Raw genomic sequence first — 69,468 nt, 5'->3', positions numbered from 1 at the left:
AAAAAAAAAAAAAAGACATACCCAAACATAATAAAGGCAATTTACAGCATATTGCCAACATCAAATTAAATGGGGAGAAACTCAAAGCAATTCCACTAAAATCAGTTAAAAGACTAAGCTGTCTACTCTCGCCACAAGAAGATCAAGGAGATACAAATTGGAAAGGAACAAGTCAAAGAGCATCTTTATTTGCAGATGATGCGGTAACATACATAAATGACCCCGGGAACTCCTACAGCTGATAAACACCTACAGCAAAGTGCCTGTGCTAAAGAGTAACTCAAAAAAAAAAAAAAAATCAGTAGTCATCCTATGTACAAGTGGCAAACAGAATAAGAAAGAAATCATAGAAACTACATCTTTCACAATAGCTACAAATAATATAAACTATCTTAGGGTAACTCTAATCAAGCAAGTGAAAGATTTTGGTTTATGAGTCCAGATTCAAAAATAGAAATTGAAGAAGATATAAGAAGATGAAAGGATAGCCCAGGTTCATGGATCAGTAGGATTAATATAGGAAAAATGGTCATCCTACCACAAGTAATCTACAGATTCAATGCATTCTACATCAAAATTCTAACACAATTCTTTACAGAGCTTGAAAGGACAATACTCAACTTCATATGGAGGGGAAAGAATAGTTAAAACAATAGTGAACAATAATAAAACTTCTGGAGGTATAGCACCCTTGGTTTCAAACTGTACTATAGAGTTATAACAATAAAAACCACATTGTATTGTCATAAAAAAAAACAGACATATTGGTCAAAGAAATCACATTGAAGACCCAGACATAAATCCATACAGCAATAGAAAGCATCTTCAACATATGTTGCTGATCTAACTGGATGTCTATATGGAGAAGAGTGCAAATAGATCATATCATCACCCTGCACAAAACTCAAATGCAAGTGGATCAAAGACCTCAATATAAAACCAGATACAATGAACCCAAAAGAAAGAGAAAGTGGGAAATAACCTTGGATGCATTGGCACAGGAGACAACTTCCTGAAGAGAACACCAATAGCACAGGCACTAAGATCCACAATTAATAAATGGAACCTCATTGTAGTGGCTATTCCTGGTTGTCAATTTGACTATATTTGAAATGAACTACAATCCAGAATTGGAAGGCTCACCAGTGAAACTAATCTGGAGGCTGGGAGATGGAAGTTTCTGATCTGGATCTTGGTATGGAGATCTTAAGACACAGTGGTGATTGAATCCAGAAGATTAAGACAGAGAGATGTCTGAGTCCAAGGTCATCTGGGATTAAAGGTGTGGTGGCACACACCTTTAATCTGGGCTACACCTTCTGCTGGAGATCATATAAGGACATTGGAAGAAGGGAGTCTAGCTCTCACTCTTCTGCCTGCTTGCCGTGTGGGACTAAGCAATTGCTAAACCCTTGGACTTCCATTCACAGCTACTACTGAACCATTGTTGGGAATTGAACTGTAGACTGTAAGTCATCAATAAATTCCTTTACTATATAGAGACTATCCGTAAGTTCTGTGACTCTAGAGAACCCTGACTAATACACTCATGAAGACAAAACTGTCAATAGGTCAAAACTGCAGCCTACAGAAGGGAAAAGAGTTTCACATCTGATAGAGGACTAATATCCAAAATGAGTAAAGAACTCAAGAAGCTAGATATCAAAGTAGTAATAATCTAATGTAAAAATGGGGTACAGGTCTAAACAGAGAATTTGCAATAGAGAAATCTCAAAAGTCTGAGAAACACCTAAATGTTTGGCATCTTTAGCCATCAAGGGAATTCAAGTCAAAACTACTTTGAGATTCCATCTTACAGAGTAGCCATTTTTCAGAATGGCTAAGATCAATAACACAAGTGACAACTCATGCTTCTGAGGATGTGAAGCAAAGGGAACACTCCTCCATTGCTGGAGGAATGCAAAATTGTACAACCATTGTGGAAATCAATATGATGTTTCCTCAGAAAACTGGGAATCAATCTACCTCAAGACCCAGCTATATCACTCTTGGGCATATACCCAAAGGATGCTCCTTCCCATCACAAAGACACTTGCTCAATCATGTTCACTGCAACTTTATTCATAACAATCAGAAACTGGAAACAACCTAGGTGTCCCTCAACTAAATAATGTGGTACATTTACACAAAGGAGTATACTTGGCAGTTTTTAAAAAAAAAAATGGCATCATGAAGTTTCCAGGTAAATCGATGGAAAAACAATCCTGAGTGAGGTAACTCAGACACAGAAAGATAAACATGGGATGTACTCAAAGTGGCCATTAGCTGTTAAGTAGATAATCATGCTACAATTCACAAACCCAGTGGAGACCTCTAGTGGGGGACTGCACGAATCTCCCTGGAAAGAGGAAATGAGTAGATTTTGTGGGTGAACTGAGGGCAGGTAGAGGTGGAAATAGGGAGAAGGATGGAGAGAGAACAGGGAGAGACAATTGGAATTAAGGGGTATTTGGGGACAATATGGAAACTTAGTGCAGTGAAAACTGCCTGGATCTACAAGGATAACCGTAGCAAGCACTCCTAGTAATGGAGGCTATGGAGTCTGACCCTCCATCTTCTATAACCAAGCTGTGGGTCGCCCTGCTTTCATGGATTGTGGACCAATATGGTCTACAAGGGCAGAAGGAGTGGAGACTACTGGGGGGGGGGGTCAGAAGTCCTGTGAGTACATACAGTGAATGACCATAGTGAGGCTAGTTATCAGGAGGCAGATCAACTTTATTCAAGGCTTATAAAATTTTAGGGGATTGAGGGTAGGAACACCCAGGATGGACAGAGGTCATTGGCTAAGGGCTTAGAGTACGAAAAAGCCTCACTAGCATAGAGAAGCATTTTAGGAACCTCAGGTGCTGGCTGAACAGGTTCTTATCAGAAGAAACAAAACTGATCTGTAATCTAACTAAGGCTACGTGACACTACTCATGTAGAGGCATATGTGGGAGCTTAGAATTCCCCAGACAAGGTTCAAGAAGGAGAAGTCCGGCTAATGAAGGGAGTCTCCCATATTGCACCAGGCACAGAGGCTATCCAGTCATAGTGGACTTCGACCTTAATTAGTAGAGTTTTTCCACACCAAGCAAGGTTTCATGTGGTGGGACTGGAACACCAACACAGCCACAAAACCTTCAACCTACAATCTGTCCTGCCTGCAAGATGCGCTGAGGAAAAGGTGGCACAAAACTTGCAAGAGAGGCCAATCAACAACTGGGCTAATTTGAGGTCTATGTCACAAGCAGGAACCCATGCCTAACACTGTATAATGACCAGGACTGGAGAGCCCAGAGATCTAGAGTAGAGCCAAACACAATTAGCTAAATAAATAAATATCAATAAAAATGACTCCTAGTGATGTTCTCCTATATTCAGATTACTATCTAATCTAGTTGTCATCAGAAAGGCTTCCTCCAGGAGCTGATGGTTGCAGATACATAGACCCACAGCCAAATATTAGGTAGAGAAAGAGCCCAAATTAGAGGTCTCCATTGGGTCCCTCCCTTCAAAGCTTGGAAACCCTGGTGGGAAAGGAGTGAGAAGAATTCTGAGAGCCACAGGGGTGGAGGACACTGGGAGAGCACGGACCCTGCATGGGTTTGTGCTAGGTTCCCTGTATATATGTTATGGTTGTTGGCTTGGTGTTTGGGGAGGAATTCCTAACAGTGGTAATGGAAGTGTCTCTGATTCTTGTGCCTGATCTTGGGACCCTTCTCCTCCTACTAGGTTGTCTCACCCAATCTTGATATGAGGTTTTGTGTTTGGTCTTATTGTACCTTGTTGTGCCATATTTAATAGATGTCCCTGGGAAGCCTGCTCTTTTCCTGGGGTAGACCAGTGCAGAGTTGATCTGAGGGAATGACTAGGAGGAGTGGAAGAAGAGGAAGCTGTGGTCAGGATGTATTGAATAGAAAAATAAGTTAATTTTTAATTAAAATATGCCAGGCAGTGGTAGTGCATCTCTTTAATCCCAGCACTTGGGAGGCAGAGGCAGGCAGATCTCTATGAGGTTTTAGGCCAGTCTGGTCTACAGAGCAAGGTCCAGGACAGCCAAAGCTACACAGAGAAACCTTGTCTCAAAAAAGAAATAAAATTAAAATACTAGGAAATGAAATTACAAAATTTCTCCATCTCCTAATTTCTTGTTGTCCTAATTGCTTAAACTTAGCTAAAGAGTTTTACTGCAAAGAGATCTAGGTATGGCCAGTCTTTGAAACCTTCCCTTTCTTAAGAGCATCCAGCTGCCACATGCTCCTCCAGCCCCAACCACTCTCAGGCTTGTTTGCCCACTCAACCTGAAAGGCTCTGAGATTTCCTTGTATGGGCATGAAAGAAAATTTCCACATTGCCATAGATGCAAAGTTGTCAGGATTCAAAGAAAAAGAGTAAACGTACTCTCAAATTTAAGCTTCCAAAGACAAAGTAGAAACAGATGTCCCAGCCTCCCCTCTTCCTACCTGAGACGGCATACCAGAACGATGAGACCTCACAGACCTGAGTTGAGAAAGAGCGTTTGCTCAGGTAGATGGCCTTTCCCCAAAGACAGAAGACTGGCTGCACTTAATTCAAATAATTTGTGAATTTATCTTTCTTCCAGGTCAAAACAGCAAGGGTAATATGGGATACAGTGGCACCAACTCCACACCACAAAATTCAGTACGTTCTCATGCCCCAAGGCAGCCATGTACCCTGAACTATCTTTAAGAGATTTGGGGTTTAAGGGCAGAGGTGCCAAGGAAATCTTTAATATACTTCAAGGTGAAAGATCACAATGTTTAAAGGGGAGGAGCCACAGCACCCCTTGAGTGTCTGCAAGGAAGATTGATCCCACACTTCTGTGAGGTTTGCATGCCTCTGCATATTTCCCCTGCAGTTATCATGGCTGCTCAGGGGTCAGGTTAGGAATCTGCCTTGCTTAGCCTGGCAGTTAAAATGGACAAGACGATAGAAAGTATCTCAAAGACAGCCTTCTCATGTGTTCCTAACGTGCAGAAGCTCCAAGCTCAACAAAAATCATCTTGCTTGTGCCAGAAGCCATGGGGCAGAAATGAGGTAGTATAAGGCAAGAAAGAGAGCCTTGGCTTCAAGAGGGCCCTCTCTCAGCCTTATCAGCTTTTTAGCATTTTTTATCATGTGAACTAAACCTGTAGGGGTAAAAAAATCTCCCAAAATGGAGCTGTTTGGAGTATGACTTTACACTGGGGTGGGGAAGCAAGCACATTGACTCATCTATGACCTTGTGTTATCTACAGACTGAATGTTTCATTCCCTTTAGTTCTAATGTAAGTATAACTTGATCTGTTTAGTAACAAATTCTCTCTAGAAGGAGTTTTATCTTCTTCATAACTATGTGGTATGTTTTCTCAGAGCATGGGCAATAGCCCTTAAAAAAAAAAATTAACTGTGTCCTCTACAACTTAACCAATAATGGAGCTTGGTCACGAAATCTTTCCATTTCCTCACTCTGTGCTAGTGACTGCCAGTTTTCTAGGTCCATGCCCCCTCTAGTGGCCTCCCTCGATGCTACATGGTTGTTAAATCTGAATTCATCTTCCCTGATTTGGTAAAGAATATATATCCTAATGGCTTCTAGTTTCATCCTTAAAAGTATCTAGACATGAGCATACTTTGTTCTTGTTCTTGTTCTTGTTCTTGTTCTTGTACTTGTTCTTGTTCTTGTTGTTGCTGTTGCTGTTGTTGTTATTGTTGTTTCAGTCACCATCACAAGTATCTAAGAACTCAAATTCTCTCTCAAGAAAATACTGTCTTTTGTCTGGGGGTGTGGCTCAGTGATAGCTCACCTACCTGACAGGGCCCTTAGCTATAGCCCTAATACAAAGAGAAGGAAAGCAGAGAGGAAGGGAAGACAGGAAAGGGGAGAAGTAAAGAGGGGAAGGTGTAAGAGCTAATGTGTAAAGTAAGTTACACTTGCCCAAGAGTAGATGGGATGCTGGGAATATCCCTCCACAGTGCATTCCAAGGTCCTAAAAGCAGTTCAAAGTCAAGTAGACAATAAGTGGCTAAAGACTAACAGTCTGCCACTGTGTCTCCACATGGAGTTAGGGCAACCTTATTTCAGCCTCGGCTTCACTTGTATAGCTACACCACAGTAACCTTTAGAACCTTTGCTATCAAAATATACACAAGTCCTGGGTCCCAAGGAATGTCTTTCACCATTGAGGCTACAGGGAGGCCCATGGTATATCATTCTCCACACTTGAGCCCAGCCAATGGAGAAACACCAGAAAATGGTAGCAGATAGGAGGAAAGGCATTCATTTCCTTAATGACCAGACCATTATCAACAAGCCACAGTGCCCCAAACTCTCTGTTCCTATAAAACTAGAAAGTGCCACTGAGATCCAAAGGGACCTCTTCACCCTCCTCCTGCATAAGCCACTAATCAAAAAATCAAATAGCAGAGAGGAGGCAAAGAGAGGGGAGGGGATCCCCCTGGAAGCCTTCACCCTCTTCACCGAAGGCAGAAAGACATGATGCAAAGCTATTGAGGGGCACAGCTATTAAGGCACCAACTCCACCCCTCATGAATTGCAGCCTCATAAAACTAACAACCATTCCTCTGCCCAGCTGTCATAGCACTGCAGCCTGCAGGAGGTGGCAGTAATCAGAGAGAGAAGCCTTTCATCTCAGGTTATAATTACCACAGACTTTTTGGCTTAAAACAACACATATTTATTATCTTTCACCTCTACAGTTCCTAATCCCCTGATGGGTCCCACTGGGATGAAATCAGTGAGCTTCTGCAGAACTACATCCCCTTTTCAAGGACCATCTGCTTCCTGGCACTTTCCAGCTTTGAGTGGCCACCCTTAATGCTTGGCCCATGGATTGGCATCAATCCAGCTATCTCCTTCATATACATTGAAGGACCTGTGGGATTATTTCACCCATCTGGATAATGGAAGACAGTCTCCTTATTTATTTTTAAGAGCAGCTGATTGGCAGCCTAATTCCATCTGCACTCTTAATTTCCCATTGCCCATGGACCCTAACAGTCATGGGATCTGTGATGAAGACATTCTGGGGACCACTAATTGTTCTGCTCCCATATATATCCTGCTCCTTTGGGAATCACCTGCCTGAGATGTTCAAGCCATCTATGCAGATGCTCAAAGTTACACAGTGTCCTGATGACTCTTAAAGTAAGGTACACTACTGCTACCATGCCTCTGATATTGACACCAATCATCACCAGGACCATGTCAAAGCCTCAAGAAATGCCTACTGTCCAAACCCCTATTCCACCTGGTTCTGCCAGTCCCCAGCCCCACCCAGTCCTCAGCCCCATCCCTTCCACTTTCTTGTACCCTCTAAGATTTCTGGAGAAATGCTTTAAAGTTCCCAATGCCTTGTTTAAGTGTCCTATCACATCATCTTAGATAACATTTTAAGATTCCCTGAGAATCCTACAACTCCTGCAGCTGCTCAAGTGGAGACTGCTTTCTCTCTTAGCCACTGAATAGCTCAGGGCCCAACGTTGGGAAGAGACATTCTTTATGTTCCCATTGCTGCTTTAAACTAAGTCTTCCTCCTTCAAAGTCTCTCTTCCATGAAGCCTAGACCACAGCTTCTCCTCTCTGCTGATGGTCTCGGTGCCTTGTCTTCTTCCCTGTGTTCCTGTCATTCTGGTCATCTTCACCATTTGTGCAAATTGCTTCTCCAGTGCCCAGGCAGCTCAAGTCTTTGATTTCTGTACCTCCACCTGTGCTGGTGCAATAACTGTCAGAACCTTAAATTCAAGAATCTTTCACTCTGTCCACAGCTTCCCGCCCTTCCATCACCATTACTCTTAGGGTCTGCCCACAATGAATCTGACCTGATCCTGACCTCCAATACCCAGCCATTTTTCCCATACAGCTGATGACTATGTTTCCCCAGCTTCCTTGTAGCTCATTGTTGTCATGTTAGCCCATAGGAGATGAGCACATGTCAGGACAATGTAATGAATGTGAAATTTTCACCATCACCTCGTGTATTTGAATAACTGGTTTCCAGCAGGTAGTGCTACTTTGAAAGATTTGTGGAGTCTTTAGGAAGTGGAGCCTTGCTGAAGGAGGTGATCCACTAGGGAATGGTTTTATAGCACAGCCCCACTTCCTCTCTGCTCTCTACTTCTTGCTTCACTAACATGAGAGGAAATAGGGTTCTACTGCAAACTCCTGCCACCATTGACCCAGTTCTCCCCATGTTTTTCCATCTGTGATGGACTATATCCCCTTACATTGCAAGCCAAAACAAGTCCTTCTCCCTTAAGTTGCTTTCTGTGGAAGGTGGAAGGTGTGTGTATGTGTGTGGGTGTGTAAATGCACAGGGTATATACATGCATATTTGTGTCCACGTGGGTAGCCAACTGATCAACCTCAGATGTCATTCTTTAGGATCTGTCCATCCATTTTGTTTTTTGAGACAGGATATCTCTCTGGGACCTGGGGCCTACTTATTTTGCTGGCTGGCTGGCCAGTGAGCATAGGGACCCACCTGTTTCATCCTCCCCAGCACTGAAATTACATGTGTACCACCACACCTGGCCTCTTACACAGGTTCTGGGGATCAAATTCACATCTTCATGATGGCTCAACAAGCACTTTACCACTGACTAAGTGATCTCCCCAGGCCCCCTTAAGTTGTTCTCTTTAATTAATTTGCTCACAGCAATAAGAAAATTAACTTAATACAGGCAGATTACAATTTGTTCCCTTGACAGATAAGGAATCTGTCTTCCTGTCTTTTCTAAACCTTCCAACCACCTGCGGTGAAAAAAAGGTGAGAGTTGGAGAAGCTATGTTGGGGCACACAGTGGGAGAGAAAAATTTGAAATTGTATGACAGCATAAATTAGAGTTGATGGATTTTTTTTTTAATGAGAATACAAAGTTCAGAGCTTAGGGAGGTGGGCAGATCTGAGAGAAGTTAAGAGAGGAGTTGGAGTGGATAGTTAAAATACATAGTATGAAATTCTCAACAAATTAAAAATATTTTAAACGATTCATAAGATAGAAAGTCCTGAGCTTTCTGGAGATGCCATCTTACCCTTGTCCTACTTCTAGACTTCTTGTGCTATGGTATGATGACTCCACTGCTACCTCTGAGCTTCATATTCGTGTGCACCTCATCTTCCTATCACCACTCCACCCCCAAGCTACACACTGAGGGATCAATGATTTCTCCCTTTCTCCCAGTTCCACACCAGTGTTTGTCACCTAACCTAATGCTGGCACTTCCCCTTTTCCTCTTCTGAGCCATCCTCCATTCAATATTGGACAGGCAATCTTCTCGAAGAGCATACAAGATCACGTCAGCCAGTCCGCTGGTTATAAAGTTATCAGCCAGCCTGCTGGTTATAAAGTTATCAGCCAGCCCGCTGGTTATAAAGTGCTACCACTTATAGTTCAGATTATGTAAACTCTACCAAGAATGGCCTGGCTCCTGGCCTCCTCTGTTTCCACTCTCCTCAGAAATATATTCTACTTCTTCTGGCATCCTTTATGGGCTTTAGACACATCAGCATCTTTCCAGCTCAAGTCTCCTGTCCATATAATTATTTCTAATTTTTTTTTATTTTATGCATATAGGTGTTCCCTGAATGTATGTCTGTGCATCATGTGCATGCAGTGCCCTTAGAGGTCAAAAGAGGGCATTGTGTGTGCCTTGAGACTGAGTTATAGATAGCTGTGAACTACCTTGTAGGTGCTGGGGATTGAATTCAGATCCTGTAGGAAGAGCAACCAGTGCTCTTAATTGCTAAGCCTTTCTCCAGCCACATAAGTGGTGTTGATGGTATGATGGTGAGCATATGCCTTCCGGAACATTCTCACTGCTGCTTGCATAGCAGCCACCCTCTCCTCCTTCCAGGCTCAGCTCAAATGCTCTGCTCTTGGAGAAAGCCTCCCGGGCTACCTGACTCTTCTTCAACTTACAGGTTGCTTTTGTCGACACACACTTAACGAACCACCCCTGAACTTGCTGTGCTTCAAAGTCATCTCATTTGTATATTTGCTTACTAGGTTGTACACGTTTTGCCACAAAAACAAACAAACAAAACAAAATCTCTATTCTGAGGAACCTGGGAAGTACTCACTACTTTCCTCCTGCATCTTGAATCGTGATTATATGGCACAGCTGGAATTCAATGGATTAATTAGAATTAAATTCTTGATCAAAATGAATAAGTGCATAGATGGGTGATGAATCAGCTGTTCCTTTCCCAGTAAACAAGGAACAGAAAGAGACTTTAAGTGTCCATTAGCTCACCAGTGATAGGGAAGGGATTAGGTTCTCTCCTTTGGTGAAAGTGACCATAAAGAAAGATGGCAGATAAGGGCCTCTCACAGTGGCTGGGAAGAAAAGGACACTGGGAAGGGTTGAGAAGGCCTCTGTACTCAAGCTTCTGAAGGATTAGGGGAAAGATGAGGAAAAAGAAAGCTACCTGCCCAGAGACTGACAGTAAGAAAGTCTGACGTTATGGTTCAGGAGGGCTTCTCAATGTTTCTGTATATGGGGTTCGTTCAGATTTTTGTAAAGTCTTCCCCACTTCCATACTTTTGTTATAGGAGTACAGGGTTCCAGCACGTGGAGCAGGAGGAAGAATGGGACACCTCCACAGACCTGCACTATAGCAGGCGCTTCCCTAATGGGAGACAGGACAGCCATTTATTCATATGACCTGGCTCTGGGCTCTCCTGGTTTCTGGAGCCCTCTCCTTCAGTGGATTCAGGATCTTTCACCCGTCCACCATAGTTTTAGAGCCACTCAGGATCCCAAAGCAGGATCCAAGTTAGAAGGAGCTACCCTCCTTCCCCCATTACCCAGCTTCTGCTTCAGCACTTCCAGCTAGAGGTCTCTTCAACACAGGCAAGATGCTCCAGGCTGTGGTAGCTCCAGTGAGCAAGTCCCCTCTGAGCCATGCTGAATCTCCTCTCTCCTTCTAACTTGTATCACTTCAGTCTTAGAGAAAGCACAGAAGATTTGGCTTGAAATTATGAAGATAATTATCTCTTGAATAATGAGTGTTCCATTTGTCAAACTGTTAATAGGAACAGTGCTGAGAATTTTGTGGGCCTTAACTCATGTGATACCTGCAACAATGCTAGAATATAGGAATTATTATCCCCATTCAACAGATAAAGAGATGAGCTCAGAAAAGCAAATTGCCAGCCCAAGGTCACTCAGTCACTAGAAGAATCAGAATTGTCCCAGGCCCAATCTGACTCCATGAAAGGTCTACACTCATCCCATCCATTTAAACTCAGCCTTCTGAAGCTGAGTCTCCTTCTGTGCTCAATAAACATCATATCTAAGTGTCTCTGCTCGGGTCTCTGCTCGGGGATTCTTAAGTTCAAATCCCCTATGGTAATATCCAAATTCCATAAAACCCTTGCACGATAGAGCCTCAGATCTTCCTCCCAGATACTGGAAAATGATCTCTTCCCACAGCTTTCGAACTGTACCCCAGTCTCCCATCAGCCCTCAACACAGCTCCAGCAGCCCCAAGCACCTGTCTCCCCTTTTCCACCTTGCTTACTATGGCTCATTTTCCTCATCTCCCAGTACTCCCTCAATCCATCTCCCTCTTATTCTCACATCCTTCTTCCCCCAAACCCTACTCATTTGGAAAAGAAAAAGAAGAAGAGGAAGGAAGGAAGGAAGGAAGGAAGGAAGGAAGGAAGGAAGGAAGGAAGGAAGGAAGGAAGGAAGATCCAATTTGTTCTCCTTTGGAAGCTTAAGCAGTTCCTTTAGCTGCTCTGCCCTCAGTGTTCTCAGACTTCTTTTTTTTTTTTTTTTTTTTTTTTTTTTTTTTTTTTCTTTCGACCCTGACACAGCAATTGCTGCTGCAGATCTCATTGCTTGCAGATTCTCAGGACTCCCTCCCCAGACTGGATTCACCAGGGCTGTGAGGGTGGCTTCCACCTCTGCACCCCTCACAATGAGGGTGCTGAGTAAGCAGCTGTCAGTGTCAGATGTGGACTGATTCACTTTAGATACTTCAAGTTGAAGAAGTATGTTAGACTTCAGAAATCCAGGGAACCCTCTGAGACTCCAAAAGAGTTGAGCCTACACCCACTCCCTCGGGCACCTGGTTTCCTGAGACTGGATAAAACAAATCCCCCCTACTCAACAAGAGGGAAATCATGCCTACCACTGGAAATCTAGCCAGCTACCAAGGGCTGAGGAAATTGTGGGTCTTAGAGGAGAATCTACAGCCATCACTTTACTAAACCAGCACAATCTATAACTACATTTGAATTATATAATCTTTTTACCATCAGACAAGTGTAGTTCTCACCCCTCATCAGTGAACTGCTCTCCGTAACAGACAGAGACAGACCATTGTAGAAAATTCCAATTGATTAAAATGTGGAGTTGTAGAACCGAGCCCTAACTTATACAACACATCTCCTACACCTAAGGTTCATGGTACATTTTGGAAGGGAGAGGGCACAGAAGGATTTTAAGAGCCTGAGAAACAAAGCTCTGCTGTGAGGCTGTGTCTCCTACGGATGTCAGGGAAGCTACACCCTCAAAGTCTCATCAACATGGCTGCCTAAACAAAGGCCTCGTTGATTCTGGGCCTGCAGTGAGGCAGGACATATAAGCAGGAGTATGTTGACAGGAAACAAAGGGAAACTGTAATAGAAGGGGCCAAAGCAAGATGGAGCCCCCAAGGGCATGTCACAGGGACCTACCTTGACCAGGCCTCACCTTCCAACTTTCATCATTTCCCAAGAGTATATTCAAATATTTTTAGACTTATGTATATGGGTGTTGAGGTTTGGTCTTTTGCTATCTATTGTAATATTGAGTGCAAAGCCCCAAGACCTGGGTGTCCCAGATAGAACCAAACGTACACCTTGGTCCCAAGTTATTTCCAATTGGTAAATAAAGATGCCAACAGCCAATAGCTGAACAGAAGAGACATAGGTGGGGTTTAGGTTTCTGGAGGGCTTGGGGTCAGAGAAGAACCAAGAGGAGAGAAGAAGTGCAAGAGCAGAAGGAGGAGAAGCCGCATGTGTTAGGAGTCAAGAGAATGCATCCCTGACAGCTAGCCAATTGGAGTCAGGAGCAGTCAAGGTGAAACATAGTTAAGGAAAGTAAATTCTAATAGCATAGAGGCTAGGCAGCTGCCCAGCTATTGTACTGTTTAAGGCGTATTGTAAATATAGAGGTTGTGTGTGGTTTTTATCTGAGAATAAAATGGTATAAGATGGGGTAGAAATTCTGTGCTAAGACTAAATCATTTCTACAACATATAGGTATTTGGCTGTCTATGTGTCTGTGCCCAACACACATGCCTAATTCCCACAGAAGCCAGAGGAGGAGATCATCCCTTGGAACTGAAGTTACAAGTAAGCTGCTCTGTGGATGCTGGGAATCAAATCTAGGTCCTCTGTAGGAGCAACAGGTGCTCTTAACTGCTGAGCCATCTCTTCAGGCCCACGGTTCACACTTTGAACACATCAGTGAATTAAATCATTGGTTAGTTCAGAGACCCCCTCACAGACACACCCTGATGTGTTCACAACCCAGCCAAGGCAACAATCTAGATCAATTATCACAGGCAGCAAACTACTATAGAAGAGACATCAAAGAAAGGACCCAAATAATCACATGGAGAGATAAAGGTAATTTTAAAAACTAGATCCCAGGTACCTCAACCAGATCAAGACTGTTGGAGTAGAGTGGAGTGTCTCAGTAAGAAGAGAGAGGCATATGTGAGAAAGAACAGCATTCCAGCCCCATCCCTTTCCTCACCCCTTACTCTAAATCTCATGGGACACTGGTACCCGTTTTCCCCAGAACTGAATATGTAGACCCTGGGAAAGGCATGGTCTGGAGCCTGGGTGCTAACAGAAGCTTAGGAGAGAGAGCATTAAGGAACTGCAGCCTGGGAAACAGCTATTGGCTCTCAGAGTTTGTCTGGCAAGGTGAGAATGAGATTGGGCTTCTGGTAGAGGGGCACAGGGTTCCTCATAGGTCTGTCTCAGGGCCATTGCAATGGAGCTGCCTCATGGGACAAAGGGGTCCTGGCCACTGGAGTATCCTCTTTGAGACCTGAGACCTAGTCCAAGTGCACCAGGGTCCTGAGCACTTCTGGAGACAGAATAGAAGCCCAGAGTCACTAGCCTCCTGAGCCATCCTGAGCACAGGTACAGCATATAAGATAGCTGTCCAGATACTGGCTAGCCCATGTCCTGTCAGGCCTTCCCTTCTCTGTGACAGGCTTAATGCACGTACCCTGTATAACCTCAGAAAGGGAACTGAGTCATTGATGTTGTCCTTGCTTTACTGTCCAATTTAAGGTGGGCTATATCCCTCTAAGAGGAGAGGACATATAGAAACACACAGGAGGGAAGCGGGCATATAAAGATAGTTGCAGTAACTGAAGCTGTGCTATCATCTGGAAGTAGCTGGAAAAGGTAGGAAATACTCTTCTCTGGTGCCAGATTCTTCTGACACCTTGTCCTGAAACCTCTGGACTCCAGAACTGAGGATGAACCCCAACCATTGTAAGCCTCCCTCCCCCAGCTAGTTGTACATTGTCACAAATACTCGAGGAAACCATGGAGTCAGGTCCCTTCAGCCACAGCAGTGATGGATGGCTAGCCCTTGGAAAAATGCAGAGCTGGACTGGGGCTCAGAGCTCTCAGACAAGCTATAACTTTCAAATGACCCTTCCTACAGCCACTCTCCCCTGCCAAGAGCCCCAGGAGGAAAGCTGGCATCTGCTCCCCCAGCCACCTACAATAACACACCAGAACCCAGGGGTGTCTTGGCCTCCCTACTCCTGGTAACCTACCCTCATTCTATCCCGTGGCTAGGGAATTTTCCATCATCCCACCTCTAAGTCAAAGTCATTAGATTTAATCATTAACAGGGTGTGTGTTAATTAGTAGGGTAGGATGATCACCCATGCTGATGAGGACACAGCTGGACACAAAGAACAGTTGATCTGACAAGCGTGGGGAGAAGCCGAACCTAACTTAAAATAGACGGGAATGTCCTCCTGACATCCTCCCTCTGAATTCTAAAAGCATCAACAGCCCCTTCCTCTGTCCTGCTTTGGCAAGCAGGAAATGGATGTAACCCATTTGGGGACTCCATCAGTCCAATCCTTTCTATGTAACAGGATTGCCTGTTGTTAAGCCAGTTTTAACGCTGAGGAAATCGAGAGTTTGAAAAGCTAAGGTCACAGACACTAAAGGATGGAGCTAGCATTTGAGCCCAGGTAGACCTTCAAGCTGAAGGGACCTAAGTATGGAGGAAAAAAGCACAGAAGCCCAAGATCTCTCTCTCTCTCTCTCTCTCTCTCTCTCTCTCTCTCTNGTGTGTGTGTGTGTGTGTGTGTGTGTGTGTGTGTGTGTGTGTGTGCGCGCGCGCACGCGCGCGCGCACATGCCTCCTAGGTGTTACAGCATCTGTCCCTCTGCTTTTACGACACTTCAGACGGATAGTAGTGACCACCCACCACCAGCTGTCACTTAGGCTGACTGAAAGGGGTCCAGAGGCAGACAGACGGTGAATCTGTTTTCAGTTCCACTGTACCTGCAGCTCTTAGTATAGTACCTGGCAGGTATACATCTTTGTTGAAAGGATCAATTCAACCTGTAAGAAGGTTGTGGTTAATCGATACCTATTGGTTGGTCTTCTAATCAAGACCATCTGGGCACCCATGTATTTCAAGAAGTCATCTAGGTCATACTGTGCCACTGGCCTCTAGCTTGCTGCAGCAAGGGCACTAACGTGATGCCAGTGCCTAGGTCAGGTGCTTCTGGTCTCTAGCCTAAGAATTTGAATGGCTGCTCCTAAGTGTCTTCTACCTCAACCAGTGTTCACCATGGTTAGTGGAACAGTGAAGCACTTTGAAATAGAGTGAGTTGAATGAGCAGTGCCAGCACCACTCCCAAGAGCACCTGCAACAGACTGCCACCAGTGCCTGGCAGAACTGCAGTGACAGGGCTTTTTCACAGGCAAGTGGGCCTTCACAAGCTCCCTCTTGCTGCTCATCACAGAGACCATGCATCCATGCCAATGGAACTTTTGGGTCTCCAATAGGTTCTAAAAATAGCTCCAGTGGGGAGGCCTTCTAGGTGTGGGAAGCCTGCAGAATCACAGTCTCAAAAATGCTTGCGCACTTGTCCACATAATTGTTTGTACACACTTGCTCATACAATTCTGCAGAGAAAAAGCTAGCAGCTGCTTTTAACCCCTCAAAGAGCAACAAACCCATCTGCATGGTTTCTTGGGAAGCCATGTGCTCATGCTAGGTGCTGCTGTCTCTTAAACCTTTCTAGAACCTTTTTTGGAACCACTTAAGAGCTTGTGGCATATACTCTGAAAATCCTCACCGTGTCTTCTGACCTATGGAGTGACTTTGCTCTTTTGGAAAATTCCAGAGTTGTTAGGGATTTAGTCGTCTCCAACATCCCTACTTCACAGGACTAGATCCCTAACAAGCAAGCACCATACACTCTACCCCACAAGAGTGCACTTTGCTGCCTGAACAAGCCAAGGTGTCTAGAAGCCCAAGGCAAGGTCCTTCCTGCTCTCACCCTGACCCTGTGACTTCCTGGCTGAGGCTTGCTCACCTTAGACTGAACATCAGAACAGGAAGCTATCTGCAGGCTGTCTTGACTCCCAAGGGGGAGCAGGGTGATCCCAGAGCCACCCAGGGCATTGGTAGCAGAGGAAGGTTTTGAACTTGACCTCCCAAATTCCAGCCTAGGTGGCCCCATCTCTCTACAGCACCTGGTTGACCAACCCCCAAGGCTTAGTTGTACAGATTGGTGAAATTAACACTGAAGTTAATGGAGCAAGGAGGGTAGATCAGCAAAAAACAAGGTGCATTCCATTAACCTGGAAGACTGCACAGCAGCAGGGAGAGTGGATCATTAGGTAATGGCATCACCAAGTCACATCCCTATAACTTTAAATATTCATAAGCCATAAATGTGCCCTAGAGTAGTTATGGCTCTGCCACCTGGGCTGCAGCAGAGGGGTGACCACTTGGGCACTGCTCACATAGACACATTTGAAAAGGGAAAGAAACAGGTTCACTCTTGCTCACCTAGGAGCCCTCTCCAGGCAGGCACAGGCCTCTGCAACTCTCCAGACCTGTGTATGCAATCCTCTCTGCTTCCCACATGCCTAGCAGGTGCTCACAGCTACTCACTCAGCTCAGGGCATAAATAAAGGTCAAAAACGACATGCACACACCTTCACAGTCACCCCTCCACTTGGCGTGCAGAGGCTGTGCTGGGGCCCATTCCACCTCCCTCCTGCCCGCCAGCCCTTCATCCTTGAGCCAGGTAGTTATCTTCCCACTGGCTCTCTTCTCTAACCACCACCTCTCCCAACCCACTATATTCAACCACCACCCCTCTCCAACTGCTCCCAAGACTCCTCTTTTCATCTCCCCTAAGTATCTCTTGGCCCCCACCTAGCCTGGAACTTTCAAATCAAGGAAAGTCAGAATCTGGGGGGTTGAGAAGGGAATCCCAGGGCTAAAGTTTGAGAGAAATAAAGGAACATGGAAGAAATCTAAGCAAACTGGACTACCCCTTAATAGTGGAATCTCATAACAGCCCAAATAGAGAAACCCTCAAGCTGGAATTCTACATGAAACAAGCCAGCACTCCCACCAACACTACATTAGATATGGCCTGCCTCTGTGTCAGGTCCCTTGCTCCACGGATCCTCAGCTATGAGACATGGAAATTCTAACACTACAAAGGAGATGGGGGCTGAGCTCCTGAATCAGGGGTGGGGACTGTGCCTTCAGGTCATCCAGGCCTGGCCAAGAGGACAGAGAATGTCCCTCTCTAGAAGCACTATGTCCCTAGGTGTATGTGTGGGAGGGAGAAGCAAAGAGAAGGAAAATAATGGCCCAGCCCTAAGGCACCCAGTGCCCTGTCTGCCCTGTCTGATTCATCACCTCTCTGTGCACACGGCGCTGGGATGTAGGTACACACACATTGGGATCCAGGGACACCGAACATTTTCCCTACTATCCAAACAGAGCAAAAGGGCTGGGAGAAGCATTCCCAGAGTCCCATTACTTCAACTAACAGCAAATGGAGGAAGAACTGGCTATAGAACCTTCAGGGCTGCTGAGTAGCTGCAACCTGGCCTTGTCCTGGAGAAAGCTGAGCCTGTCTGCTGTGTAAAAGGATCCGTAGGGGGAGGAAGGGGGTGAGGGTGGGGCTATTTTTGGAGGGAAGAGGGGAAGGGGCCATGGAAAACACACCAGAGAATTTCAGACTGAGGTTTAAAGCTGCCCCCTAGAGTGGGGGATGACCAAGGCCCCATTCCCCTGGAGCCAAGCCAGATGGACCCTGCCTTCTGTTCAGTTTAAGACTACAAAGAAACTGATCTCCCAGCCCTTCCATACACCTCCTCCAGCACTACAGGCCTTCTCCTTCTCTATTTCAGTTCCACTGTGCCTCCTAAATCCATCAGGAACCCTCCCCAGTGTCCAGTCCAGTGACCCTAACCCTAGTACAGAGCACTTCAGTTCCTATGAATATCCTGTCACCCTCACTGGTTAGTACTGAGTGGCATGTTGATCCCATACCAACCCAATAAGTTCTTCTAGTAGTCTAACTTCCATGCCAATAGCCAGGGCAGAGCTCAGCAGAGCATTTTCATTGTCCTGCCAACAGTGAAAGTGGACACCAGCCATCTGTAAACAGGCCACCCTGGTGGGGTGCCCTCCACTCCCCATCCCCATCCCTGCAATCCCCTTAGAGGCCTTTCACCTACTTTGCAGCCCACAATGTAGCAAGCAGAAAGTGAAATCTATTTCACAAGCAGGATTGGCTTTCACCTCCATGGCTTCTTCTTTACCCTAAATGGCCCTCCCCCCAAGCCTTTGGTCCACTCACACTCCAAAGAGTCTTACTCTAGATACTCTCTGAGACCTTCCCCTCTTCTCTCTCTTGTCCGGAGTGTTCCCTGGACTGTAGCCAAAGCTCGCACCTGCCCTCAAAGTTTTCACATCCACTCTAGTAATTGGCCTCAAGGGGAAGTTCCCTCCTAGTCTAACTTTAATCCCTCCTGCTGTGTATCTAAATTTCCTTTCTATCTTTTCTCTTTGTGAAATCTCCTTTAGATCATAAACATAATCTACCTCTGGAGCTGTGTCCTTTCTTTTTTCCAGACCCTGAAACCTACACCAGCTTAAGAAGTTCTTGATAACACCTTTCCACACCCACCCCCTGCCCAGAATTCTAAAATACCTGGATGCCAGCCCGCGGGTGGACGAGGTCAGGGACCTACCGGGGTCTGGCTCCTTAGCTTGAGGGGCGGCGACCTGCGCAGCCGCAGCACAGCCACGACGGGGTTAAGGCTCGGGATTGGGGGAGGAGGGGGCCGGGAGGGACGGTGACGAGCCAATCCGCAGCAACACAGTCCCCAAGCGGAGCGGGGCGCGCCGAGCCAGGAGCTGCAAGCCGAGCTCCGGGCTGGGGCCGGGGCCGGAGCGCAACAGAGAGGGAGCGCGCCCGCCCCAGCCCGAGGTCCGCCGCTGCCGGACCGGGAGCCATGGAGCCCGACAACAGCCCACGGAAGATCCAGTTTACGGTCCCGCTGCTGGAGCCTCACCTGGACCCGGAGGCGGCCGAGCAGGTACAGGCAGGGCGGGGCAGCGGGACTCGGCGAAGGACTGGGGACCTGGCCGTGGGACCTGAATACCTGTCTCACCTCAGCGCGGCACCGCACCTCTTCAGGAACGCACTCGCCCAGTTTATGGGGGTCTCCATACCCTCCCCCAACAGCGAGGCCACGCCTCGGTCACCAGTATGGGTCCCTGTGGCGGGTGTCTCTAAGAGGGTCGTTCACATCCAGCCCAGCCATGGGGACGCGACCCCTCCTCCGCCACTGGTGACCTTACAACCCCACACACCTAGTCAACCCCCTGAGTTTCCCGGCTAAGTGGCATTGCTAAGCTGAAGGGTACTGCCGGGAGGATGTGCAGGGCTGGGGGGGGGGCGGCGAGTGGGCAGAAGAGACAGCTCTCCTCCCCTCCGTGTCATCTGCACCTGGGCTCTGAGTGTGGCACCCGAAGGGATGAGGACAGCTATGGAGGAGTTTTGGAGCGAGGGCGGGGGGGGGGGTCTACAAGCTGATGTTCCCTTCTGCAAGTCGGAGCACGTGGGACCTGGGTATAACTCTGCCCTATGGAGTAGGGAGTGGGGGTGAGATGCGGGGCACAGCGCGGCGATCTGGAGCGTCTGGGCCTGGGGTCCAAGCTTAGCCACGAGCAAGCCACCAAGAAAGCTTGGCTCATCGGGTGGGAGTGCAGGGCCCTGGCCCAGCCTCCTGGCCTGGCCTATTTTTAGCTCTGAGCAGCCTGGCAGAGGCGGCAGTGTGTGAGTGAGCCGTGTGTCAGCGTCAGTGAGCGTATGGAAGGGGCTACTATCTGCAGCCTGCCTTCTTTTGCATTCCCTGGATTGTGAAAACCATCCCTCCCCAAGAGCATCCAGCTCCCCAGGACTCCTGCCCCCAGCCACTCACGGTTAAGCTCTCCTCCTGAAAGAATCAGACCTCTGGGGATGAGCAGGAGAAAGAGGTTTCCACGTTGCTAGAGCCGATTCATAGAATTGGGTGTGGATGAAAAGGGACTCAGCAGGTGTACACTTTGAAACTTCTGTTTCTCAGATCCAGGGAGGGCCAGGTGCCCAGCTTCTCCTCTCCCTACCTGGGGCTGGAGAGGGAGTTTGAGACCTCACACACCTGAGATGAGGAGAATGAAGACTGTTTGTTTCTATGGACTCGAGAAATATGCCTATGCCCAGAGACAGCAGATTGGCTGATTGAAACAGGAAAGCAGGCCCAGAAGTGGAGACTGTGGGAGCCAGAGGTTCTGAGGTCTGCCTCCCACCCTCAGACAGGACCTGACACCTGCTTCTGTTTGGTGTTGAGGGGGGATGGAGGAGGGCAGGCCAGCTGGTTCAGAGCTGGGAACAAGGGAGCACAAGAGGGCACATGGCAGTGTCGGGGAGTCAAAGTGAGAGAAAGGCTGGGATTCTGTCTGCTCTTTTCTGGTCTTCAGAAATTTGTCTCCTGGGTCTGAAAGTTTGCCCTGTCCTTCCTGCTGTTTCCAAGTATGTAGGCAAAAGCGCCAAGCATAGCTGGAGCTCCTACCCCAACTTCCATGGGGTGGGGGTGGGAGGGTGAAGAAAGAGTGGGAAGCTAAGTGTACAGCAGAGTGTGGGGGCTGCCCTCCTCCACAACCTTCAGGTGTCCTTGAGAGCTAGGTTAGGTAGGGGCAGAAACAGAAAAGAGCCATCTCTCTTGGGATCCAGGGAGTCTGCCTCCTGCCTCCTGCCTCCTGCCTCCTGCCTCCTGCCTCCTGCCTCCTGCCTCCTGCCTCCTGCCTCCTGCCTCCTGCCTCCTGCCAACACCACAGTTCTCTAAGACTCAGAGTGCTTCAAATACCTGTCTGGGGTGGGGTGGGGGTAGGGGGTCTGTTAAGTAAGGTAAGTAAGGGTCTGTCCAACCACAGAGCCCTGCTGAGCTTTGGTCATGGGCTCCTTGGGTTCCCAATACAGGTACTGCATCAAGTCACTGATACCCCTTCCGCAGTCTCAGTCACTTCCACTCCTCTCCAGTGGCAACCCCACCCACCCCACCGAACAGAAAGAAAGTAAGGGGTCAAACCCTAGCAAAGGGGTGGTCCCACTCCCACATACAGGAAGCATCTTGTACCAGGAGCAGCCAGAGACAATTCACATTTAATATTCACACACACACACACACACACACACACACACACACACATGGGTCTGGCTTTGCTGGGACCTTGAAATGTCACTAAAAGCAGATGCTACTAGTTTTCCCTGGAGCAAGAAGTCACTCTGTTCCATACATGCTGTTACTTTCTTTGGAAAGAGCCCCCTCTCTGACTCAAACAGTCCTTCCTACTATACCCACTTTCTAGATATCTTGTCACCTCCAGCCACCACTGCCAATGCTGATGATGACAAGAGACAAATAGGAACAGATCTAAATCGATCGGTTGGGTCCTCACTGGACCCTGCTTCCCCAGGACTGCTAGCTTTACCTAACCACCACCCTGAGAGAGCAGCAGGAGCTCCAACCATGTGATGCCACTCTCTTCCAAACCTTCCCCAGAAAAGGAAAAACTACACATCCCAAGAGTCAGTAGAATTCAGCAACACTCAGCTTAATAGATAACAGGACAGGAAGAAAAGCCAGCAGCGGGGGGGGGGGGGGGGTTCAGTTGGAACTCTAGCCACCGGTCAGCTTTATATGATCATTTCCCCAGGGGCTGGCCAAGATTCTACTCAGGACCCCTCCTCAGGTCCTGTTCACCATTGGGACCACTTCCCCTATTCCCTGACCAATTAAAAAGCCATTGTGTCCAAGGCTAGTGAAACCTTAGAGTATTGAGGGACTGTGGTGGCCAGGGGAATGGTGCACTCAGCCCTTCCTTCATGGTGGATGAGCCTGAGAGAGGCCTTCTGAAGACAGGTGTGAGCCCACAAAGGGTTAATGTCTGCTTCAGGGGTGGACTGGAGGCTGAGGGAAAGCCCTCTGATCTCTCATGTTATTTCTGACCATTGATCCAGGATAGACAGAAGGACAAAAGCCAGAAATTAATGCACAAAGTGGACAGAGTTTCCAAAAGGAGAACTGGGGAGGACAAGGAGAGGGTGAAGAGGCAGTACAAGGAAGGGACCTTGTAGTTTCTTGTGTCCCCAAGAGCACCTCACCCCTGAAGGAGGGAGTGGGCCAATGGAACTCGAGTAACCAGTAACTTTTGGGGGTGGATGTGCAGAGTCAGACTGGGAGGTATTCCTAGTGAACTTGACCTCTTATTCTTCCTCCCCTAACCCAGATTCGGAGGCGCCGCCCCACCCCTGCCACACTTGTGCTGACCAGTGACCAATCATCCCCAGGTAACCCCTGTAAGAGGGGGTGGGTGCTAGAGAGAAAGGGCGGACCTTGGTAGTAAAGATTCCCCTGTGCTGACTCAGCAAGATTTATTTTGCTTTTACAAATATGGAGGTCTGCTAGGAGGGGAGGGGACAACCTGATTCCTAAGCCCTGAGGAATTAGGATGGTCAACTTAGTGCAGGTTGCTGTGACAACAGTCTTGTAGGTTTCTCCAGCAACTAAGATGTCGCTATCTCCACTCCAAATGCAGTAGTGACAGTTGTGATGGGGAGAGACTGTCTCCATCATCTAGCATCAGGTCCTCAGAGGGTGAGGTTAGAAACAGCTCAGGGAGCAGCTGGAATTCTGGTCACCAGAGTCCCCACTAGGGTCTGATGAAACAAGGTCTTAGAGAATGTCAGAGGAGCTTGGTAGGTGTTAAAAAAAAGTGACCAGGCTAGTCTGAAATCGGGCCAAAGACTCCAGCTGTCCCCACCTCAACTTTCATAAGTGGTACACATCTATAGACCCTGACCATAACGAGTTTGCTATTCTCTCTCAGGGAGCCCTGTTCCTGTAAAGCTCAGCTCTGGTCTGGGGATGTAAGAATGACTGGAAGGGAAGAGACCTGGATGCTGCAGAGGAGGAAAAAAAGCCGAAGGGCCACACATTTGCCTTCACAGAGTTCAGGGCCTGAGGCCAGGATGCAGGCTTAGGCTGGTCAGAGGGTCCACTCTGGTTTGACAAAGCCAAGCCACAGTACAGGGGGATCTGGAGAGGACAGGGACAGTTCCAGACAGGGGTGACTGCTGTATACCTTCTTCTTAAGAACTCGGGTCTTGAGGAAACCTTTGGGTTTCCTGCTCTTATCACTGTTTTTCCCCTACTTCACCCAGAAATAGATGAAGACCGGATCCCCAACTCACTTCTCAAGGTGAGCTGGCCCCTACCATTCAGCCCAGCCCTCAAAAGTCAAACCCTCGTCCGCCAGATCTGGAGTGTAGCTCAGTAAAGAGAGCACCACTTAGCATATACAGACCCTGAGCACCCTAGAACCCAAAACAAAAGCCTTGTTCCTCACCAGTAGGACCTTTGATGTCCTCTTCTATGCACCCCCAAAAAATGTATGCCTCCCTGCCATCATACACTGTCTCCAAGCTCACCCTGTTGGAAACAAGAATTTCCTCTCACTCCTAAAACCCACCTGCCCTAATCTCTAATCCAAAATCATGCCAAAGCAGAAAAGGGTGGGAAGAGCTGGCACCCATCCAGGCTCTGTGTCCTTCACAGTCCACCTTGTCAATGTCTCCACGGCAACGGAAGAAGATGACAAGGACCACACCCACCATGAAAGGTTTGGCATCCCCTTCCCAATTTCTCCTCTGGCTGAAGTTAGTAGATCTAGTAACCCTTTGCAGGGAGTCCTTGGGAGGTTACTGGGTCTGCCTTTATTTGAGTGGAGCTATTGTGATGTGAAGGAGGCTCCTGTGGCCTTGAGGAAGCTGGTCCCTGGACCAACCCAGAATACCACCTCCTCACTATGACAGATAAATAGTACATATAACCCATCAGCATAGCACATGCAAGGTGCTATATTCCCTGAGTCCAAATTGAGGTTTCTCTCCTGCCCTAGGGAGACCACAGGTCCTAGTGCATTAGGAGTGTCTTCTGGGCTGAAAGGCTCTTCCCCTCCGTTTGCCTTTGAAAAGGCATTATGCTCCTGCTTTCATCTCTCCTTATTGCCCAGCAAATGTCCCTCCTAATTTAGAGCCCAGTTCTGGGAAATTAAAGCACCCAGCAACATGCATAGACCCAGTGGTGGGACTAGTGAATTTAGGAGACCTCCCACAGGAGATTTTAGGCAGTTATATCCAATGTTTCCTCCCTTTCTCTCTGCCTCCAGAGCTCCAGACGATGGTTGAACATCACCTAGGGCAACAGAAGCAAGGGGAAGAACCTGAGGGAGCCACTGAGAGCACAGGGAACCAGGAGTCCTGCCCACCTGGGATCCCAGACACAGGCTCGGCGTCAAGGCCAGATACCCCTGGGACAGCACAAAGTATGTACAATCCTGGGAGGGCAACAGAATGTAGTTCCCCAGCCTTGCAGGAAGACAGCTTTACCCACTGGGGTAGAGAGGAGTCATAGCCTGGGAGGGATGGAATAATAGCTAAAAGCCCAGTCAAGGATATGGGTGCATTCCATACATCATGATTTGACTCACTTTGTCTTGTTGTAAGTTACCACCTCAGACCCGAGATCCTTCCCTGGCTGGAAAAGGAGGGAACCCCACCAGACTTAGATGAGTACTTGACCCTGTATGGGAGCCAGGGCTACAGTCCTGCCTTCGCCGCTGGCCACTTTACCAGCAGGGCTGGCGTCTATTTTGCTGGAGTTGCTTTGGAGTCTTCCAATGAGTGTGGCTCAACACCTGACACATCCACATACAGGCTCAAAGCCTGCCATACAAGGAATGTGGTGCTGGTGGTGCTAATCCATAGCCACATTCCCTTATGCGTTCCAGAGTTCAGACCATTTCCAATTGTGTGAAAGTGATATAGTACACACATTTCGTGTTACATAACTTGCATTCTGTAATTAAGCACTCTTTTCCTACAATCCAGTGAGTGATCTCTAACTGGGATAGGAAACAGGATTGCCTCATATCAGTTCTTATCATACTTAGCATCACTTGAGTTTAAATTCTAATTTTTTTATTTATTTACATATTTAGTTAGTTTCTAGGGTTTGGGGGGTTCGTTTTGTTTTTATTTTTACTTTTCAATCTCTGGCTACAGGGGGAAAGTAGTGACGCTATCATAGAAACTGTGGTCAGAGAAATCCCAGATGGCAAGGTAGATCTGCTCCCAAAGGGTCTTGGGCCCATTCTCAGCAGCTGCACACCTTTATAAGGCTGGTGTGCTCTTCCTCCACCACCCATTTTCCCTCCCTAGAGTCTGCAGAATCCAACCCCAAGACTCAGGAGAAGTGTAATGTGGAGCCCAGCACAGAGGACCCTTCAGCCCACATGCTACCACTGGATTCCCAGGGAGCCAGCTTGGTAAGCCCCTTGGGCTAGACTTTGGGGCCTTCAGGAGAGTGGGCTGTAGGGGTTAGTATTTGAAACAAACATGTAGACAAAGAAGCAGCTTTATTTAGTCACTAAAAAGTTAGCCTTTGTGCTAAGAGATTCCCTCTGACAAAGAGAGGAGGGGTTTGGTGACTGTGGAAAGGATCAAAGGGAGAGTTTGTTGTGTAGACCTTCTGGAACAGGTGATGGAAATAGAGCACAGACTTAATTTTATCTTTTAATGAAGGGCAGTTGGAACCAAAGTATTGTGGGCCTAGAGGAGAAGGGGCTCGGACTGAGATCCACAGCAGGACTGCTTCAGTAGGTGAATAGCTGGGCTGGCCAGAAAGAAGGATAAGCGTATGGCCCTTCAGTCACCTCCCCTTTCCTCCCCTGAAACAGGTCTGACAGAAGTTGGTATCCTGGGACCGCCACTGCAGTGTGGAAATTCATGGACACTGGATATTTCTTAATCTCTTGTTTTTAAATGTGATAAATTTGGTGTTAGGCCCTTGGTGCTCTTCTTCTTTCCAGCCTGGGGATTCCTTCTTCCTTCAGGTCTTGTCTGCACCCCACTGCTCCCACCCTCAGGACCAATTAAGGAAGGAAATAGCAAACTGACAAAAGCCTAGCCTCCACTAGCAAAATAGAAAAATAGACGTCTGGAAGTAGGAGGTCACCTCAAGGTTTCCCTTTCTTACTGTGGAAAGCTCTGCCCACATAGCAGGGCGGCCTACTTGGGAGACTGCTGCTCTAAAGCGGGTACCCAGACCAGTGAGGGCTTTCCATAGCGCCATCTGCTGGACATAACGGGGAAGTGCATCTTGACCCTAGCTACCCGAGAAACCTCCAATTGTGTGGCCACTGTTCCTTGTTCTAACCTGACACAAAGACTGTCAGAAAACACAGTGGCTAGAAACCCAAAGGGCCACCTCTCCCATTGTCCTACATGCTAATGTCAGAGCAAGACTAACACCATGCACAAATGGAGAAATGGTCTCTGATCCTAGCCAGGCTTCGACTGCCGATTCTGATTTTCCCAAAGAATTAAAGAGATGAAGGGAGAAGACAAGATTCTTTCACCCCCTTTTCTTCAGCAGTACCACACAACTGAAAACAGCACAGCCTGGGCAGTGAAGGGCTGTGTACCCCGCCCCGTCCCCACTCCCCAGATAGGCTTCACTTGAATCCCTCTCCAACACTCAAGGAAAATACCATGGCAGGATTAACTATAAAAGACACGTGAGAGAACTTCTACCTAATGAACACCACACACATCCAGCCGGTCTCCCTTCTTTATTGATCTCTGGCTATAGCAGGGGCCTGGGAGACCAAGAGCATGGGGAAATCACATGCGGTTCAGAGTGGCAGGTCTAATGACCATGGAGATGGATGTCACAAGAACAGGGCCCACTGTACAAATGCATGTATTTACAAGAGAGGAGGAGGCAGTCACCTGGACTTGGCCTTCTATGGAGTGACGTGGGGCAAGGAGCCTGAGGACAGGAAGAGGCTTTACCTGGCTGTACTTGCTCCGGGTGCTCCAAGTTGCTACCGCCCTGAGCCCCTCCCCATCGGCCTTCCACCCACCAGGGGCCCTGGGGAGGGGGAAATCTCTTAGTGGGCCAGTTCGGGAAGAAAGGAGGCAGGAAGGACCTGCTCTGTGTCAACATGACTGGGTAATACTTCACCCTGCTTGCACTGGAGCTAGCTGCTCTCTCCTTCCTTTGCTCGTAAGATACATCCTGACTGAAGACCTCAGAGCATTTACAGACATTGGTCGGATGAGGGCTTCCTAGTTCCCGGGGACAGGAAGGAGGCAAAGGGTCAAAACCCCAGCTAGAGCAGGCAACACGCCCCTCAAGCCTAGACTGTCCCCGAGTTCTTGGGGACTCCAGGAAAGACTTCCCTCAGAATCCCAATGGCTCCTCTCCTCTCCCAGCCACTGTAGGGCACAGGAGAGAGAGAGAGAATTTGCAAGGGAATGGGGCTGAAGAAGTGTAAGTATGGGATCAAGAAGATGTCCCCCACCTCATCTTAGGAAGGAAGCTGAAGGGACACCTGCCCTTCCCATGCAGGGCTTTGAAAACTGCCAGCTTCCTATGCTATTCTGGCCCTTTCTCAGGGAAGAGAAGGAAAACCCAGACCTGCCAGCTAAGATCTGGGGTGGGGGACTGAGGGAACCCCCAAAATGTATTGCTTAGAAACTTGGAGGCAAGAAGGATGGGGAGGGCCCAGGGGGCTGGCATCTCCAACCCTCCCCTCCAAACTATAGGAAGCCTGCAGGGAGCTTACTCCTCCCAAGTGGCCGCCTGGCCAAGGAAGGAGTCCAGAGGCAAGGGATGGGCACAGTGACCACTGGGGGCCTGTGGGTGGGGAGGGGCCCTTCCCACACCCCACCCGCTCCAACATTTGGCTCTCAGGTGGGCTGTCTCTCCCACAACCAGCACACTCCCTTGGAGCAGATGGGGGAACCAGTCCTGATGGATAGTGCTAATGACATCGAAGACTTTGGACTCAGTGAGGACCTAGAGAAAGGAGAAGACACTTCAGAGTTCTGTTCTAGAATCTCATATCTAGCCTGACCTTCCCTCTCCACCCAGTCATCCCCTGATCTCTAGTTGGGTGCTCATGCCCTTCAAAAGCATGGCAGCCAATGGTGTGAGCTGGGCTGGAATAGAAGTTACATTCATTCACCTGCTCTCACTGAGCCTTGAAACCAAACCGGTGCCTGTTTCCTAATCTCACAGAGGTTGGTCCGTGTGTTGCCCTACCTGCACTGTCCTGTACTTTCGTCCTTCAAGAATGGACTGTGGGGCCAGCGAAGGTGGGAGGAGTCCCTTGCTTCCCACCCACACCCTGGCTTAGTCTTATACCTCCAATTCTCTGCTTTACTGCCTGGAGAGAGGAGAACCTCCGGCTGAGTGGAGACCAGAGATGAGCCACCTGAAGCCAGACTGGCTTGGCTAACCTCCTGCCTCCCAGCTCACCTGGCCAGCCCCCAATTCCCTAATCCAGATTCCCATTCTGGTTGTGCTCATCTTCTGCAGGGGAGGATGGGGCTTCTTCCTCACAGGGGGACAGCTCATCAATGGACATCTGGTTGGTGATACCTACAGAGGGTTCCAAGAAATCTGATATTAGGCCAAGAAGTAGTTTCTCTAGAACCAAAGATGCGTGTGAAGAAAATAAGAAGACTGACCCTCATATCTACCACCTGCCTCAACACTGAGCTACCTGAACCCCTTCCCACGTGGAACACTCACAGCCCCTGCACACATTGCAGCCAGCACCACCAATTTACCCAGATCTCCAGGAACACCATTTGGAGACAGTTACAGAATACAAGGGGTCCAACCATGATGTACACAAATTCTAAGTCCCATAACTTAGAATACTATGGCTGTCCCTATCATCACTTCAGCTCTCATTCTAGAACAGCCCAAGCCATTCAAACAACCTTTCCTGTAGCTTCCTATTTTAGCCTGACTGGTTCCATTCCCAATTCCAGGAGCCAAGGAGTTTCCTGGGACTTAACAAGAAGGGGACTGCTGTTGCTCTGCCAGTCCGTCCTAGAATGTTCACACACGTGCATACATAACAGCACCCACCACTCGCTGCCCGTTCCTTCCACTTCTGTTTGTTCTCTTGAATGTACTTGGTCCAGGTGGAGCGGAAACTGACCACATCAGGGTTGGGGTCTCCTACGTCCACATCTAAAGAAGGCTGGCGCCACTGGAAGCTAGGAACAAGACCCCATACACACACCCAATTCCAGATATAAGACCCAACCCTCTTCAGAACCTACTTCTTAGCCCTCAGCATAGAGATAAAAGATCAATAAGAGGCTGAGGGGTCAGAGTCCTCTTTTGCCCCTTCTAGATACCCCCAAAATCCTTATCTCTCTTCCCACAACTGTACCCCTCCCTCTCCACACTTTTTCTTCTGGTAGAAGGAAAACAAAAACAATATTATCTGAGAGACAGCATAGACCCTTAAAGGGAAAACTAATTTTGGAGGCCTAGGTGTAAGTCACACCCTTCTAGTCCCATCCTTTTGTGACAAGCAGAGGGGCTCTTAAACCTAAAGCAGCCCACCTCCCTCCCACCTCCTTCTAGCCTGTGTCTCTTCTCATAAAGGTATCCCCTCAGCATTCAATGAGCCAGGGCACATGGTTACCCCAGCCACAGTCACCTGGGCTGACTTTTAGGTTTGGAATCATCATCAGAGGGCTGGACACTCTTTTCTGCCACATCGGTCAGCACAGAGAAGGTTGGCTCCACAATGAAGTCAATGAAACCTGCAGGAAGTGCTTAATCAGCAAAGATGTCTCACTTGGAGAGCTAGGCAGAGGCGTGAGGGGGCACAGCCGTGAGGCCCAGTTGCAAATAACAAGGCCTGGAGAAATGACTTGAAGAAAGAGCTTTCCCACTGGTAACAACTTGGAGAGGAGAGCCCAGAAAGATTCTTCTCCTTTGTCAGAGTGCTCCATCCAGCCCTTCATCCTTGCCTCAGCAAGAAGAGCAGTTTGGGGAGTTGGAGGCTCAGAACAGGCCTGGCCAGGCCCAGCCATCTCCCTTCCTCTTCCCCTCAGACTCACCTATCTGGGACTGGGCCACCAATGTGGAAGTTCGATCACAGAGTGGAGAGAAGGGCAGGCCCAGCTCTGCCTCCTTGTCACCCTGGGGAAAGAGGATGGATGCCTCAGGGTTGGGAGGGCTGGGGAGATGAATGACTGCAATGGGAGAAAAGGATGTTGCCCCTATGACCTGAAAACAAGGGTGCATAGCAAAACCCAGAATCCAGCAGGGCTAATAGAGACCTTACAGGCTTGAGATCCATTCAAGAGTAAAAGGTAGGAAGCATGCAGAGCGGGGGGTAGGGAGGCTCCACTGACAGGGTTACCTGGCGGAAGAACTCTTCCATTAAGGCCTTGGTCCAGCGGCTATGGACTGACCACTGCTTAGTTGGGTGGCTGATGTCAGCAGCATGAAGCAGAAGAGATAGGGCCTTGGACTTGTCAATCCTGGTTAGGGAAAGTGTTAAAGAGAAAGAAACTGAAGTTCTAGGAAACCCTGGCCATTCCCCAACTTCCAGTCACATACACTCACACACACACACACACACACACACACACACACACATTTCCACATAACTCTAAATAGCTTACACATATGTATACTCATCTGTATGTACAGATGTAGAAGCAGAGATAAGTACCTCAGAACCCAAGCTCTTAGAATCAATGGACATGAATTTGACTCCCTCTCATATCTACCACTCACTAGTTGTGAGACACTAAGCAAGTTACTGAAAATGTCATAATTCATTCTCTTCAAGACAAAAATGAAAAGCTACACATTTAATTGTTCTGAGAATTAAATGACTTATGACAAGTATTTCAAAGTGTCTGGCACATAAAATGTACCCAGTAATGTTATTTACAATGATAAGCATTGTTCTTGCTGTTAACTAGCCCCCAACAATGTCCCATGATGACCCCATAGTCTCTATTCAGACACCATACACACAGATCAACACACACCTCCAGGGCACCAAGTCCATTCTTGCTTACACACACTTATCCATTTCCAGCCACTTCTAAACAGCATTAGATAGAATTATAACATTTGTCCTGTCTTCATTTTTGTTCTTTTTTTAACCTCACATAACTCTCCCAGTGGCCTTTAGAATAGGAGCTAGTGCGGAGGGAGGCACTTCACTGTTACCATTTCAGACAAGGACATGTCCAAAAAGACTGATTGTATTTCCCAACATTCCAGAGTAATCCTGTCCTGCAATTACAATAAAAGTCCCATCCAAGCTCCTGCCCAATACCCTCCATCAGACAAGTTAGACACAAATCCAAGGCCACATTCACAAACACCACACACACTTACCCATGTATACTCAGATGAGTGCCTAGAGCCAGGAGAGTCTCTGAACCCAGGCGTACCACTGCCCACTGTACCCTGATTCACAAGGCCCTCTCTCTGGCCTAGCCCTGCCCCACAACCCTCCATGTGCTACCTTTCCAACTGCTGCAGTGCTGTCTTCATAGACTTCACTTGCTGGAAATGGCAGGACATGTCTGTGGCCAACACCATCTCAATAACCAGGGCCCGCAGCTCTCTAAATGGACAAACAGAGAAGAGAACAGTCCTTTCAGCAAGGGGTAGGTCTAAAAGAGAAAAGAAGGCTTGGATAAGGGTTTCAGGGATGGCACATGCTGGCCTGTACTCACGCAAATTCATCCTTGGTGAGATTGATAAAAATGTTCATCTCATCATCCTGCATCATTCGAAAGACAGAGCTGATGTGGTGATTCTCCAGCACCGATCGATCATTGTACAGGATGGCACATTCTGACCTGTGAAGCTGTATGTCATGCCCAGCCCCCTATAAAGGGCTCCTCTGGCAGCTTTAGCCCCTCCTGCTCCTGCCATACCCCATTGCTCACTTGGTCTGAATGTGGAAGCTGTTGGTTGTGCCTGTGTGCTCATAGTCATGGATGGCTGCAGCAAAGATGATGGCCAGGACCTCAATCTCTGACAGGCAGTGCTAGGGGAAGAGGAAGAAAATGAAGTAGGGCCAGCAATCTGTCAATCACGCCCAGACACCTCCTCACTCCACCCATCATCAAAGCTAGCCATGTGTTTCAACTCTCAGAATGGCCAGGGACCTTCCTCTGTCCCCACCAGTCATATGCCCACTACACCCCATCAAGTGCCCCCAGCAGTGTCCAGGAAGTACACCTGGGAACTCTCTGGAGAAAGTGGATGCAATTTCACTCTGAAGGTGTTAGAATTCCAGGAAGCAGGATGAGTAAAAGGGCACTGAAAGAGAAGCCAAAGCTTCCTGGTTCTAGATCCACAGGCCCTGAACAGCAGGAACATGGCCAGCCACCTACCACCATGCCTGTGCGGAGAAGGAAGCAATGGACAGTCTGGGTCACGTCGGCTGCGTGGATCTGGTTGTGGTAAGGATTCTTATATTTCCCGTAGCCTGTCTCCAAGCCCTCCAGAAAACTCATCAGAAACACTGTGGGAATCTACAGGAGGAATGGTGACATCAAGGCTCCACAAGAGTGATGAGACAGGCAATCCCAGCACTCTTTTCAAGGTAGTCAGGTGTGATGTTGCTCACCTCTTATCCCAGCACTTGGCTGAGGCAAAAGGTGTACAAGCTCCAGGTCAGGGTGGACTCTACAGGGAGACCTCCACCTCACTTCATCCACCCACCCTCCCCCAAAAGAATTGGGCGTGACCCAAAGGACTAGCATTGGCTCTGCTAGTTCAGATTCAGGCTCTACCACCTGCAGCCTGTGTGACCTTGGATAGTCCACATGTTTTCCTGTGCCTTCCTAATTGCAAAATAAAGATACTACTACCAACCTGGAATTCAATGAGAAAAAGTGCAAGGCTTTAGTAAGTACTCTCTGAAGAGTATCTATAATTATTATCTCCATGGAGATTTCTAAGGAAAGGAAAGAAAGCCTCCCTCCTACCTTCCAACCACCTGCACCACCCCCAAATCTAATACCATGGAGAGGGGCTCAGAAACAAAGGAAGAATAAGATGAACTACAGAGCACCCTTGGAGCAGATATGGAGCACCTGTTCCTCTGAGAATTCCTCCCTGACCACCTCCACCCCACATATACCAATAAGCAGCCCACCAGACCCACAGCATTTACACACATGTACACGTACCCCAAGAGCTAGGGCTCTATCCATCCACTCTCAATTCTGACCCTGACAATATATGCCCTTGGGATATCTCTGCCTCCTTCAAGAGACTCGAGGCTCCTAGAGGGCAAGGCTAATCTTCACCAGAATCCAGGAAGGGATCCAGGGCTCAGGACTTAGGGAGGCTTCTGCAGCTAAGCTTCAGAGTGACAATGGACAAAGAAGACATGCCACTAGTCAGTCCTGAGCATCCCCCACCCTTACCCCTGGAGGGCTGTGCCCCAAATTCAGGGAATTTTAAAGGACTGTTTCCATGACAACTGCCCTTGCTTTTGCGTTGCCATGGTGTCCCTAGTGGGAAGGGAAAAATAGGGGGGAACAGGAAGGGAAGAGACCATGGGGCTTGGGAAGGAAGCCTGACCAGGTTGCAGTAGACACCCCTATAGCTAACAGTTGTAAAGCAGTCAGGCAGGCTAGCTAAAGCCAACTCACTGCAGCTGCTCTTGGAGTCCCCTAAATCTAGCCCTTCCACATAGGGAGGGAGTTTGGAAAAAGCTGGTATCTGAAGTACATCTGAAAACTACATATCCAAACTGGAGCTAGGAAAGGGAGCCTGCAGTTCTTGGCCTGAGGAGACAGAGCTGGAGTGGACAAGGAAAGTTCAGGGGGCCAGGTTTCATGAAGCCCCAGAGGAGAACCCAGCTGAGCAGCTCAGGTAGAAGAGGAAGAGTCAAAGGTCAGGGAGAGCCTGCATGGGCAATGTTCCAGTGAAGTAAGAGAGGACTGAAAGGAGGACATCCCACCTTTACTACTCAGGCCACACCCTTCTGCTGCTTCACCTTCAATATCTGTTGCCACCCCAGGTGCCACCCCATGCCCCAGGTGCCACCCCATGCCACCTGTCAACCCTTCATACTCCTCTTCCAGAAGTGAGTTCCAAAGTGTTTGTTCCTGGCCCAATTCCCTCCCAGTGCTGTTCCCACCAGCCAAAAGACCTGGAGCAGACTCCTTTCCAGATTGTCTTCCTTTCTGCCAAGCATACAGCCCTTCCCAGTTCTGCCCAGAGCTAGTCTGCTCCAGACAATCCCCAGCACAGACCAGAGCTGGAGACAGAGTAGTCAGGTTTGCATTCTGGCCCCTCCCTTCCCCCTGGAGAACAAATGGAGAGACTCTAATCCCAAAGGATGACAGCACTGGGCTCTAGACCTCCAGAGTCCACAGACAAAAGCAGAAGGGGAAACAGATGGCAGCCAGCTAGAAGGGGACAGGCCAGGAAGGAAATATCCCATGCTAACTACTTGCAGGCTGATACCTCATGAAGCAGTGAGTGAAGGGAGAAGCCAGATTACAGCAGTTTCAGGGGATGCAAGAATGGGATGGGCAGGGGTGTCATCCTGACACTGGGACAGGATGAGGGAACTACTCATTGGGAATCTTTTAGGACAGAACGGAGAGGAGTGGGGAGTCCTGCCTGGAGGGAGAGGTAGAACACTGCCAAACCTTGAAGCGACTGATGAGGCTATGCCGAGTCAGCAACTCAAAAACAATGGTCCTCAGAGCGTGGTCATCGGCTGCCCGGTTCAAGGAAAAGACATCAAAGCACCAGAGGTCCAGGTTCTGTGGAAAAGCAATGGACTAGGCAGGAAAGCTCCCCTCCAAATCTCCCTTGTGATGGCAAGATCAGTTAGACTTCTAGGTGTACTTCCCAATGAAGCAAAAAAGCAAAGGAAGTTATGTGGGTCTCCTTCAACCCAGGTGTCTCTCAGTACCAGAAAGACAAGAAGACAAAGGTTTGCCTCTTGGGTAAGTAAAAAAGTTGTCCAGAAGAACATAGAAATAGTTTAAAAGGGAAGAAAACACACACACACACCACAAACAGAAAATCTGGTAGTCTCAATGGTTACTTCAACCCCCAACCTTCTCCTCTTTCCCAAAAATCCAAGGGTCACCTTGAGACAGTTGTGAACTGCAGTAGAATACGTGGGGCCCACAGAGGTATATGTTCTCCGGAACATCCTGAGAAAGAACATAGAAAAATCAGGGACAGCCTAAGGAGGAGAAATTTGGCCAATTAGGACTATGGGAATAAGTCTCAGGGTAGGTAGGGTCATGAAAGATTAAGCTGACTGGGACAGAGAGCACAATAGAGGCCGGGGAGGTTGAGAATGGGCAAACCTCACCGCTCCACGAAGATCCCAGCCTGCACAGCATGCACGATGCTTCGGAACTTGGGTTTCTCTTCTGCCCTGCGACCTTTGGCTCGGGTCTGCTGGGTGAAGGTGGAGGCCAACCAGTCCCGCACCTCTGAAGGCACAGCATCTGACCGAAGTTCCCGAAGCTCATCTTCAGTGTCCAGGATTTGCCTGAGGACCAGAAGAAAAGTCACAGCTTGAGACCCTGCACCCAGCTGTATCCACTTAGTGACTCTTCCCCTCCATCTTCACCTTTCCTTTATTTTACTACAGCTCTTTGTATCTATCTTCCTATGGAACATCTCTAGTAGTGAAACAACTCACTGTGTAAGGCCATGAGATCACTATGGACATGACTTAGCAAAAAATGGAACACTACCTTCCAGGGATGCTCAGGGCAGCATAGCCCATCAGAAATAAACTTCAAGGTTCACATATGAAATTTAAATGTTTTTTTTTTTTTTTTTTTTTCATATGAAATTTAAATTTTTTTTTTTTTTTTTTTTTTAGGTATGGTGAAGGCAGAAGGACCAGGAATTCAAGTCAAACATTAGCTACATAGCAAGGTCAAGGCCAACCTGGGTGGCATGAAGCCATGTCTCAAACAAACAAAAACAACAAAGAAACTTAAATTATTCTAGTAGCTACCTTAAAGTGGTAAGAAGAAACTGGTAAGGGGCTTAAGAATGGTTCTGTGGTTAAGAACACTTGCTGTTCTTGCAAAGGTCCAGAGTTCAGTTCCCAGAACCCACATCAGGCAGTTTACAACTACCTGTAACTCCAGTTCCAGAAGATCCCACACCCTCTATGGCCTCTATGTTGGTACCAGGCATACATGTGGTATACATATATCCAAGCAGGCCTTCAGATATACAAGTAAAATTAACATAAATAATTCTTTTTAAAATTCAAGAAAAAGAATGTTTTAAAACTGGTGGAATGTTTCATGACAAATTTTATTTAAGCTAATCCATCTAAAATGTTATTTCAAGAAAAAAACTAAACATATAATGAGTGAATAACATATCTTGTGTTCTTTTTTTCTATCTTTAAGAGCCAGCATATAATTTACAGACATATTTCAATTTATCCTTGGACTACAAGTCTTCAGTAGCCAAGTAGAACCTGGCCAACACAGGTCTAAAGAGGTATTCCATGTGGGTGAGGTTAGAACTAGATCGTTTCTAGGGTCCCTTGCACCTCTGTTTTTACCTTTGTCTTTCCCAGTACTGGGGATCAGGCCAGGGTGTCAGGGCTGTGAAACAAACACTCCACCCTGAGCTCCACCCCAGCCCTTTCCAGGCAGTGTCTATCTCCGCATCCCTCCACCTCTTTATCTCTGCCCTATCCTCTTTGTCTGCAGCCCTCATTCCAGCTCTGCCCTCCTCCCTCTCTGGAGCTCTGCCTATCTTCCTTCTCCATCTGCATGCCTCTCTCACCTTGTCTCATCAATATAGACAGCTTCCAGCAGGGAAGCTGTGTATTCCAGGTTTTTCTTCAGCTCCTCGATGTTAACCTCCCCATTCTCCAACTGCTTCACCATGTAGCGCAGCCTGCAGGGTGTAAGTACAGATGCCGTGCTTAGACACTACAGCCCATTCAGGGGGTTCACCCATTAGGGGGCACTTGGCAGAAACACTTTCAGTCTTCTGAGATGTTAATAGTCCTAACATTAATGACAACAGCAGTCAGTGTTTTTCATGCCAGGCTCTGGCTTCTACCTATAAGTTAATATACCCCCACAGTTTTAGCCTAGGAGGTTGGCAGCCCCAGGAGGGATGTTTCGGGAGATGATTTGTTTCACAGTCTCCATACTTCCCTAGGAGAGATGGCTTTGGGATCAACACCAATCAAAACAGTCCCCAGGATCCTTTCATTATCTTGGTCAAGGCAGGGAGGGGGAAAACATCCACAGCCCCTCCATCCAGGCAAGGATGGCAAAGGCACAGAACAAAGACCAATCTGAATGCTTTTGCCTGGCCTCACTCCACGCAGGCAGAGCTAATGGATTATGATTCCAGAATCCATCAACCAGGACAAAGCAAGTTAACCCCTGGCTGCCCAGGCTCATGCCACAGATAGCCTCATGCTTTCTCTGACCCAGCCAAAGTTTAACCCTTGCAAAATGGTAGGGTGAAGCCAGGTTCCTTCTCATTCATCTGATGCCTTCCCCTTCACACTTTGCAGCTTTGAATTCTGGGGGTCACTAATTAACTGAGAGGATTCTTGGAAGTCTAGCAAAAGCAGCTCAGAGTTGTAAATGGCACTTTGGCTCTAGATGGTGATTTTGAAGAAAGCAACTCACCACCCTCCCAACATCCACCCCTCTAGACACAGGCTCTCCCATCCAGGTTGGGTAAGACAGTAGCAAGGACAATTTCCCACTGAAAGGGGTTTCGGCAATCCAAGGTCACACTGTGAGTCAGGGAGGAAAAGAGAATGAGTCAGGGACCAGAGGCTGAAATTAGCATCAATTCCCAGGGATGCTGGGGGGGGGGAGGGGGGAACAATGGCATTCCTGAACAGAATCATAGAATCAGCTATAGAAACCTGGGGTCTCAGCAGCTTTGGAATAGGGGCTCAAAATAGCTAGCCCCAGGAAGTATCATCGGCCAAGTCCCACCTCAGAGCCCAGCAGTCCTGGCCCATATGTCTGAGAATAAATAGGGCAGAAGGGAAAGGGGCCAGTCTGGGGGTGGGGAGCTGGAAGGAGGAGTCCTGTGCCTCCTGAGTAGGCTCTTGCCCACCTCATTACCCATGCCTCACTGGTTCCATGTAGAAACAGTCAGTTGTCTAACAAGGAGGTAGGCTTAGGAAAGCTCAGTCCACTCCTGTGACACAAGGAAAGAGAAACAGAAAAGGGACATCTTGGAAGGCTTTCCCAGCCAAGTAAACAAGAAAGGGCCACCAGCCAGGAACTGCCAGAAAATCACAGAACAAAAAGGTGTACTCTTTGGGCCCAGACAGGGCCTCCTTCTCTACTTAGTCCTGGTAACACAAAACAGAAAGGAAAGCTTCTTCTACTGCCTGTGATTCAATTCTCCTCATATTCCATCCCTTACCCTCATCGGCTACTTCACTCACCCCCCCCCCTTCAACCAAAAACCCTGTCCCCAGCATTCAATACCCACCACTGTCTTTTCCAACCAAGCTAGGGAAATATAAGGGCTGGCTCCCAAGTGAACAGCCACACCCACGACTTCTCATTTGCATTTATTTGCATAACTGCTAACAATACAGTCAGCTCTATGTTTTTTAAAATATTTTCTCCTATTTTATCTCATTTTATCCTCACAATGGGCCAAAGAGGGAGAAAGGCAAGGAAAGGATTGCAAATCACATTTCCAGTGCACAAACCCAACCCCTTGACATGATTTACCACACTATAGTCTTTGAGGCTGAGATCCCAGGTTCAAAGCTCACTTCCTGAGACACACCCCTGGACAGATCACTAATTCTTAATCAGTGTGTATTAAAATGTGCCCTGGAGATAAAATAAAAATAAAATGTGGCCAGGAGACACTGAAGAGATGGCTCAGTGGATGAATACTTAGCTACTTTTCCAGAGGACCTGAGTTCAGTTCCTAGCACCCCTGTTCTTCCAGCTCCAGAGGATTTAAAACCCTTTGCTGGCCTCACACACATTTGGTATAAACATGCCATACACAAAATTATATACACATACACATAAATGCAAAATATTTTTTAAAAAGTAGTCTCAGCCAGGCAGTAGTAGTGTGAACTCCCAGCACTCAGGAGGCAGAGTCAGGTGGATTTCTGAGTTCAAAGTCAGCCTGGTATACAGAGTGAGTTCCTGGTATACAGACAGCAAGGGTCACACAGAGAAATCCTGTCTCAACACTCACTCCCAGAGACAGACAGACAGACAGACAGACAGACAGACAGACAGACAGATAAAAGTGGTCTGGAGACAGAGATACCAGCATTACCTTGGATCATAATTCTAAATTAGTAGATTCTAAACTTCATTGCACATTTGCCAGACCAAAGGAAGGCATGCATTTTTAAAATTTAGTGTGTGTGTGTGTGTGTGTGTGTGTGTGTGTGTGTGTGTAAGGTAGAGGACAACTTGTGTACTCCATTCTCTCCTTTGACTATCACGTGAGTTATGGAGATTGAAGTCAGGTCGTCAGGCTTGCTCCAGAAGCTTTTTACTCCCTGAGCCATTTACCACTTCCTTGTCACTGGCTCCCACTCTGCCCCAACCAGTCCTTTAAACCCAGCAAGCACTGCCTGTTCAATCCCATCCCAGGAGAAGAAATCCAGTTTAAATTGAGATGACAGAAAATGCCAGTGACTAGTGACTATACAATTTAAAACCTCATTTGAATCTCACACGAATCTTAGGAAATGAGGAAGCACCTTTAACCCAAGATCACAGGACTTGTCAGTTTCAGGTTGGCAAGGCCAACAACTCACACTAAAGTTAAGGGGACCTACCTATGTCCCTGTACATCAGTAGTATTAGGACAGCCCAAGTCTGACAATGTAATTAGCATGTTGAGAGACCCAGGACATTGCACCACAGCCTCAGCCAGTTCCTCATTAATGTTCTGTTGTCTGGACCTGTCAGTGAACTATAGGGCATGGCAATTATCAATGTGGTACAAACAGTGCCTGGTTTACCTTGGTCTCCATACTCAGAGCAAGTTCATCAACTAGAGAAGATTTGGGAAGACTATCAGGTGAAAGGCTTTCTGCCAGAGCTTACAAAGTGGCACTACCCAGCCAGGCTTCTGAAAAACTAATGATGAGCCCCAGGACAGGAGCAAAGCTGTAGGCTGACTTTAAACAGCCCGTTCAAGTTCCACCTTCTTTGGCTGCTAGATCTCACCCAGGAGCTTCTGTGGGAGTCTGAACAAAACATGATCCAGACACCAGAAAGGCAGGGAGAGGGAGAAGAAGATTAAAGAGAAAATTTGATAAACAAAGAATTCAAGAAAAGGAGCTGGACTGAGGCAGCTGAGAGGATCCAGGTGCTGAACTGCACCCTCCTAAAGCCAAATAAACACATAAACACACACACACACACACACACACACACACACACACACACACACACACCATATGCTAGGCAGCAAGGCCTCTTTTATCTCAAAGTCCTTCAGAGAGAAGACCCCCTATGCCTCAGTAGCTATAGAAAGTCCTTTTCCTCACCTACAACACTAGTATAGACCTCTGTTTCAGACCTCAGAGAGTCTGACCCATGAAAAGCCCCTTCCCTTGGAGAAGAGGTTCAATACTGACCAGCCCTTATCAAACTTCCAGGAAAACTGAAGTTTCCCAGAATTCCTTCCATTCCCAGCCATACCCATCTCACCATCACCTTCTTCCTCCTTTACTTTTAATTCCCTCCAGTCTTGGCCCTAGCAGGTCACCATCTCCCCTAACTTCAGTTGGAAGAAAGACTCTGGAAATAATAGCCCTAACTCTGCAGCCCCCACCAGCCCATCTGGGGATTTCCAAAGCTGTCTGCCACTACTTCCAGTACTAAGACTGCCACAAAGATCTCCGTAACCAGGAGGCTTAGAAAAAGACTGCCTCAACCCAGAGGAGGGGGAGATAAACAAAAAGTTGGGGCATAGTAGCTCAGTGGTGAAGCCCTTACTTAACTCCCCTCCAGTAATGGGGGCTTTAAAAAAAAAGGTCTTGGCATGGTAGTTCATACCTGTAATCTCAGCACTTGGGAAGCAGAAACAGGAAGAATGCAATTCGTTCAAAGCCAACCTGGCCTACAGCGAGAAGAGAGACTTGAGGGCTGGAAGCTGGGGGTACAGGCATATAAGATCTTAAGGATACCAGGGATCAGGAAGAACAGAGAGAACCCCTGAGAAGATATCTGTCATAGTCAAGCAAAAATAGCAGAGAGATATAGAAATAGGAGATATGATAAATAACAGAGAAATGGAAATATGAGAGTTTACAAGCAACCTGTCCTCACTCCTGCAGCTCTCTTCATGCCCCCCTTCCCGGCCTCCCTTCTCCTCCCCTCTCCCTGGCACCTACCTGAGGATGGGGCCCTGGAGGTGGCTCCTCTGGACAGGAACAGGGTTTGCCATGGAAATCAAAGTTCCCTACTTCAAAGTATCAAAAGGCTGACCCCAGGGCACAAGGGCCCTTACTGGGGAACAACTCCCTCTTGAACCCCCAACTTCCTCTTGCAAATCCCAACAGAACTGAGAAACTGACCAGAGAGCACTTTGTGAACAAGGAACAGAAAGGGCCTGGCTAGAGGGGTGATGAGACAGGGACCTAGCCCACAGGAACTGGGTGAGAGGCCGCGGGAAAAGTTTCACATCTGAATCAGACTGAAAACAAGAATCTGCTGTCAGAAGAGTCCCAGAAAGGCCAGAAATAGCACAGGCCAGCCCCTTGCTCTAAGGGGGTGGGGCTCCTGTTTGGGAAAAAGGGATTAGCAGGCAGTGTCCGGAGGCAGGGACAGGGAACCATCCTGAGTCTGTCACAGAGAAGTCTATGGAGTGGAAAGGGCCCAGCCAGAGACCATAGGACCTAAGCAGATCAGTTCCTGCAAATCCCAGCTTCTTCTTCTAGGGCCCTTCTTCTAGGATCCTTAGAGCACCTGAGAGAATGCTCAAGGCAGGAGGGCCCCACAGAATTACTTGCACTTGGGAAGGGATTTGCAGAAGTTAGAGGCCAGAGAAAGCTCATAGGCAGAGAAAAGTACACCCCACTACACAGTGAATGAAAAGTCGGGGATAGGGGGAACTTGTTCAAACAAAGAAAATGGAGGGGGTGGGCGGGGACTAGCAGAAAACAACAACAAAAAAAAAAAAAAAAAAAAAAAAAAATCCACGAGGCTGGCCAAATTGTTCCTAGCCCTGATTTTCTCATCTTACATACGGAGACTGGGGGACACGTTGATTTAACCAAAGTGAGGTTAACACTGCTCAGAAGTGGAGGAGGACGATCCCGGGAGGGGCGAAATAAGGCTTCCAAGAGACCTTGAAGACCAAGACCCCGCTTTCCCCTCCTGACACCCGGCAGGAAAGAGCCTGGCGTCTTCATCGCCAAGTGGACGATGCACACAGCCCTAGCAGCTTCCCGATTGGCTGCAAGATGACATCACCAATACAAGCTCATTGGGGCTATGATTGGTCCCCTGGGGTTGGGGCGGAGTTAAGGAGGAGGTAGGAGGGTTGAAGCAAAAAGTATCCTCAAATCTAGGGTCGTTCGATAGGAGAGGAATGAGAGAAAGGTCTCACAGGGACTAGTGTGGCCCAGGAAAAAAAGGGGGGAAAGAAACAGACCCAGAGTTTGGGTTTTATGACGGGGTCTTTTCCCTCCTTCCCTACCGCTCAGAAGCAGAGAAATAAAAAAGACTGTCACTGTGCCAAGGCCTTAAAGGAGTATAAACAAACGAAGTTTAAGGACCTGCTGTTTCTCAGCGGCTCTGAGGCTCTGAGCGGTGGGACAAGTGGAAGTGGACTGCAGTCCACTGTTGCTCTCTAGAGGACTGGTGGCCAAGAAAGGAGAGGAAAGGAGACCAGCGCTCTCTGAGCCCCACTGCCTTCACCCTCCCTACCATGGCCACCAGCTGCTTAGTGCTCTCAGAAAGGATTAGACCCAGCATCAGAGTCTCGGGCCAAGCCATTTGGCTTGTTTTTCCATGCTGATTGCGAAGGATGGGTGAGAGAGGAGCAGGTGACAGCCAGCTGCACTCCAAAACAGCAGTATCCTCCAAGCTGTGCTTGCTCTCCTGCCTGCAGCCCTGCTCTGCTAATCTCAACTTTCCCACTGAGAGGTAGACATTAATTTAAACTGGAAATCCTTGAAAAGGCTATCTCATCATCTTCTGCTCTCTTGTTCAACAGCAGCAAAGATGTCTGAACAAAAATGACTGCTTCACCCCATACTATATGCTGTGTCACCTATTCCAGCCTATGATTATAGACAGTTCCTAGTAAGGAGAGATTTAGGGGCAATCGCCATCCCTTTCCTGTAGTGGGAGGATTCATACATTCATCCGCACCCTGAACTGAAGCCTGAATCCACACACTTACCTCTAACTGAGCGGCTAAGTCATCTGGCTACGAGGAAGGACAGAGATATGAAGACCCCCACAAGAAGTCCAGTGTCGATTTCCCTTCAGCTCTTTCATATATTTTTATTAATGTTTATATTAATATAAGAAGTTACAAGTTTCATTATGGCACTTGCAAACATGTGTCATTCTGCTTTGTTTTTGTTTTGGTTGGTTGTTTTGGTTGTTGTTGTTGTTGTTGTTTAATGCTGTTGAGGTTTTATTAGGTTTTCTTTTGTTGTTGTTGTTTGGTCGTTTGTGACAGGGTCTCTCTCTCTACCCCTGGAATTCATGATGGCTGGCCTCAAACTCACAAACTCCTTTGCCTTCCAAGTGCTGGTATTAAACATCTGTGTTACCACATCTGGCTTTTTGCTTTGTTCTTATTAGCCCCTCTCCTCCACTGCTCTTTCCCATCCTTCCTGGCCCTTCTTGCTAGGCCCTCTTCCCCTCCAAATTCTCTCCCCATTTGCTTTCATGCCCTGTGTATTCCAGCGCTCTTTTCTGCTCATCTCCTTTAAGGTCTCTTCCTCCCCTCTTACAATACCCATTTGTATTTATATTACCCCTTGAATTTAGAGGTAGAGAAAGCCCAAGCACAGGACCTCCTTCTCCTTCCAACACCCAGCTTTCTCCCCCATGTCTCAAGGACTAATTAATGGCATAGAAGACAAAAGTTGGTTCTGGTCAGATAAAAGGAGAGAAGAGGAGACGGGATAGTATTGGGGGAAGAGAGTACCTAAATAATTTCAAGGAAAAGATCATAGAAACTGGAAACAAATAAGCAAGGATATCAGCTAGGTCTCATTTTAAAATGACTTGAGTAAAACTCGGGAGAATTTACTTGCCTTGCTTTTGCTGACTATGTAGGACCATGGGAAAATCTCTCTGAGTTCTTGTTTCCATGTTTAAATCTGGTAAATAACACACACTTCCCAGAAGTCTAGTGAGGACCTGATGAGATAGTTACAAAAGCACTTTGGGAACTATACAGTGGTACATCTGTGCAGATGGTTATTGCGTTAGTCCAACCCTTTAGCTAGTTTCCAAATATTCATTGAGAGGCTTCCATAAACAAAGTCCCAAATGCCCACTAGTGCCCAGGACCCAATTTTCTCATGCAGTTCTCAAATGGAACCTGAGCTATGCATGGAAAAGCTCTAATCTCTCCAAGTGTCTAGGGCTTTTCTCTTTCCCCTGTAAGCCCACACAAGCTGGGAGGAAGCAGAGGCAGGGGCAAGGACCATGCAGAGCATGGAGCTGCAGAATCCAAGAGCAACCAGAACTTTGCCATACATTCCCCTTCATCCCTGGTTCCCATTGGTATCTGAGCAGCCCTAGTTCTGACAGCTGGCTGGGCAGAGTGGCGGGGGTGGCTCCAGAGATAAAAATAGCCCCCCTAGTGGCAGAATTCTGGAAGATGGCAGACCTCAGGTTAACATAGTAGTCATGGCAGCCATGGGAGATCTCTAGACACTGGGCAGAGAAAGAGGTGGAGAAGATGTACTGTCAATACTTTCCCATCCTGGGAGACATTACTGTTGGTGAGGTAGACAGAACCCTAAAAGAGCAAAAGGAGATGAGATAAAGGTGTAGAAAGTCCTGAAAGGCAAACAGGGAAAGGAAGAAATTTGGGAGGTGATACAGAAGTGGCCAAGAAAAACACTGAGGCACAGAGTGATGAGGTCTGCGTCTACCTTGCCAATGTATGAACACAACTCCCCAGTCCCCTAACTAGAAGCCATTTCTAACAGTTGTTCCTAGCAACAGCCCCAGCACAGCATAGACTGTGCTGTAGAAAGAAACAATTTAAGCAGTTCCAGTCTTAGATCAGACTAACATGAACCTAGATGTCCCAGTGCCTGACTGGATATAACATGCAAATATACCACCTCTCCTTCAGACTCCAGCCCTTAACAAAGGGAGTAATTGGGAAAGGTTGGCAATAGCACAAAGTGAAGAAAGATGAGAGAGGAGGTGCTCAGACATCATCCAAAAGAATGCTTCTCCAGCTCATGTGTTCATTGACCCCTCCTTGCACTGTGGAGTTCTGCTTATTGACTACCTCCACAAACCACCCCACTAGTCCTCTAGACATCCCAGTATATATCTCCAGCAGATGTTCTGCTTCTAGGGGACTGACCAGACGCTTAAAGCAATCTAAGATGGGTAAGAGCTGGAAGTTTGGCAAGAATGGCTGCAGGTATGTGGAGCAGCGGAAGGCTGGGTCAGCAGGTTGGTCCCAGCACTTTCCCCCATCCTATCAACTAGCTCCAGGAATCAGTTGTTTCCCCTGGGTCCCATGTAGCTCTTGAATTCATGGCCTGGCATTGCAGGTCATAGGGAAGCAGGGTCTCTTGGCCTCGATTCCCAGGTTCTAGAGTTCTTCCTTTCTGACTAATTTACTGCTTCCCCCAAATCAGCATTTATCAGGTCTTAATGGAAGATGGTAGCTTCCTTTTTTCTACCCTCTGTGAATTTCCCAAAAAGTTCTACTTCATATCTACTCTCAATACATTCTGCAGCAATCAAAACAACAGCCAACTTTGTTGACATTTCAAAGGCAAGCAGAGGAGATGTTACATATCTTCCAGGTTGGAATTCCTAAAGCTCCAGCTCGGTGCAGATGCTCCAAGCTCTGAAACTTGGCAAGTGTGCTCACTCAGCTCAGGCTGAAGGAAGTTTCCAAACAAGGTGGACATAGAGGACAGAATTAGGGAGAAGATGCCAGGGTAGATGTTGGATGACTGATAAAGAAGGGAGTGGGAAGCTGAGACTGTAGAAGGAAAGGGGAAGCTTCGTAGGCCCTTGATCCTGTCTGTAAAAGGTTCCCCAGGCACCTGACCCAGAAGCCCCACTCCTTTCCCAGACTAAACAATGTCAATACCAGCTGGCATCCTCATGGCCCACTGCAGCCACTGTAACTATTTGCAAATCTGACTTTGCATTGCAGTTTCACATTCAACTGACCTGAGAACCCAGCTCAGCCAAAACCAGCCCTAAATACTCCTGACTCTTCTCCCAGCCCTACCCACAGGCTTCTCTGGATACACCTTGTCCTTCCTCTCTGACAGACTCCATCATTGCCCCTCTGGGGATTGCTAAGGTCCCACCCACATGCTGAAGTAGAATCTTAACCTAATGTTTTCTTCCCAACCAGGAATAAGAACCACAGTTAGAGCAGGAGCTGGGGGTGAGACTGTGCAGAAACTACTGTAACAACAGAGGGAGGATGGCTAACAAGCACCACTTGGGGAGGCCTGCAATGAATGCTTAACAACCACTTATCTCCTTACTGCAACACAGGGCCTCCTCCCCCTATCCATCTCATCTCAGCTCCTCCCAAAACTCTCTCCCAGCTCTCTTGGACCAGCTGTCTTCCCTCCTGAGGGGACAGTCTTTACACCTAACAACTTCCAGCCTTTCTAGTGTCTCACCTCTACCCCACCTGCTGCCCTCATTTTATGCCTCTTTCTCTGAAGCTGTCCTGAAGAGAGTGGGAAAATAGCTACTCAACTTCCATACTTGAGAAAACCAGCCCCTTGAGATTCAAAGGCAATTACTTGGCTTCTTCCCTGGAGGAGCAAGAGGATGAGGTCGCTGATCAGGCAAAAGAGAGGCCCTGTAGAAAGCAGGAGTTGAGGCTGGACTCTGAAGAAGGCCCCAACGGGTGTCTTGCAGGCAACCTACCCCACGGTCACCACAGCAACACCTAGAGGATGGAAGCCTCTCCAGAGGTTTCCTGGCTCCCAGCCAGGAATGAGGATGAGTAGGAGGCTGAAAGCATGAGAGGGTAAGTGATGACAAAAGGGACAGAGAAGGCAAGTGGGATACAGAAAAGGAGGAAAAATTAATGTAGGAAAGAAGGGAAACCCAAGAAAAATTGGGAGAAAGGGGCAAAGTGGAAAGATGGTGTGGAAAGAGTCAAAGAGAAAGGAGGGAGAGGACAAAGGCCTTGGGATTTCTTCGACCATTCCTTTGCTGACTTAAAGACAGGTAGATTCTCTTGTCAGGGTCTGATGCTGGATGGCTGGCTAGCTGGCTGATCTTTTGATTTTAGAGACAGTCTCATGTAGCCCAAGTTGGCCTTAAATTCTCCCAAGTGCTTAGCTTGTGGGTATGCACTACCACACCTGGTTTCAAGGTTTTCTTTTCCTCCATTCTAGTCTGAGAGGGAATGAAAAGGGAAAGGTCTAAAGAGGTCCAGGCTCTTCTCTAACTGAATCCCCCTTGCCTGCCAGGCCTATTGCATACCCAACCTCTTCTTCTTCTGGGCAAAAGTGACAAGTGCAACTCATGTAGAACCACCTTGTCTTCCCAGCCTGCTTCCTGGGGCTCTTGGGCTAGCATAATAGGATTGGGGTTCTAAAGGACTTATAGAGTCCTTCTAAAATAAAAAGTAGATGAAAATTAAAGTAGAGATAGAAGACATGGGGTGGAAGAGGGAGACTATAAAAACTAGGGAGGAGAAATTCCCTGGGCCATAGCTGAGAATGAAGGAAGAAGAGCAGACCCAGGAGTGAGAATTCCCCCACCCCAACCCCCTGCCCCATTCTCCACAGGTCCAGGTAGCTGAGGGATATGATCACCCTAATGATATTACTCCAAGCCAAGTGTTTAGAATGAATGTAAAAGGGGGAGGGGTTGCTTCCCATCTTTGCTTATAACTAAAATTGTTCCATTCTTTGTCCTGTTCAACCATTAGAACCAGGTAACAAAGACTCCTGTTATCCTTTCACATTAGCCGACACCCTTCACAGTGTATCATCCTTCCAGCCCCATTAGCCTTTCATTCACTGAGCTCAGATATATGTCCTCACCCCTCCCATGGGATCACTCATCAGCAAGACTCTACCAAAGCATGCCCCAGTTAACTTGATAATTCATGTTCCTGTCTCCTGAATCTTCATCTTTTTCTTCCATCCAGTCATTAGTCCCCAATTCATTCCCTCACAAAGCAAGCTCCCCCATACTGAAAGTTCTCCACACTTTATCATTTAATGTTACTTTCATATGGATAATATCAAAAAACAAAGACTGAGAGTTCAAGATTACATGGTACAGGACTGTCAGAGTGGAAATTTGAGCCTAAATTAATCTCCTGATATTCTCTCTGCCCTTCAGCTGTCACTAACCTCCACATACCTGTTCTGACCAGGCATGGGAAGTTCTTTCTTTTATCTGAATTTGAGTTGGCCTGTCTCTGGACCCCTCCCCATCTTACTGCAGAATTCCTTCTCCCTCTACATCCCAAAAGCCACTCAGTCCTCATTCATACAGTGCTATGGAGGAAGTGGAAATGTGAAGTGTCTGGTGAGAAAGAGGGTATAAAAACCAAGGAGAGATTCCCTGGGTGACAGCTAGAAATGAACGAACAGAAAGGGCTTGTTCAGGGAAGACAGAAAAACAAAAACAAAAACCTCCCACTGAGGTCCAAGAGGCCTGGTGCTCCTGTTTTCTAGAGGTGGAATGAGCCACAGTCCATCCTGCAATCCTCACAGCAGTTCCATAGCTATATGCAGAGAATGGGTGAATGACAGCAGGATTTACAATACCAGTTAAAGCCACATAAGATTACTGGATAGGGCATATACAACATGAGAACCGATGACAGAATCAATCAATGGTAATCTGGATCTAGTCCCTCAGCCTCCTCCTGCTATCCTCTGGATCTCCCTCAGGATTGCCAAAATATTTGAATGTGTCACAAATACACACAAAAGATCATGTATACATCATATCCCATTACCAACATGCTCATTCACATACACTTATACATCATCTCGTCCATGCCTACAACCACATGAAGCATTCAGGTAAGAGCATACCTTCCCAGAATATTAACTGTCAAAAACACCATTCCTAACCGAGAGAAAGAGAGAGAGAGAGAGAGAGAGAGAGAGAGAGAGAGAGAGAGAGAGAGAGAGAAGTGCATCACAGAGCTGTGCTTCCAGCATGCGTCACTCTCTATCCAGACTTCTAGGTATACATGTCTCACACTCACAGTTTCAGTCTCTTGTTCACAAGAAACACAGCCTTTATATTTTATATCTCTGTAACTCATTCAGTTCCTGGCTCTGATCTGAGATACCACCTCTGAAAACCCAGCATCCATACCATCCCCCTTTCTTCTACCTCCATTTCCTGCTCACCCCTCCCTCCTGTGTGGAGGTAAACACACACCACAGAGTCAGAGACAGAACTGGATTTCATGACTTCACCCACACACAACTAATCCATTTCTTTCTTCATTCCCTTATAATAGTATTTCTTGAGAGCCTATATTGTTCAAGGTGCCACCTGAGACTCAGATGAAACAAAGATAAGCAAAAATCACTTCAAACACGTCCTTGTTCTAGACTCAGTTGTTATGACCTTGAACCTCTGGGGTCCTGAGAATGAAGCAGGGGAGAGACAAGAAAAGAAGATTGTGCCTACACTGCCCCACACACAGAAGGAATTTTTATCTGTAAAATGTAAAATCCTGAGAAAAACTAGGGCAGAGATGAGAGTGATGCTTGTATGCCCTGGGAGACAGAACTCACATCTGTGTTTTCATTTGTGTATGACCCCCAAAAGAAAGAATTGGGCAGAAACACAGAGAGGCAGAATTTTACCTCTTGTATAAGTGTAGCAAGATGAGAAAAGGTGTGCCTTCCCAACTCTCCACAAGGGCAGGAAGCATATTCACTTCATCCAGTAATATAAGCCCAACAGCTAGTATTCTATCAGCCCTGAACAAGATGCCCAGACTGTTCTTGATGGATGGATGGATGGATGGATGGATGGCAAAAGCAGAAAACCAATTGGAGTTTTTCTTGATTCTAAACAGATCCTGAAAATTCCTTCTACATCTAGTTGTAGTATCTTTCCCCACGATCCCCAGTGACCTCTGGTCTAGATAAGGGTGGACAGCCAGGTCAAATTGTTCTTATTCAGCTGGAGATGTTTAAACAACCATGACTAGCCCCTAATTTTCAGACTGTATTTCTCAGTCTCTTTATTTGTGAATCTCCTGAATTAGAAAATTTTTCCTGGGCTGGAGAGATGGCTCAGTGGGTAAGAGCACCCGACTGCTCTTCCAAAGGTCCGGAGTTCAAATCCCAGCAACCACATGGTGGCTCACAACCATCTGTAACAAGATCTGACACCCTCTTCTGGAGTGTCTGAAGACAGCTACAGTGTAATTACATATAATAAATAAATAAATCTTAAAAAAAAAAAAAAGAAAATTTTTCCTTCTAGCCAGAAGTAAAATCCCACTGTTGGAGACTTCCCTAACTCATATAGCCCGAGATTCTTAGTTGATCCTCAATAGGGTCCTAGTATGAGACATGGGATTCCTGGATGTTCTTTTCAACAAGAAACTACTACCCTGAACAATTGGATTAGTGGAGGTTTTCTGTTCAGAGGCAAAAGCACCCTAAGAGTCTCTATTCCTAGATTAGAACTTTAAAGGGGGCGGGGGGGGGGGGGGTAGGATGTGTTGTGTTTGGGAACCAAGATACATACAAAAAGATTCAGATATGTAGAAATCCCATCTGTCTCCATTACCATTTAGTGCCCAGACCTGAGACAATCATGTCTACCTCCCTGTTTCCAGACTAAATAGCCTCTTTTACCCTCACCCATGAGAGAGAAGGGAGGCTCCATTTCATTTTAGGGAATTCCTCCTTTCTCACCTCTTTAGAAACAATGACTAGAGGGCTGGGAGACTCCTCCCACCTAGAAAGAAAGAAAGGGAAAAAAAAAAAGCCAGAAATCCTTCTTCAGGTTGTCAAAGCCGTCTAAAGCCATCAACCTGGGCTCTACCTTTAAATCTTTCTCTGCCTTGAGAAAATGAGACTGAAAAGCCACTCCTAGGGATGAACAATCAGCTAGCTAGTATTCCTTAGGACCAGCTTGCTGAAAAGAGATAGGCCAAAGTCATCTAAGCAGTGAGGCCACTGATCCTTGTCCACCATGTAAGGCCATCTAAACAAAGGCACTATGGAAACCTCCACTGCTTTCTCTCTCCAGAGTTCAGTACCACCTCTGGGGTTCTCTTTTCTCACATCAAAGAGGGAAACAGCCATTAATTTTCAGGGAAGATTTATTTTTGTTTGGCTAGAAAAGTGTGGAGGGTGATGAAAATGAGGAAACCCATTCTACTACATGGCCCTGCTGCCTAGAATAAGAGCCAAGAGAATGTATGAGAAGCCATTAGTGCCGTCCTGAGACGATGGAATTTTGTCTGTAGCTGCACCCCCCCCGCCCATTCCTCGTCTTTCTTCTCAGCCACTTTCTCACCTGACACACTCTCCTCAGTTTAGTGACCATTGACAGAGCATCCTTTTCTATCAAGACCCACTCAACAAAAATCAATTCAATCTGTTTTTCCATTTCCTCATCCTCAAACTCATTCTAAAGCTGCGCTTCACAGAATCCAGCAAATTGCATTGGCCAGGGGCAGCAAAAGAGGGGGACAAAGGAGCACATTTGGATTCTAAGCCTTGTTACCCACTGTACCTCATTCATTCTCCCTAAGGCCTCTGTAAGCAGCGAGCACATTAATCAGACTCACCTGCCCAATATAAAGCCATCAGCTCATCACTGTTGGTAAAATATTTGAAGAACAAGACAGACATGGGCATCTGTCCACTTCCTACCTCCATTCCCTCCCTTTGTCAGAACCCAGAAGGGAAAGGCTCAATACTTGCTGCTGAGGGGACTGGAGAAGAACAGGGTTCAGGAATGGTTACCATTTTGTTTCCTATCTATCCCCTCTTCTCCTAGAGCTGCAGGGAATCTCTTAGGGAGATGTGCATCTTCTCTTATCTTCTGATTAAGAATCAACAGACTGTAGAGATTACCCAATGGCACCTGCCCGGGAGGTAAACACGGTACATGACCCAATCCTGTTCTGCTTTGAGGGACAGGAAGAAAACTTCCTTTTCTCTCTCAGAATGGTGCATGAAACACCTGAGTTTGTCCTCTCCTCCTTTAATCTTCTCCATGTACTCTAGTCCCACAATAAGGAATGAAGCTTACATGTGCTTGGAGATCCTGAGTGATCCTATATAAATAAAAAGGCTTTGGTTAAGCCAATTACGTTGTTCCTGTCAATCAATCAATCTTCTTCACTATCCCCTCTCCTCTAGCTCCCAGGTGAAGGTTACACCCACTCCTCCAGACCATTTAATATGCAATTTCCAGACACCAAAGCAGATGATCTTTTTAAGTGCAGGGCACCCTCATCCTGCTCCCTGTGAGATGCAGGAGGAAGAACGACCAATGCCAAAGAAGATATATAGAACCCACAGGTTGGCACAAATATCTCTGTGTACTAGATCTGCATCGGTGTGCAAGTGCTCTTCACACCTCTGTGACCCATGAACACTCGTGCACACTGCATGTGATGGGTCTCACATCTGCACAACCCTGCACATGGATATGTGTGAGTCAGCCTGGCACCTCCTGAATGCTGCCTGTCTGCAGCCCCGTCACACCGCACATACAGTGCGCTGCCTCTTCGCGCTGCTGCGTGTCAGCCTGTCACCCAAAGGGCCACAAACACAAGCACAAGCTTTGCAACTCCTAAACCTGCTCTAACCAACAGGCTTGTTCTGCCGATGACCCATACGTGTGACCTGGACAAGTATGTCAGGGCCATGTTTCCTCGCACCTGCCAACATGTGTGACCAAGAGAATCTACCTGCCTGGTTCCAGTTGCAGCACCACATACACGCAGAGAGTTCACCACACACACACACACACACACACACACACACACACACATATTCCCGCGCCCCCCTCCCCCGCCAGAGACTCACAGAGACCGTAGCTTTATCCACATTTTCTTGCTGGGGGCTGACTTCAGCTCCAGGGGTGACGGGCAATCCGACTCCAGCATCTCTGGAGGACTGCGGGGGGACAGCTCCATGCTCAGCCACTGTCTAGAGAACAGAAGGAGGAGACAGACCCCCTCTGTTCAGCTTCGGCCCCTTACCGAGAGACCCTCGCCCCTCATCCTAGACCCTTCCCACCTGCGGCTGGCGTGGACCAGCCAGGCCGGTGTGTTTCTGCTCGGCCCAAGCTAGCAGAGCTGCAGTTCCTGCGGCTGCTTCTCTCACGCTACCCGGCTGAGCTCTGGGCTCCAGCTTCCAGCTCTCCGCGCCGCTGCCGCCGCCGCCGCCACCGCCGCCGCCGCTACCTCCGCCACCGCCGCCGAGCGCTGCCACAGCCGCCTCCTCGCCTCCCTCCTCCTCCGCCGGCCAGGGCCCCCTCCCTCTGCTCCCCTCCCTGCTCCTCGACCCGCCCGCCCGCCCGTCTACCGCTCAGTGTAGCCACTCCTCCCCCTCGCCTAGGAGCGCAAGAGAGCCTAGGGGTGCACACACTCAGGAGCGCCCAAGGGCGAGCGCGCTCACAGGCGCCCAGTACGAGTGGCTGCTGCGTGTGCCCTTGCGCGCGGGGGGCGGGGAGAGGGGTAGTGCGTGTTGACAGCGCGCGCGGGCGGCCCGCAGGACTTCGTGGGGTGGTTCCCCCTAGGTGTGTTCAGAGTTTCTGTGAATGCGCACATGTGGTCCCAAGATTGCACGCGTGGCTGGTTGCCCGCGTATCCTCGGTGATCGGACCTTCTTTCTCCCTGGCCGTGGGTGGAGTGAAGCCACAATCCTCAGAACCTAGCCAGGCCAACCCCCACACGCCGCGCTCCTGTCTTTGAAAGGAAAAGTTCTGGTGTCTCTGAGCGAGGCTGGCATCCCACAGCTGGCCTCAGCTCCCACAACCAGGTCTTCCGGACCTGCCTCCTTCGCCCGCCCCACAGTGCCTACTGCCACCCGCCCAGAGGGAATTTCTACGTATTTTAAAGCTGTGCAGATCAAGCAGCCCCCATGCCTTCCTTAACTACCCAGTAACTGCACACAGACAGGAAAGCAAGCCTGATAGCTAGTCTGGCCTGCAGGCCTGCAGCCGTTCCAGCTGATTTCATTTTATTCTGCTTTCAGAGAAAAAAAAAAGTGTAAGAGCTAAAGGCCCAGTGTAGAACAGCCTCTCTGCAGAATAAACATTTTGTGAAACAAGGACATAGAATTTGAACTCAAGACTGTGTGACAGGTCAAAACCTCTTCCATCCAAGATGTCCCACCATGGGAACCAGTTCTGTTTCTCTGTTCTCTGAATGAACACCTACTTTGGCACTGTAGAAACTCTCATGCAATCTGTAAATAGAAATGGATTCACTGACTGCTGGTTTTCTAACAAGCCACTAATCCAGGGTTCCAGAATGTGAATTTTCATTTCAAGAACTCTGGGGTTTGGAAGGAGGGATGACATATATTCTAAACTATGGAGTGGAGGCTCCTCTTTTCTCAGGCGAAGGAGGAGAAAGGATCAGAGGGGAAGTGCTAGACTCCCACTGTGAAAAAACTGCCAGGAGAAGCAGCCACTGGGAAGCAGAGACAGAAAGCTACAGCAGAGTTGGAGATAGAGCCAAAAGTGACAAGAATCTTGGGACATCGCCTTCTGTCAATCTAACTTCAGCAAACATCACTGTTCCCTCCTCTCCAGAGGAGCAGTCACAGACCAGAGACCTCAGCATCTGAGACTCTATCACTCTTGCACAATGTAGTTTACAAAATTTGTGAGCCAGATCCTTTATCACCTGAAGAAGGAATTGGCTGGAAACTACACGAGAATTAATTATGAACTAGGATTAAAGTTAAAATGCTCTAACTCAAAGATTTCATTCTGATACAGACAGACTGTTTTGTTCAACTGGAGGTGAAAGGGAAGAAGGGTTCCAGGGTGTACTTTCAACATTTCAACACAATGACAATTTCAACATGTCAACACAGTGGCATGCTCAGCTCTCCCAGGCTCCCAATTCCTGACCCTTTGAGAAAGGAGTCATTGATAGAATCTATCTACCTCCCTTTCCATTTAACAAGAAAAGGGTGCACAGAAGAAATAACACAGTCCCACAGAGACAACCTGCAAGTCAAAGCCAAGTGGATCCGAGCAAGGTCTTTTCCACTCTTTGGCTCTCGCTTTCCTTAGTCACATGTTCTGGTATTCTGCTTCGCCCTCCTCCCTCTAGCTGAAGTGAAATCACATTTCAGCTTTATGAACTTCTAAAGAGACCAGAATATGAAGGTATTCTTGTCCCATTTGAGGACTCAAAAAACAGCTATTCTTCTCTCCCTGTCTTTTCCACCTCTCCTCCCCTCACATACCTTTCCTAAGCTTTCTCCCCAGCCTCATCGCCCTCCTTCCTGTTCAGCTTCTGCTGAACTGCCCTGCTCTCACCCCTCGGAAAGTCTGCCTCCTCACACACCTTGCCCCACAATCCCTTCCAACAAGCTTGGAGTTTGATAAAAACCAAAAGTGATGCTTTGGCAGCAGGTGACGGATGGATGTGATCTGCCTCCTACAGGGATGCTATTTAAAGGGACAGCCCCACAATCCTCTCTCTCCAAAGTGACAAGAGAAAAGCCTGCTCTTCAGTCTCTACCATGCTGCAAACTCAGCTCAAGTTAACTTCTGACTTCCCCAGTCTGCAACCTGGCCTGCAGCTCCTGCTTCCTATTCAGGTGGGAGGGAGAACACTTGACAATTCACTGAGGTGTGGGGGCTGAGGGGGGACTCATCTTCACCTCCTCTGATGACAGGTACTTGGGAGAGGCAAGAGGCCTTGTGGGGAGGAGGGCTGGAAGAACATTCTTCCCCCAACAACGTGAGCACATTTCAGCCATGTGCCAGCCTCTTCACAAAGTCAAACTTTGTGAGGGAACAATTAACTAGTCCAGGTAGCAGGGTCTTAAATTAAGAAAGTTGGTCATTAGCTGGAACCACCCTTGCTTCAGGATCTGGTGTTCAGGCCACATTTTTTCCTTCTTGTAAAATGACAGAGGGAACCCCTACTTTCCTTGTCCAGACCTCAGGCTGCAGCGAAGGCTGTCCTCTTTACCTGCTTCCTAGATAGAACACAGAAGAGGAGGCAGCATCCCTGCTGCCCAAACCAAAGACAGCACCTCAGCAGGCAACTCTCCCCCAGGCCTGGTGAGAGGAATAATTCCATCTCACTACTGCAAAGAAGTTAATGGGGACTTAATGAAAACACTACATCAATGAAAATACTGAGACTAGAACCAACTCTCTCTGCAAGTCAGAGCAATTAGGGTCAGCATCACTCCTCAGTTCTTTGAAGGTCTAAGTTAAACAAGTTGAGGGATCTCAGAGCAAAGACAGTCCATAGCTGATTGTGTCCTAGGCTGTAAGAAGTCAGAGACCCTCCTCATGGAAGAAGCAATGAAATGTTGGTGCATCCTCTTTTTTCCTGCATCCCTTCACTTCTGGTCATTCACTTTCCATTCCTAGTGGCATCCTTACCTCTCCTCTTTGCTCCTTCTACAGTTTTCTGAATTTTATAAAGAGGTACCCTGTCAGGCAGAGAAGCCCAGGACTAAGATCAGACTTGGGCTCCAGTTCAGTCCAACACATGGCCTGATTCATTAAGTCATTAATTGTCACTGAATATGTGCTGACCTGCAATATAGAAGCCTTCCCTGCCTAGTTTGCAGAATTGCTGTAGGTATAGAAAAATGATTTGAAAAAGTATAGGTAGTAGATAAATGTGTGGGCATAATTACACATCTGTGAAAGGAGATTATGTCAAATTGCGAAATTTTAGCAGTGGAAAACAAATCTGTTGATGTGGGTGGGTTGCAAGAGAGAAATGGGGGTGATTATAAAATCTGTGTGGTAATAGAGTTAGTTACTCTGTGTCTTGACTGTTGCAAGCCTGCACACGATAGTGCTGCACATACATACACAAGGAACCAGTGTAAGTAAACCTGGAACACCTAAATGAGATCATTGAGTTATATTAATGCCCCATTATCCTGGTTGTGACCATGAACTAGAGTATTATGAGATGTTACCATTGAGTGAAATTGTGTGAGGGTAGACAACATGGTCTTTCTGTATTATGTCTTACAAGTACATGTAGATCTTGATTTTTTTTTTTTTAATTAACAAAAGGACATTCTTCCTATCTCTATCACCTACCTCTCTAGCTATCCTCTGGGAGGTTCTTTGTAAATGATTCTCCATACACATGAAGAAGGGGTCTCTTTGCCCCCTCAAGAAGAAGAACCAAGTAGAGGTACAAAAGTGAAGGGTCAGCAGGGTATAATGCTCTATGCCTAGAATCCCACCACTTGGGAGGCTGATGAGAGGATTATAAATTGGAGGCTAGGCTGAACTACATAACAAGACCCTGAATCAAGAGAAAAGAGAAGAGGTGTCATTGATCAGATATGCCTGAGCCTTTCTCTCCTCATCAGCTGTGCTTGCGGTCTCAGCTAGTCTAGCACTGAATTACCCCTTTGCACATAATGTCCTCTTCATAGGAAGGAAGGACAATTAGCTGAAGCATGAAGCTAGAGTCTCTGTTGCTTCTATCCTAAAGAGCAGACAGTTGTTACTAACAAAAATGTTTGTTGATTATGTGTGTCAAGTGAAGGAAGTATTGGCTAACCCCAGGTCTGAAGAAATAAAAAGCAAACATCCACACACAATCCCAAAACAGCTATCAAACTGGTTTAATGAAAGCTGGATGGTTTTGCTGAAAGCCAACAATTGCTTCCTTTTCATAATGGAAGCATGGGCACGACCCTAATTAATCAAGTGGCTAATTATATTTTCCCATTCTAACTATTCAGGACCTGTGACACATATGATCTGTTACTCCAGCCTCCCTGGCAATGACTGTGTGAATGAAGGATGGGGTTAACTGATTTCTGCCACGGAGTTACTAAACGCAGTTAGTGCTATCTTAAATGCCCTAGGCTCTGTGACACTTGAAATTCTAATTAGTGCAGAAAAGGGCTAAGTTGAAACAGCCTGTACTCCCTCAAGGATCCCTACTCTTGGGTCCTCTGACCTAATGAGGTATGTGAAATTTAAGATCTACAAGAGAAGTCCCTGCCTGGAGCAACAACTGTACTCAGGCTGACAAGGGGATTAGGGGTTAAGTTAGTCCCACCCATTAGGAGATAGAATACCTCCCCTTAATGGTGTAGGAGGAAAAAACCCACTTAAGTCTGTTTCTCTTGGCTGTCAGGTGATCTGGATTGCCCCTCTGGTCTGGGCTGTGGAGATACACAAGGAAAAGCAGGCACGGTGAGGACGAGGAAGATACACTTTTTACCCACAGTAGGTAGGAGAGTAAGCTGGCCACGATACCTTGGGAAGACACTTTCCCCTTGCCCCAGTGGGGAATGGAGTCAAGGGGAGATGGACCAAGAGCCCTTGAAAGAGCAGTGGGTGCCTGTGCTGCTCTGTTGCAGAAGGAGCAGGCTGGACGTTTGCTGAACACATTTGGAAAAGGAAGAGAGGAGATAATCGTCCTAATGAATGTGCAGGAGACAATAGCAGCTCCAGCGGGAGGATTATAAGCTCATTATGGTTTAATATGATGATTGATCATCTCTGCCCGCCAACATTATCCTAGAATAGTGATGAAGGTCGGAGAGGCCCATGCCTGTCAGAGTTGAAGCTGGAGTCACCAGAAGATACACAATATGTTTATAGGTCACTGGTTTTTCACCCCTGCCCCACGGTTAAAAATCCATACATGTGGTTCCACACTCCTTTATCTATAAATCGTCCTCCATGGCCCCAGCCTGTCCTCAGCCCCAGATATTCCTCCTTATCCCTTTCAGCTGTGGGGCCTGACCTGTCTCTCCCTGGGCTCCCTCCCACTCTTCTCCCCTTTTGAAGAAATGGCTGCAACTTTCACTGCAGCATGGCTCTTGGCACCTCCAAAAGGCCCTTAGTGGGAACTGGCTGGCAGGCGGTTCAAGTAGAAAGCTCTGGAAACCTCCCGATAGGCGTTGCGTAGCAGAACGTAAGGGAAACAGGATTCCAGCATGTCCAGGGTCAAGAAGGGTGACTCCTCCACCACCTGAAACATACAGCCAAGAGGTGAGGACTCCCAGAAGGCATCTCTGACCATGGCTTTCATCATATGGGTCCTAGGCCCTTTGCAGCTCTGAGAGGTCAAAGTGAGCAGATCTGACTCCCTTGTCCCCTACTCTGGTTCTTGATCTGGCTCTCCAAGGCAGAATGTCCTCCTGAGCTCCATTTCAATGGCCCATCCCCTCCATCAGGGATAATGTAAAGGGCACAGAAACAGAAGGCAAGGGAAAAGAAAAACAAACCAACCATTTTCCTAGAGTTTCTCCTGTTCTGTATACTAAATCACAGATGGGCAGCACAGTTAAGATGGACGGCAGTGCTCACTCATCTCAAAGCTTTACAGCCAGGGAAACAATCACCACTGCAGGGGGGGGGGGGGCGAGTGGGGTGGGGTAAAACCACATGGGTCCTCTTATACTGGGCCACCGGTTCCTCCCTTTCCCAGCCAGCACCCGGGGAGCAGTAAGGATGCTACGTAAAGGACCAGGCATGATTAATTAGTTTAATTAGAAGCTTTTATGCTGTGGCAATTCCAGCATTCCCCATAGCTAAACAGAAGATAGAACGGATGCCTAGATGAGACTAAGGGTGATAGTAAGGCTGTAAAAATGGGCAGAGATGCCATATGCTCAAAACGGCAGCACAGCCTAGGGATGAGCTGGGTTTGCATCTGGGTGAGAGAAGCAGGATGTATTTCCTTAGAACTTGTTCACTCAAGAAATCATGTTCTGGAGAGGAGTCCCACATCTTCTGGCGATCCACAGGGTGGGCCTTCCCCGATATGTCTGGTATTTCAAGTTCTGCATATCCACTAAGGAACGAGAATCTATCGTGCCTGGTGTCACATGTTTCTACCTCTCTCCAAAGACGCTTCAAGTTTTTACATCGGAAAGATTTTGCTGTTTGCAAACCCATTCACACACAGTGCACACAATGGCCTCAAAAGAGCAGCAACATAGCCTGGAGGAAAGAAAATCCTCTGTCAAAACCACAGCCCAGTCAGACGTGGTGACTCATGCCTGCCGTCCCAACCCAAGGCCGAGGCAGAAGGAGTATCATGAGATTGAGGCCAGCTTGGGCCACATACCAGCCTATCCAAGGCTCCAAAGCAAACCTTGCCTAAATTAAATAATTAATTATGTAATTAATTTAATTAAAATAAAAAATTAAGATTAAAAAAATAACTAACAAAAAATAAACTCTGAAGTCCCAAGCCAAAGTCCAGTAACAGAGGGAGTTCCTTGTTTACTGAAATTTCCAACCCTCAGGCAGCAGATGCAGTCGGGGTGACAGCTTCACAAAAGAGCCTCTGGTCCATGGCTTCCTATTCTCTATGGCACTGAGAACAGCCCTAGACTGGAGGCCCAATGACGTGGGTTCTAGTCTCAAATCAGCCTATATAACCTGAATCTCATTCTGCTCTTCCACCATTTCTCTACTATCAACCTTTAAGTCTCAGATAATGGACAGGATCTGATGTGGCTCTGACATCTAAGTTCTTGATTCTGAGAGTGCCACCTCTTTCCCCAGGAACCCATGCCAGGAACAGGCTGTCAACCCTGGAGTGGGCCATGCTCGTTGGACAGTGAGAACAGGAAGACCCCAGGGAGGGAAGTGCTGGTCAGATTGTGGGATTACACAAATAGCCTTTTAACTCAGAACACAGTGCCTTCCCTGCAATCATCTCCAATTTCTCTGTGGAAACATTTGCATTTAAATTGCTTTGCAGCAGCTAGTCCCTCATTCTTCACCTCAGCAAAATGTGCCTGGTCCTGGCTCTGCTCCTGCCAGGGCAGGAACCTCCCCATCTTTTAGGGCAGGCTTGAGGGTGGAGATCATGGCACAGGAGGTGGAGCTAGTAGGCAATTCACAATACAGTCACCTCCCACCTTCCAGAGGCAGGCTTAAGTCGTCCTGAAACAAGTGAGTATCAATCTGAGAGAGTGCCCCATTAATTGAGCACTTAATGTCTACCATGCACTTCCTCAAATGTCTCCTAATGCTAACCATGCCATCTTGGATAAAGTGCTGTATTTGCTGGGCTTGAAGACATACATCTGCAATTCTACCACTCAGAGATTCAGGCAGGGACATTTTGAGTTCGAGGTTAGACTGAGCAACACAGTCTCAGAGAAAGAGAGACAGAAAGGAAGGAAGGGAGGGAGGAAGGAAGGACAGACAGAAGGAGGAAAAGGAGAGAGAGGGAGGGAGGGGGAGGGAGGGGAGAGAGAGCAGTCCTCCTCCCTGGAGCCCTCACACACCCTACACACATGTGCACACTTCAAGTTCATTCTCGACCCCCTCTCTCCCCCATCATAATAAAAAAAAATGGGTAGGCCTTTCTTCTGACTGAAACATAGATACCACTCAAGGCCTTAGTCTTTAAAGAAGGGATCCTGAGGGGGCGGGTCCCAGGAATGCCTGTGCCTGTATTTCTAAGCCCATACACCACATTTAATTAAATTTAAAAATAAACTGGATATGGTGATATATGCCTGGAATAATAGCACTGTAGAGGTAGAGGCAGGAGAACCTGAAAATCAAGGTCATCCATGATTATATATCAAGTTCAAGACCAGCCCAGGACATATGAGAACTTCTCTATAAATAAATAAATCTATTTTGTCATAGTTTTAAAATATATCTTTGTTTATTTATTGAAGTCTAAGACTTAGCTGAGAATGATTAGACTGGGGCTGGAAAAATGGCACCGCAGTTAGGAGCACTGAATTTTCTTCCAGACAACCTGGGTTCAATTCCCAGCATCCACAAGGCGGTTCACAACCGTCTGTAACTCCAAGGTTACAGACACCCTCACACAGACATACATGCAGGCAAAACACCAATGCATGTAAAATTAATTAATTAATTAAAAAGAAGAAAGCAAAAGAATGTTTAGACTTGGACCAGAGTGCTAACTCAGCTGGTAAAGACACTTGCTACTAAGCCTGAAGACTTGAGTTGGATCTCTAGGACCCACATGGTAGAAGGAGAATCAGCGCCTGCAAGTTGTCCTCAGGGCACACATGCACCACGGCTTGGACATATATACACACAAATGAGTGTAAAATATTTTTCAACTCTTAGACTTATCAGAGTTCTATTCCTAACAAAACAAAAGAGTAACTCAGTTTTAGTCAAGCACTCCTTTTCTTTCCATCCCATTCGAGGGGTTCTGTATACATACAGACTTCTCTACCTGAACATCTCAGCTGCAGAGGTACATCCACTGTCCATCCCAGTAGGGTGGGCTGGAGAACTCTAATACCATACAAATCCTGAGTGTGTCCTATGAGTTGGGGCACATCCTCTCCCGCTAGGCCAGAGAAAAGTAAGTGGGGAAGTGGGGAAGAAGAGGGTAAGGGCAGGGCCTCTAGACAGACCCAGCAGCCCTACCTGCCCAACTTGGAGGATCAGACGATCAGATGAAAACAGTGAGTAAATATGTTGAAGAAGGAAACAAGGTCATAAGGAAATCACATTAAAGTCAACTCAGTCAGAACTCCAGGAACTTTCTGCCAAATTAGAGGCAAGCACACAGCTTGAAAAGCAAGGGGATGAGCATGAACTGCCTGATTCATGGCCTTACCAAGCTCCCTGCCTTATAACCAAAATTAATTCCTTCCTGTGAGCCCCATAAACTCCTTTAAGCCCTCTCTGTACTATCCAGTATTCTTTTCATAGTATCCTTGAAGACAAGAAATACACTGGTAGGAAGTTATAGGAGACAGCCAAAAGCATACTGAACAACCACCCCAAAAGGACATTGTTGCACTCCTCCATGTCAAACTCAGGAGTACTGCAAGACAAGGGACCCATGAACTAGGGTCAAGAGACGTCCCATTGTGCCTAGAAGTCCTTGAATGTTCTGCTCTGGGATCACAGGACAAATCTAGAATGTTCACCAAAACGTGAACACAGATCCAGAGGAACCAGGCAGACTTAAATTCTTAGTTAATGTTTTGGTTATAATATGGCAGGGACCCAAAGACCCTAAAAAAGAATCTCCTGCTGGCCCTTTCTCTCTGTTCCCAGACCATCTTAAACAAGATACATACCAAGCGCATGAGCAGAGAAATGGATTCACGATTTCTGGTTTTGAGCTTGTCAGTCTCCTGGCCCAGCTGCAAGAGGCTGACAGAGGCCACCTGCAGAGGAAGCATTTATAAAGAAACAGATTTTTGTAGAGGTCAGAATAGAACAGCCTCAGGCTACAGGAACTTAAGAAAAGATCAAGGAGGAGCCTTAAGAAGTGCCAGGCTGTTCCTGAAAGCTCATGGTGGGAAAGTAACAGGTCCCTAGGTTTGAGAGACACACGTTGCCTGCAAACCAAAATAAATCCCACTGGCTTAGCCTGCCAGTGCAGACAAAAGGAGCTCATCAAATGCCAGGAAAGAGGGCACAAGGGGCAGAGAAGAACCTAGAACAAAGGCTGGTAATGTTGTGCACAAAGAGATTAGCCTCTTTTCATCAGCAGCCTCTAGACACCTCTGCCACCTGACTGTTTACAGCTGACTCTGTACCCCAATACTGAGGATGAACCTCTGGTTCAAATAGTGGTCTTAGTATTCTCCTCATATCATCTCCCAAGGGGCTGTCACCCTGAAAAAAAAATGTCATCTGCTGTTTCCTTCTGGAAGGAGAAAGATAAGGACATAATTATTAAGTCAAGACCATGCTTCACAAAGGAAGAGGCTCCTCATTGGTGAGATTGATTGCTCAGCATAAGGGTAATGACCATGAGGCAGAATATATGGACAGAAATCCTCTACAAGGATCCAGAGTGGAAAACTCTAGGGCCTCTTTCAACTATAGAAGGAAAATATTATTCAATGTTTTTTCAGGGGCAAAACTAATATCAATGGTGATACGAGGAGTCAAACATTGACTAAAATCATGTTCTATGAGTTTCAGACAAAATCTACACAGAATCTACTGTGGTCGTAAACTCCAGGCCTTGGAAACTCAGTCTAAGTGTTCACAAAGTAAGATCCTAAATCTGAGCCCACTTGTTGAGAATGCTAGTGTTTCATGATTTAAACCCAAGCATGAAAACTGGGTGAATGACAGTACAGAGTAGGCAAGGCCCTTAGAGGGTGTGAAACTCAGGATTGCTATGACTTTAATGTATCTCTGATCTCCTGGAGACCAAATTAGAAACACGAGGCTAGGCCTCACTCTGTATTCTAATTTAGGAGGTCTGGGGTAGAGATCAGGAGTCTATTTTAACAAACTCCTTAGGATATTCTGATGTGCACCAACACGATGAATCACAAATCAGTTTAATCTCTTTAGGTTATAAATGAGAAAACTGAGGCCTCAAATGTTTGTCTCTCTGGAGGTCAGAGGACTTCATAGCAAAAAATTTTCTCATTGTCTAATCATCTCCCCAAATATCTGGACAGAAGCTGAAGACCCAGCTGTCAGGAAAGTTAAAAGCCTCGACTCTTCCTGCTTATGACATGAGAGGTTAGACTCTACAGAAGACGAAGTCAAACCACTTCCACTCACCACCAGAAACTCCTTGAGGTGTGTTTCAATGTTCTTGTTGTACAGAGTGAAGAGGGCAGCAGACACCTGAATGATGGCTTTGGTCAAACAGTGGATATTGTTGTTGTAGCCTAGGTTAGCATGGAAGGAGGAGGGACAAAGAGAATGACAAAATGAACAGCCCAGGTTGGCCCTACCTGAAAAATCTCTATCTCTCTCTTCCTCTGTGTCTCTGTCTCTATGTCGGTCTTTGTCTCTGTCTCTATCTCTGTGTCTCTGCCTCTCTCTCTCTCTCCCTCCCTTCTCCCTTCCCCTCCCTCCCACAGGCTGGACCACCCTAATTGACACCAAAACAACTAAATGTTATTTGGGGACTAGAAGAAGTACATTCTTATGGTATTTTTTGGAATATAATTTTATGCACACATTCTCAAATGCTTTTTGAAACAGATATTTACACCCTTAAATAAGTCTATATGTTCCAAGTAATTTATCTTTAGTCTACCTCCCTCTCCAGCAGAAACCTGAATAGCACTACTCCTTCAAATCTACATCTTACTTACCATCTTTCTCAATGCTGAAGAAGGAAGAAGGGTCAGTGGCAAGGAGTGGGAGGGAAGCAGCAAGAAAGATCAAGAGTAGGCATGCCACCTTATACTCTTCTTCAGGGGATGAGTTATCTGGGGCGACACAAGGAAAAGTAAGGTCAGCAAACTGGAATTATCTCCAACAGGGTCCTACTTCACAGAATCATAGTTGTGTGCAAAAATATCTCTAACATGATTTAGCATCTATTGTAGACAAGTTAAAAGTGACTAAAGGAGACAGAAGTACCCAGTTATAGTGAGGCTCAAATCCTAGAGCCCTGCCCAAGCCCATGGCAGAGCAAAACTCCCATCAAGAGCTCTACTGACAGGCATCCTAGGATACCTGTCAGCTTCCTCAAGAGCTGGAGAGGCAGAGAGGAGAGAGAAAATTCTCACTGATCAAGAGAGGAGAAAATGGGTGAATCTGACAAATTTGAAGAGCTTAATATCAATCCCTAGATTCAGGTCCCTTTGAGGTATATATAACAACAAATGGGCCAAATCACAGAAACGTGTAGCGGAACATGTGAGAGTGGGCCTGGGAAAGGACTGGAAGGTGCACAGGATCACTGTGGGGAACGTGGATGTCATTCCACACAACCTAGTGTGAGATCATCTGCTATCTAGAGTTGTTCTCTCATTGATTTGTTTGCATGGATCTTATTTCCCCAACCTCATCATAAGTTTCCTGAGCACTTGTTGAACAAGAGACTCTCACTCAGAACTGTCTTCTTCAGCTTGATCAACAAAACCTAAATCACTTTTGTGAGCATCTTCTGAAGGTTAGGGACTATACTTTGTCTTACATCCCATCTTATATCATCTAAATTCACAACCCCAAACAAAGCCTTCTTTAATTTGACCTTCCACCTGCCCAAAGTGGGGCACAAGCCATTCCTTGCCCATTTTCCATCTTACCAGCTTTCAGATTGGCAATGGCAGCTACCAAGGCTGGGTCAATGTCACAGCTCACCCCTGCAGCACATGCCAGCTCAAAGACACTCAGGGTGACCTGATAGAGAACAAAACAAAATCCTGGAGAGAAATTCTAGGAGAGGTGCTTGGTCAAAGTTACCAGCAGCCAGGAAGCCTAGGTCATGGTATTTTAACTTATAGTTTACTGTTATTTTTCTAGATGGTCGTCTCACAGCTTTCTGTAGCCTGCAAAGGGCAAAAATGCTTTATGGAGCTGTGGTGATGGCTGTCAATAAAGTATTTACTGCACAAACATGAGGACCTGAATTTGAATCCCAGCACCCACATAAAAAAAGTTGTGCATGGTAGTGTACATTTATAACCCTAGCTCTGGGTCCAGAGTGGAGAGACAGGCTGATCCTGGGGTTCACTGGCCAGTTAGCCTAACCATATCAATGAGCTACCAGTTAAATGAAACATCCTATCTCACAAAATAAGGTGGAGAAAAATTGAGGACACACATGTACATGCACCCATACGCACAAATGCACAAACCCACATGAATACACACACACACTGCTTAGCATTCAAGGAAAACCTTATTGTCCTAAATGCTTCATTTAATCAGTGTGGCCAAGGTTACTTACACACTTGTCTCAAATTACTGCTTCCTCTCTTTCATGCTTTGGTCCAAGTCCTTTCAGTCTCTAATGTTGTTCTCTTTTCTCTGTTTACATCTGAGTTATGAGCACCCCTCAAGCTTAATTCAAGTCTTGTAGGCCTCCCTGAATCAGTCTCAACTCATCTCTCCTTCCTTTCTTGCTTTATTGACCAAGCACAGACCATAGGCGGCACTGGTGTTAGCTGTCTTTTCAGAGGGGAAGCAAAACATGTGGCTTCCTCCCAAACAGAGTCTACATTTTAATCATCCTGTGGCATAGTAAAGGGAGAGGTCCTTTTGGAAGTGAGATAGATCTTGGCTCAAATCTTACCACCATCATTTAGTGCCTGTGTCTAAAGGTTTTAACCTCTTTGAGCCTCAGGATTCTCACCTGTAAAAAGGGGGCAGTGATACTTATATCAGACTATGTGTAAAGCACCAACCTTAGTGACTAACAGAATTCCTACCCTTTTCTCCCTTTACTGTAAACAGATCTTTGCACTTTTCTTCATTTTCCTAGTGTTTCACCTAGGGCTGAGCACATATACAAGGCACCAATAAAGACTGACCCATTGATACCTGGATCTCTCATTCGTTGTACTCAGAATTGAGTTCTCAGGATGTAACTCAAATCATGACTCCCATCCCAAGCACTTAGACCTCTTTTGAAGGTTTGTTTTCCTGTTTTCAGGGGGGGGGTTGTTGTTTTTTGTTTTTCTAAGGCACATTTTTTTCACAAATGCCCCACACATGTCATAGCAACACATTCTGTAAATAGTACCAATACAGAAGCCACCGTCTGCTCAGCCCTTTATTTAAATCCCTTAGAACCGCCTGCCTGTGGCCACAGGCCAAGCATATCAGGGACATAGTGAATCATAGGTGGTACTGAAGGAAGAAAGGGATGGTTGACAAGTCTCACTTTCCCTTCCCCTACCTCCACTTCTGAGACAATAAAGACCTGCCTCCAGACAGTCTCCTTTCTCTACCTGTCTGCCTATATTCTCAAGCAAGTTGAGCCTAAAAATCAGAACTGTCTAGATGATGTGAGCTGGACAAACTCCTGACAGAATGGAGCACTCAGCCTCATCATCAACAACTGCTGGAAACCAGAGCTATGCATCAAATGAAAACCTTCTAACAGGGGCAGCGAACCCATTCAAGTATCACCCTTCACCTGACCCCCAGGTGATTTGGGGCAGAAAAAGGAGGGAACTCCGTATGTGTTTTCATTCCCAAGTAAGGAAGTTCTACCCTAAACATCTACTTTAATTCTTCCTGCTCACCACTTCAGACCTCTTTCCTTTAAAGGAATCAATCATAAGAGAAATAGCCTGTTCATTATATCAGAAGGAACTTGTCCCCCAGCTTTGGCTGCATTTCCTGCATAACACATTTGTTTGTACTGGAGGATTCAAAAGGCAAGCTAATTCCAAGGGTGGAGGGAGTGGACAGTTAACTCCATTCGCCTGCAGAAGCTTCTCTCTCTCTCTCTCTCTCTCTCTCTCTCTCTCTCTCTCTCTCTCTCTCTCTCAAACTTCCCCTCTCTTATGCCTCATGGGTTCCTGAAACATATGTTAGGGAGACTGACGTTTAAGAACTAAGAGGGAGAAAAGGCTGAGGCGGGGGTACCTCTGAGGTAGGTAGGGTGGATGGGAAAGGAAGGAACAAATCTTACAAAAAGTGTTCCTGACTGAGGAAGGGATATGTTTGCAAGGAACTAGGCATCCGCTTTCCAAATTGCTCATTTCAAGTGAAAACCTATACTACTCCAGATCTTACCCATCTCCCCACATGGATGTTTCCCCAAGTCTCTCATGGCTTCTACTTTCCTCTGTACCCCATATGGGTCCCCAGCTCTGTCCTCCTCCCTCTCCCTCTCCCTCTCCCCCTCCCCTCCCCCTCCCTCTCTCCTCTCCTA

At 47.2% G+C, this 69,468-nt stretch overlaps 3 protein-coding genes across 4 annotated transcripts in view; 1 reads left to right on the top strand and 2 right to left on the bottom strand.

The window, feature by feature from the left end:
- Nucleotides 1–19,438: 19,438 nt before the first annotated feature.
- On the top strand, nt 19,439–27,061 carry Ppp1r1a (protein phosphatase 1 regulatory inhibitor subunit 1A). The gene is made up of 7 exons (XM_021217133.2): nt 19,439–19,650; nt 22,886–22,946; nt 23,820–23,857; nt 24,214–24,277; nt 24,827–24,982; nt 25,878–25,984; nt 26,396–27,061. The coding sequence occupies exons 1-7, from the start codon at nt 19,567–19,569 to the stop codon at nt 26,399–26,401; spliced, it is 516 nt and encodes a 171-aa protein (XP_021072792.1). The 5' UTR covers nt 19,439–19,566; the 3' UTR covers nt 26,402–27,061.
- Nucleotides 27,062–27,270: 209 nt separating this feature from the next.
- Nucleotides 27,271–54,385, bottom strand: Pde1b (phosphodiesterase 1B). Of its 2 annotated transcripts, XM_021216242.2 has the most exons (16): nt 53,960–54,385; nt 53,747–53,869; nt 37,312–37,425; nt 35,861–36,043; nt 35,630–35,696; nt 35,181–35,297; nt 32,904–33,044; nt 32,454–32,554; nt 32,238–32,363; nt 32,024–32,125; nt 30,899–31,019; nt 30,594–30,675; nt 30,188–30,293; nt 29,605–29,735; nt 28,984–29,106; nt 27,271–28,521 (listed from the first exon to the last, which is right to left on the bottom strand). In XM_021216242.2, the coding sequence occupies exons 2-15, from the start codon at nt 53,854–53,856 to the stop codon at nt 29,003–29,005; spliced, it is 1,605 nt and encodes a 534-aa protein (XP_021071901.1). In that variant the 5' UTR covers nt 53,857–53,869; nt 53,960–54,385; the 3' UTR covers nt 27,271–28,521; nt 28,984–29,002. The 2 variants fall into 2 exon arrangements, with proteins under 2 accessions (XP_021071901.1, XP_021071902.1); XM_021216243.2 differs by lacking the exons at nt 53,747–53,869; nt 53,960–54,385 and adding an exon at nt 41,900–42,366.
- Nucleotides 54,386–59,368: 4,983 nt separating this feature from the next.
- Nckap1l (NCK associated protein 1 like) overlaps nt 59,369–69,468 on the bottom strand; it is a 46,011-nt gene continuing 35,911 nt past the window's right edge. Inside the window, exons 27-31 of the mRNA XM_021217421.2 lie at nt 66,890–66,983; nt 65,948–66,064; nt 65,406–65,515; nt 63,953–64,042; nt 59,369–59,880 (exon numbers count right to left, since the gene is read on the bottom strand). Of these exons, the coding sequence (XP_021073080.1) occupies nt 59,749–59,880; nt 63,953–64,042; nt 65,406–65,515; nt 65,948–66,064; nt 66,890–66,983 (543 nt within the window). The 3' untranslated portion in view covers nt 59,369–59,748. The remainder of the gene's footprint in view (nt 59,881–63,952; nt 64,043–65,405; nt 65,516–65,947; nt 66,065–66,889; nt 66,984–69,468) is intronic.

Source organism: Mus pahari, chromosome 17 (assembly GCF_900095145.1).
Source record: "Mus pahari chromosome 17, PAHARI_EIJ_v1.1, whole genome shotgun sequence".
NCBI classification, from domain to species: domain Eukaryota; kingdom Metazoa; phylum Chordata; class Mammalia; order Rodentia; family Muridae; genus Mus; species Mus pahari.
This window is presented reverse-complemented; position numbering and strand designations above follow the sequence as displayed.

Coding starts and splice junctions, on each gene's coding strand:
- Pde1b (XM_021216242.2), bottom strand. CDS start 53,856: ATGGAGCTGTCCCCCCGCAGTCCTCCAGAGATGCTGGAGTCGGATTGC. Junction 36,044..37,311: donor GTCTATATTGATGAGACAAG/GTGAGAGAGGCA, acceptor TCTGGTCCTCAG/GCAAATCCTGGACACTGAAG. Junction 29,107..29,604: donor GAAGGAACGGGCAGCGAGTG/GTGGGTGCTGTT, acceptor AACCCTCTGTAG/GTATCACCAACCAGATGTCC.
- Ppp1r1a (XM_021217133.2), top strand. CDS start 19,567: ATGGAGCCCGACAACAGCCCACGGAAGATCCAGTTTACGGTCCCGCTG. Junction 19,651..22,885: donor ACCCGGAGGCGGCCGAGCAG/GTACAGGCAGGG, acceptor CCCCTAACCCAG/ATTCGGAGGCGCCGCCCCAC. Junction 24,983..25,877: donor TACCCCTGGGACAGCACAAA/GTATGTACAATC, acceptor TTCCCTCCCTAG/AGTCTGCAGAATCCAACCCC.